Raw genomic sequence first — 72089 nt, forward strand, 5'->3', positions numbered from 1 at the left:
TGGAGTGCCGTATTATAAGCTAGAATAGTTCTATCCTGTAGCAAGAAATCGCGGTGGTGTGGTGAGCCTGTCTAGTGCACATATAGCTTTTATAAACTGAGTATTCTGTGTTCTAATATGAAGAGCCACTTCACTGCGCAGATACTGAAACGCACTCCCATCCATTCGTAAGTAATTTATATGACTTGACACCCTCCACCTGCAGTCCTTGTAAAAAGTTCTGCTGAAGGCTTCTGTTACCTCGACGTAAAACCCACAGCGTCAACTGAGTATATTTCCTTTTTTCCGGCGCTTCTCTTCCAAATGCACAAGCAATGCAATTGTCGTATAAGCAATTGCAGCGCATAGTAACGAGCTGTTGTTGTCCACCTTTTTGAACTCTGACGAAAATTATGATGACTGTGTATATATCTTTTTTGGGCCACGTCATAGATATTTGTCAAAGAAATATGACCAATATTTGAAGAACTCTGATGGAAAAACAGTTCTAAGCAATGAAGGGAAAGCAGAAAGGTGGAAGGAGTACATAGAGGGTCTATACAAGGGCGATGTACTTGAGGACAATATTATGGAAATGGAAGAGGATGTAGATGAAGATGAAATGGGAGATACGATACTGCGTGAAGAGTTTGACAGAGCACTGAAAGACCTGAGTCGAAACAAGGCCCCCGGAGTAGACAACATTCCATTAGAACTACTGACGGCCTTGGGAGAGCCAGTCCTGACAAAACTCTACCATCTGGTGAGCAAGATGTATGAAACGGGCGAAGTACCTTCAGACTTCAAGAAGAATATAATAATTCCAATCCCAAAGAAAGCAGGTGTTGACAGATATGAAAATTACCGAACTATCAGTTTAATAAGTCACAGCTGCAAAATACTAACGCGAATTCTTTACAGACGAATGGAAAAACTAGTAGAAGCCGACCTCGGGGAAGATCAATTTGGATTCCGTAGAAATGTTGGAACACGTGAGGCAATAATGACCCTACGACTTATCTTAGAAGCTAGATTAAGGAAGAGCAAACCCACGTTTCTACCATTTGTAGACTTAGAGAAAGCTTTTGACAATGTTGACTGGAATACTCTCTTTCAAATTCTGAAGGTGGCAGGGGTAAAATACAGGGAGCGAAAGGATATTTACAATTTCTACAGAAACCAGCTGGCAGTTATAAGGGTCGAGGGGTATGAAAAGGAAGCAGTGGTTGGGAAGGGAGTGAGACAGGGTTGTAGTCTCTCCCCGATGTTATTCAATCTGTATATTGAGCAAGCAGTGAAGGAAACAAAAGAAAAATTCGGAGTGGGTATTAAAACCCATGGAGAAGAAATAAAAACTTTGGGGTTCGCCGATGACATTGTAATTCTGTCAGAGACAGCAAAGGACTTGCAAGAGCAGTTTAACAGAATCGACAGTGTCTTGAAAGGAGGATATAAGATGAACATCAACAAAAGAAAAACGAGGATAATGGAATGTAGTCGAATTAAGTCGGGTGATGCTGAGGGAATTAGATTCGGAAATGAGACACTTAAAGTAGTAAAGGAGTTTTGCTATTTGGGGAGCAAAATAATTGATGATGGTCGAAGTAGGGAGGATATAAAATGTAGACTGGCAATGGCAAGGAAACCGTTCCTGAAGAAGAGAAATTTGTCAACAACGAGTATAGATTTAAATGTCGGGAAGTCGTTTCTGAAAGTATTTGTACGTAATGTAGCCATGTATGGAAGTGAAACATGGACGATAAATAGTTTGGACAACACGAGAATAGAAGCTTTTGAAATGTGGTGCTACAGAAGAATGCTGAAGATTAGATGGGTAGATCACATAACTAATGAGGAAGTATTGAATAGGATTGGGGAGAAGAGAAGTTTGTGGTACAACTTGACTAGAAGAAGGGATCGGTTGGTAGCACATGTTCTGAGGCATCAAGGGATCACCAATTTAGTATTGGGGGGCAGCGTGGAGGGTAAAAATCGTAGAGGGAGACTAAGAGATGAATACACTAAGCAGATTCAGAAGGATGTAGGTTGCGGTAGGTACAGGGAGATGAAGAAGCTTGCACGGGATAGAGTAGCATGGAGAGCTGCATCAAACCAGTCTCAGGACTGAAGACCACAACAACAACAACATTTGATCGTATCTCTTTCTTTGTCAAAGAAATATCGCAGTGTAATACTGGACGAAGTTCGCCAGCCGAGTTGTAAGTCTTTTTAGTTGATGCCCCATTGGGAGACTTGCGAGTCGATTATGATGAAATGATGATGAGGACAACACAACGCCGGCAGCTGTGGCCGAGCGGTTCTAGGCGCTTCAGTCTGGAACCGCGCGACCGCTACGGTCGCAGGTTCAAATCCTTCCTCGGGCTAGGATGCGTGTGATGTCTTTGGGTTAGTTAGGTTTAAGTTGTTCTAAGTTCTAGGGAACTGATGACCTCAGATATTAAGTCCCATAGTACTCAGAGCCATTTGAACCATTTCTTTGACAACACAACAGTCAGTCTCGAAAGGGAGACAATACCCCACTTGGCCAAGAATCGAACCCAGGCCCGCTACATGGCACTCAGACGCGCTGACCACTCAGCTAAGGGGGCTGCTAAGGTAAAAGTAAAGTAAAAGGTAAAGTCTGCGGCGCAAGCCCGTGCCCGAGCTATTGGCCTGACTGTAAGACTACAGCATTCCTTCGCTGTGGCACTAGGAGGGGGCGAGTGGCAAGCTCAGACAGTGTCCACCATTTACCGGGAAGATCTCCAGTACTCTTTTGATAGCAGGCTGACTGGACCTGAGATCGTGCTGGAGCGACTGGAACGAGGAAAAATCCCCGCTCTTATCTGTGATTGAACTCTGAGCTACCAGTGCTACGTTCGAGTGCCCTAGCAGCTAGACCACCACAGCCTGACTGATATACGAGGACAATTTTTTTCAACCTCAGACTGGGAAATCCTGCTGGGGAGTTCCGCTGTTTTCATGCAGCCCAATTAACGTAGCTATCATACATTTCCTTTTTCATGACCGTTCTCGGCCGCACACTACAGGTGCAACGTAAACGCTCCTGCAGCGATTTCGATGGGTACTGATTACTCACTCACCATACAGCCTGTAATTGGTTGCCCCTGATTTTCAACTCCTTGCTCACAGGAACCGCTGGCTCTGAGGACAGCATTTTGGCACATTGGCAGATATCAGAGGCGGCTGCCTTCTGTGACGAGATTATTGGGAAGTTGGCACTGTAACACCCCAAGAAACCCGAAAACCCAAATAAGAATGTCATGATAATTTAAAGTAGGGAACAGTGTTATCCTAACAGGTACGACAACTTTGACAATAACATAACACCTTAAAGTTTTGATGAACACCAATTTCCATAATTACTGAGCAATGATATAAAGGTAGAAAGAAAGAAAGGTTATTTTTAATTAGCTATCGAACATCTCAATAATAACTGCAAATAAGTACGAGGAAAGTTAAGTCCAAAGTAATATGTTGGTCAGAGATAACGTTTATTGCGAAAGAGAGTTGTAACCGCGGCGAAAAGGAAATTCAATGCGTCTACAATGCTCGATCATGGAAATGTCAGTCGCTTGCTAGCTTGCTTGCTATCACGTCGTGAGAGAGCACCGTTTGTTATAGTACTACAAACGGAACGCTACGAGATTGTTTCTATTCCAAAAATGTAATATTGCGTGATAGAGATGCGCGGACTTTGTTCTCAGTTATTTTGACTTGAGAACTTGAACTGAAGTGATATTTTGATAGTGTACGACGAGTTAATGAACTTTAATTATTGGAGATATTATTGATGGACTCAACATTCGTCAAAGTGAACAGTTAAAACGAAGAATGGACATAGTATCGAAGACTGCAATACCTGATTAGCTTTGTGTAGGAAACATTAATACGACCACACGAAGATAATACAAATACGTCGATTGTAAAATTTGTCGTAATTGTGACGATCACCGAACTGAAAAGAATCATAATTGATCTGATCCGTCGGTGTGGGTGTGGTGTGATGATTATAAACTATCTGCCAAGTAGGAACAATAAAAATTGTTCGTCAGTAAAGGAAATCTCACGTGTTGGCTCCATCATTAATTGAACTGTGTGATAGTTGATGATAAAAATTAATTAACAGTGAACATTTTAATTGAAAGAGTGACTTGATGAACATTGAGCATTGAAAGGACTGTTTTGCCGAAATAATATTACGACGGACGAAAGCAAGATAGCATTATAGATTATCTCAGGATTTGCGTCGCGCCGTAGTGAACAATTCTGCCTAGCAACGTAACAACAACTACTAATACTGAACCACAAATGAATTTTTCCTCGCTCCAGTGGTGTGAAAAGACGCTGGTGATGAATGATACACTTAATACTGCAATAACTAACTAACCGGGCATATCAAATCATCATAAAACCATAACAGACAATTAAAATCAGCAGTTCGCATCGCTGAGAAGACTGTGCGGACTCGCAAACGGACTTTCATACATTACGCGAGGAACAATTTTCTTTCGAGATTCTCAGGCGCTGTTCCACGTTATCCATCGGGGACAACCATCACTGCGCGTCGCGTCTCCATTCCACGGACCGAGCTGTAGCAGTAGCGGCTCAACATCAACAGCGACAACAAAAACGGGAGAGGGGAAGTCACAGTACCATGCTACGACAAATGTCTAAGTCGAAACGGTGACTACGTAGTGAAGTAACTGGAAGGTGTACCTAAATGTTGCACGGAAAACACTTTTAATTTTCGCTGTGGTTTCGATACCGCGACCGATAGGAGATTCAAAAAAATTGCCCTGTTATATTGAAAGAAATTAGTAATTAATGTTCCAGCATGAAGGCGTAATAGTGACGGAATTAATCAAGTGAAAGGAACTTAAATCAGCTAAGTCTATTGTCAGGAATTATACTGGCCACAGGCCTACGAAACTGGGAAGTTCACCTGCTTGTGATGTCTCCACAGCACTAATTTCGAAATGACGCTAAGCAGCACCTTATCTGCTCTGACATCCTTTGCTGCCAAACTTTCCGGAAGAAAGTTTGTTGTGGTGGGTGTCAGTGGTTTACAGTAACTTAGGGAAATAAAAATAGTTCAAGTATCTTTTATGAGTGACGTATTCCCAGCAGACATGGTAGATGCAAATCTGAACCATAGCTAGAGCTTTAGATCAGTTAATAAAATTCCCTTTCAGCAGGTCTTTGAAGCTACAGCGGTCGTTTCACAAGACGGTGGTCGCCCCTTCCTTTATATGGTACAGCAAGTGGGAGCCATTGTTACTTCCAAGGCTAGTGTCCATCTGATACATTTAACCTAGGCCTTGTAAACTGAATTAGTCCGTACCTGTAAGGAATCTCCAAAACTGCAAGCAGATGTGTCGCCTACGATGGCAGCGTCAAGTGGTTCCAGGTGCTGCGTCCTTCTCCGCCGGACCGCCTCAAAGAACACCTGCTGGCTGATACCGCCGTCATGGATATCGGTTAGACACAGTGGCGAGTCTGCCCAGTGTCTGGCACCTTCTGCCCGCTTCTAACTCACCCACCTTGGCAGTTATTCCAGCATTGTTGCCCCACACAGAATCACTCTTTTTTTTTTTTTCATTTATCGATTTTCGATTCGCCCCGAAGGGGGCGGGCTGGCAGCAGCTTACTACACCGCTCTTCAGCCTACATATTTTTAAAACAGAAGAAGAAGATAATAAACAATAAATGCAGGCGATAAAAACGGTGACTTAAATTGTAAAATGGCGGAAAATTGTGGAAGTTAAAACATAAAACAAAGGATTGACGATGCTAATAAAATACACAGGAAGCAGACAGGGAAAATGGTAGACAGACAATTGAAAGACCACGGCGACAGTTTGGTTTCTATCCACAAGAGATATAAAAATTGCACCCAGCGACAGTATGATTTCTGTTCACAACACTTCGGAAAAGACACACAACGCTTAACACTCACTTAAAACACTGCACTAAAAAGTTGGCACGAAGATGACAAATCACAGCCAAGGGCAAATTCGACCCACCTGGACATATGAGGGAAAAAGAAGGCGGGAAGGAGAGGAAAAATGGTGGGGGGGGGGGTGGATGGAACCGACGGAGGGAGAGGGCAGACGCGAGAGGGAGTGGGGAAAGGCAGAGGAAGGGAATGCAAAAGGACTCGGGGTAGAGAAGGGTGGCAAGGAGAGAGGGTAGGCGGGAAAATCTCACTGGTCGTCTTGAATCCTACTTATATACGTTAATACTTTAGATCCCTACGTGGTTCAGTGTGTTCTAATTTAATGAAGCCATAGTGGCATCGTCAAAAAATAGGCCTACACACAAATCAGCTTAGGATCGTCGTACGTATTTAGAGTATAGTGTAAACTAGGCCTCAGACATCCCGTTAACAGTGCTACTGTTCATAATAAACTGCGGTGCCGTACTCACAAAATATGTTTTTGTTGTAAACTTGTTAGATGTCGCTACAGTAAGCCAACACATACCCGTCAGTTATAAAATTGTACAGATTGCAATAAAATTGAGAATACGCTATGTAAAGTCTATAGCTGGCTTACCAAGTGTATAAGCTATTCCTGTGGTGAAATGTAATGAATTAAAAACACGAAAAAGTTAAAATTGTTGGAAGGAAATGGTTAAGTGACGATATACACTACTGGCCATTAAAATTGCTGCACCACGAAGATGACGTGCCACAGACGCGAAATTTAACCGACAGGAAGAAGATGCTGTGATATGCAAATGATTAGCTTTTCAGAGCATTCACACAAGGTTAGCGCCAGTGGCGACACCTACAACGTGCTGACATGAGGAAAATTTCCAACCGATTTCTCATACACAAACATGAAACGTTGTTGTGATGCCTCGTGTAAGGAGGACAAATGCGTACCATCACGTTTCCGACTTTGATGAAGGTCGGATTATAGCCTCGGATTGTAGCCTATCGCGATTGCGCTTAATCGTATCGCGACATTGCTGCTCGCGTTGTTCGACGCCCGATGACTGTTAGCAGAATATGGAATCGGTGGGTTCAGGAGGGTAATACGGAACGCCGTGCTGGATCCCAAACGCCTCGTATCACTACCAATCGAGATGGCAGGCATCTTATCCGTATGGCTGTAACGGATCGTGCAGCCACGTCTCGATTCCTGAGTCAACAGATGGGGACGTTTGCAAGACACGAACAGTTCGATGAAGTTTGCAGCAGCATGGACTATCAGCTCGGAGACCATGGCTGCGGTTAACCTTGAAGCTGCATCACAGACAGGAGCGCCTGCCATGGTGTACTCAACTACGAACGTGGGTGCACGAATGGCAAAACGTCATTTTTTCGGATGAATCCAGGTTCTGTTTACAGCATCATTATGGTCGCATCCGTGTTTGGCAACATCGCGGTCAACGCACATTGGAAGCGTGTATTCGCCATACTGGCGTATCACCCACGCGTGATGGTATGAGGTGCCATTGGTGACACGTCTCGGTCACCTCTCGTTCGCATTGACGGCACTTTCTACAGTGGACGTTACATTTCAGATGTGTTACGACCCGTGGCTCTACCCTTCGTTCGATCCCTGCGAAACGTTACATTTCAGCATGTTGCAGGTCCTATACCGGCCTTTCTGGATACAGAAAATGTTCGACTGCTGCCCTGGCAGCATATTCTCAAGATCCCTCACCAATTGAAAACGTCTGGTCAATGGTGGCCGAGGAACTGGCTAGTCACAATACGCCAGTCACCACTCTTAATGAACTGTGGTAACGCGTTGAAGCTGCATGGACAGCTGTACGTGTACACGCCATCCTAGCTCTGTTTGACTCAATGCCCAGGCGTATCAAGGCCGTTATTACCGCCAGAGGTGGTTGTTCTGGGTACTGATTTCTTAGGTTCTATGCACCCAAACTGCGTGAAAATGTCAGCTCTAGTATATTTGTCCAATGAATACCTGTTTATCATCTGCATTTCTTCTTGGTGTAGCAATTTTAATGGCCAGTAGTGTATTATTCTTAGGCGTTCTTCTGGTCATTTTCGACAAAGAAATAACATCCGCAAGAAAAAACTTATGGAATTAACAAATAATATGAAAGTGATAAAATACGTAGGGAAAGAAGCCAAATAGATGGAAAAACTAGTAGTATACGATTTTCTAACTTTTTGTTGCAGATGGTCACCGCGAACGAAACCGGCACACTAAGGACCAGTGTTCATAGAGGGAAATAGGATATTTATTTAGTGTAAAAGGATTGTGTTTGAATTTGCCTCTCGGGTTTTCCACCAATGACAGGCTTCCTGTCAGATCTTACAAGGGGACCGCACCTACCCGTCATCACAGATTCTAACCAAATTCGCTGTACATGCGGGGCTTAGCCAGAAATGAAAGTGAACAACGTGGGGGCTCCTGACGGCAAAGCATTTAGAAAAGAAAAGCTTTTTTGCTTGGTGTCGGGAGAGCTAAGAGTCATTCATGTTACTGTAAATTACAGACAGGTGTTAGCGCAGCAGAAAGAGTACAGAACGGTAATCCGAGGTTCGTGTGATCGAGTCCCTTTGCGAAATTTTCTTTTTTATTTTTTGTTTATTAGAATTTACGTAAGGCAAAATAATGTCAACATATTGTATTGAAAAGAAAAGTCCAAGAAAGATTGGGATTTAAATAAATTTCCAGAAACAAATTGTAAGGCCTATACCAGAACTTCGTATGCAAAATTATATACATCTATTATTTTACAGTTGATGATTAGCACGTACTGGGGTTATATTGTAAAAACAGAGGTGCAGTAAAATTATTGGCATGTTTCACACATTAAAAATGCCACATTTATGCAAATACATTTTTTTAAAGTTGCTGTAGAAAAACATCGTTAGTTTACAAACATAAAAGGTTCTCTCTCGTCGCACAGTTTGGTAGCAAACAACGCGTGAAGCATCATTTCGCCCAATGTACAGCACAGTATTCTCGAGATGTGATTTACTTTGCACTTGAGATAAGATGAGTTTTGAAGCTTTCTGATCTAATTCTTTATCTGGCGATAAAAATAGGTATCGTGGGGTTGCTTTAGCTGCCAAGAGCGGCTCTAAAGTCAAAAGGAAACTAACGGAATACGTAGTCCTGTACGCTTTAATAAAGTTATTTATAGATTCCTCATGGGTACAATTCCAAATTTTCCTTTGCCATTCCTTTTATTGCTTTTTATGAAAATATTAATAAACACAATACACTGACCAATCATTCGGTTTATTTTCACTGTAAATAAAGTAAAAATTGAAAAGAAAACAGTTCCCTCATAGATGCTCGACCGCACAACCCTCTAATTACCGCTCTCTACCTTTTCAACTGCTCCAACCGCTGCCTGGAAACTACGCTAACACAGATGACTCATGCGTCGTGCGACTCGCGCTAAAATTGCTATCTTTTCTAAACGCTTGGCCATTTGGCTCCTTCACTTGTGCTGACTTTGCTTTCTGGCAAACACATGCCTATAGGATAAATTTGAATGAAGTCGGTGATGACTAGTACGCGTGCTCTCCTTGTTAGTAATAACGTCCGCCCCACAATTTCTTTGCTGTTTAAAAGACACTACGACATACACCTTTCCATACTTCATCAATATGACGTCTTATTTGATAACTGCGAGGAAAGAGTATTATGCCCAAATACAGGTAACTGTAACACTGTAAACTGCATGCCCGAGGGAGGAATCGAACCTCCAGCGGGACGGGCCACGCAATTCGTCACATGGCGCCTCTAACGGCGCGGCCACTCCGCGCGGCCACAAGGATTAGTAGTGAAAGTAATGTTTAGTGCGATGTATGCTGATGGCTAACCTATTATTGTAATGTATCTGATGTTGAACTGAGTGTTTATCGCATTCATTACTATTCCAGTTGCTGGACTGGTGTAATCTGACTGTGAGAGAGATTCTAGCGTTTATATTACATTGTATAGTCACATTAATGTCGAAAGACTGAACAACTACCATTTGCTGTGCAGACTGCTGCGAGATGTGCAGGAAGAAAGTGAATGAGAGCCTGGAAGGTACCGACAGGGACGCGGAGCCATCCCGCTTCCAGTGCCCTGATCACGTGTTCCAGGTTCCTCGGCTGAGGATTGACTGCGCGAACGGCTCGATCTTAGTGGTCCCACAAATTCTTGATTGGGTTTAGCTTCGAGTTAATTTGGTGGCTAGGGGAAGTTACGGTAAACTCATCCTGGTGAGATTCGAACCACGTATGTAGATTGCAAGTTGTGTGCCATGTTACGTTGTCCTGCTGGGTTCAAATGGTTCAAATGGCACTGAGCACTATGGGACTTAACACCTGAAGTCATCAGTCTCCTAGAACTTAGAACTACTTAAACCTAACTAACCTAAGGACATCACACACATTCAGGCCCGAGGCAGGATTCGATCCTGCGACCGTAGCGGTCTCGCGGTTCCAGACTGAAGCGCCTAGAACCGCTCGGCCACACTGGCCGGCTGACCTGCTGGGAAATACCATCGTGCTGAGGATAATGTACTGGTTCACGTGGTCCCTAAGGATACATGTGTACTGTGTTGCTCCATTGTGCCTTCCGGAACGATGAGATCAGTCAGAAAATGCCACGAAAACATTCTTCAGCCCATAACGCTCTCTCCTTGTTTGCTTTCAAATGTTTCACGCCTTACACGACTAGGACCATCTGTACGATAGAAAATAAAACGTGATTCATCTGAAAAACCATCTGTTAACACTCATGCACATACAATTGCGGTATAGGCTTGCAAATTCCAGCTTCCTTCGCCTAGGAACAGCAGTCAGTCTATGAGCATGGAACAAGTACCTACCGTAGAGGGACTATACGCAGCTACATTCACTAGACGGTCATTGACGAGACACTGTTGCTAGTCTCTTGGTTCATATGGACGATCAGTTGCTCAACAGTCGCACGTCTATTCGACCATACAAATTTCCGTAGCCGTCGTTTACCCCTATCATTTATGGTAAATGGTGCACCACAATTGCCTCTGCGCCGGATTTGGATAGCACAATTTTGCTACGTGCGATATAAGTTAACGACGACTGCACGCGAACAGTTTACAAGCTGAGCCATTTAGGGAACGCTTCCACGGTTTGCCCGAAGGCCAATGGTCGTGCAATTTTGGACGTCAGATGAATCTCTCCGTTTATGCATGAAGACAACGACTACACTGTTCCCCGCGTCCGTCCACTGCTAGTACTGCTACCTGCCATCTGTGAGTGGCTGTTGCACATTGACATCGAACATAGGTGGTGCTCACATTAATGTAACTGGTCCATGTATGTTATTATGTGAACAGTGCAGTGAAGGGAAGTAGCATTTGAGAGTAACAATGAAATTCTACCAGAGCTGTGTTAAATTCAATACTAGAACAGCGCCAATTCCCTCCGTGTTGATCTATTGCCTTGTAATGGAACATAACAACATTTCTAATGTCTTTAGTACCACGAAGAAAGAAGCAGTGTTTGTGTTGTAGCCCATACTGTGTAAATATTGAGCGTGTGTGTTGCCGTAGAACATAGGTTGATGTGAATCCAACTAGTTTTGCGAGAATTTAACACAACTCAGGTGTGGAAAATTTTAAAATGATTTGTACAAATACACAACAAATGTGCCACACGTAAGTATTTATTTTGTAAGTTGTCAGCACATTTCGTTATTTATAAAGCTGAAGACCATTTCATTTAAAATGTGTTATCGCGAAGTACAGATAAATTTCTCTTGAAAGTTTACCGAATTCTGATCTAAACCTAAGACTTTGTTTTGACACCCAAAACCAATAACGACTAAAAAATGAGATTGCAGCAGGAAACCACAACTGCCTTTAAGATCCATCTGAAGACGGTTTTTTTAAGGAATCCGAAATCGGTAATGATTTGATTTAAATAACTTTTTTCAAACCATACTCGTGGATTTTTTTTCAAATCATTAACCTTAAACCTTATACTAGGGTTATTCGGAAAGTAAGGAACGATCGCATCTGTGGTCATCAGTCCCCTAGAACTTAGAACTACTTAAACCTAACTAACCTAAGCACATCACACACATCCATGCCCGAGGCAGGATTCGAACCTGCGACCGTAGCAGTCGCGCGGTTCCGGACTGAGCGCCTAGAACCGCTAGACCACCGCGGCCGGCTGCACAGGTGTGTTGGGTAGTGTCTCTAGTATGAACGTCGATCGCGTTTCATCGTTCGTTTTAGTTCTGAGCACACAGGGATCACATAAAGATACGTAGAAGAATAGTGTCTCCCGCAAATTACGAGGGCGTGGTGAGAAATTTCGCCTGAAGCTATGCAGTCAACATTACATAACTGTCGTGCGGTTTCTTCTGCAAGACAATTCTCAGCCACATTCTGCAGGGGCAATGAAGATGCTCCTGCATCGTTTTCAACTAGAAATGTTTAATTACCCACAATACAGCCCGTAATTGTCTCCCTCTGAGTTTCATCTCTGCTCACATGAACCGCTGGCTATGAAGACAACATTTTGGCACAGACAACGAGCTGTAGGTCAGCGTAGAGAACTGGCGGAAAGCACTGGCGGCTGCCTTCTATAACTAGGGTATTGGAAAGTTGGTACAACTCTACGACAAACGTGTAAATCGGATGGGTGACCATGGAGATAAGTAGCTGGAAGTTGTATCTAACTTTTGCAAATAAAACAGGTTTGATTTTCACTGCGGTTTCCATTTCGCGACCTATCGTTTCTTACTTTTCGAATAGCCATCATACCTTGAAAGAAGTAAGTTTCCTGCTCATTCATTTCCATTTTTTTTTTTTTTTGTGTACTACGATTATTCACCTTTGTAAGGATTTTCAAGCAACTCAATACATGTTAGAAAAGTCGTAATAAGAATACAAGGTACAATGCAACCATCGGTTATAGTCCCAGAAACCTACAGATGTTTCAGGTGAATCTGGCCCGATATACAATACAAAATTTCAAAAAATTAAGTACAGGTAAAAATAGTAATTAGGAAATATTTAGAAATATAATATATTATGATTTACCGGATTACCTGGATTCAGGCCTGTAGTCACGATGTTCGTTTCAGTACAAACAGTAGCACTCAGATAAGACATTTACTACTGCGAGGACACAGCGACACCTCGTGGTAAACAAGTAGAATATAATCCTGTGCGGACAGGTACGAGCAGAGAGCGTAGCCAACCATTAAATATTGTAAGCGATCCTTTTATCGTGTTTTTAGTCTGATTTTATTCTAATGGCTATAACTGATGGTTGACTCGTACATTGTTTCTAATAACGCTTTATGTGAAATGTGTGTGTCTACACAGACGAATAATCTTAGTTCACAAAATAAAGGTAAAATGGAACTGATAAAGAGCAGCAATCGGTATTGTAATTGTAAACTGTCGAAGCTGCATTGATAAAGTACCGGAACTTCAAGCGCTGATAGAAAGCACCGAAGCTGCAATCGTTATAGGTACAGAAAGCTGGCTGAAGCCAGGGATAAATTCTGCCGAAATTTTTACAAAGGCACAGACGGTGTTTAGAAAGGATAGATTGCATGCAACCGGTGGTGGCGCGTTTGTCGCTGTTAGTAGTAGTTTATCCAGTAGTGAGGTAGAAGTGGATAGTTCCTGTGAATTATTATGGGTGGAGGTTACACTCAACAACCGAGATAGGTTAATAGCTGGCTCCTTTTACCGACCTCCCGACTCAGCAGCATTAGTGGCAGAACAACTGAGAGAAAATTTGGAATACATTTCACATAAATTTTCTCAGCATGTCATAGTCTTAGGTGGAGATTTCAATTTACAAGATATAGACTTGGACACTCAGATGTTTAGGACGGGTGGTAGGGACAGAGCATCGAGTGACATTATGCTGAGTAAACTATCCGAAAATTACCTCGAGCAATTAAACAGAGAACCGACTCGTGGAGATAACATCTTGGACCTACTGATAACAAACAGACCCGAACTTTTCGACTCTGTATGTACAGAACAGGGAATCAGTGATCATAAGGCCGTTGCAGCATCCCTGAATATGGAAGTTAATAGGAATATAAAAAAGGGGAGGAAGGTTTATCTGTTTAGCAAGAGTAATAGAAGGCAGATTTCAGACTACCTAACAGATCAAAACGAAAATTTCTGTTCCGACACTGACAATGTTGAGTGATTGTGGAAAAAGTTCAAGGCAATCGTAAAATGCGTTTTAGAGAGGTACGTGTCGATTAAAACTGTGAGGGACGGCAAAAACCCACCGTGGTTCAACAACAAAGTTAGGAAACTACTGCGAAAGCAAAGAGAGCTTCACTCCAAGTTTAAACGCAACCAAAACCTCTCAGACAAACAGAAGCCAAACGATGTCAAAGTTAGCGTAAGAAGGGCTATGCGTGAAGCGTTCAGTGAATTCGAAAGTAAAATTCTATGTACCGACTTGACAGAAAATCCTAGGAAGTTCTGGTCTTACGTTAAATCAGTAAGTGGCTCGAAACAGCATATCCAGACACTCCGGGATGATGATGGCATTGATACAGAGGATGACACGCGTAAAGCTGAAATACTAAACACCTTTTTCCAAAGCTGTTTCACACAGGAAAATCGCACGGCAGTTCCTTCTCTAAATCCTCGCACAAACGAAAAAATGGCTGACATCGAAATAAGTGTCCAAGGAATAGAAAAGCAACTGGAATCACTCAACAGAGGAAAGTCCACTGGACCTGATGGGATACCAATTCGATTCTACACAGAGTACGCAAAAGAACTTGCCCCCCTTCTAAAAGCCGTGTACCGCAAGTCTCTAGAGGAACGGAAGGCTCCAAATGATTGGAAAAGAGCACAGGTAGTCCCAGTCTTCAAGAAGGGTCGTCGAGCAGATGCGCAAAACTATAGACCTATATCTCTGACGTCGATCTGTTGTAGAACTTTAGAACATGTTTTTTGCTCGAGTATCATGTCGTTTTTGGAAACCCAGAATCTACTCTGTAGGAATCAACATGGATTCCGGAAACAGCGATCGTGTGAGACCCAACTCGCTTTATTTGTTCATGAGACCCAGAAAATATTAGATACAGGCTCCCAGGTAGATACTATTTTCCTTGACTTCCGGAAGGCATTCGATACAGTTCCGCACTGTCGCCTGATAAACAAAATAAGAGCCTACGGAAAATCAGACCAGCTGTGTGGCTGGACTGAAGAGTTTTTAGCAAACAGAACACAGCATGTTGTTATGAATGGAGAGACGTCTACAGACGTTAAGGTAACCTCTGGCGTGCCACAGGGGAGTGTTATGGGACCATTGCTTTTCACAATATATATAAATGACCTAGTAGATAGTGTCTGAAGTTCCATGCGGCTTTTCGCACATGATGCTGTAGTATACAGAGAAGTTGCAGCATTAGAAAATTGTAGCGAAATGCAGGAAGATCTGCAGCGGATAGGCACTTGGTGCAGGGAGTGGCAAATGACCCTTAACATAGATAACTGTAATGTATTGCGAATACATAGAAAGAAGGATCCTTTATTGTATGATTATATGATAGCGAAACAAACACTGGTAGCAGTTACTTCTGTAAAATATCTGGGGGTATGCGTGCGTAACGATTTGAAGTGGAATGATCACATAAAATTAATTGTTGGTAAGGCGGGTACCAGGTTGAGATTCATTGGGAGAGTCCTTAGAAAATGTAGTCCATCAACAAAGGAGGTGGCTTACAAAACACTCGTTCGACCTATACTTGAGTATTGTTCATCAGTGTGGGATCCGTACCGGATCGGGTTGACGGAGGAGATAGAGAAGATCCAAAGAAGAGCGGCGCGTTTCGTCACAGGGTTATTTGGTAACCGTGATAGCGTTACGGAAATGTTTAGCAATGTCAAGTGACAGACTCTGCAAGAGAGGCTCTCTACATCGCGGTGTAGCTTGCTGTCCACGTTTCGAGAGGGTGCGTTTCTGGATGGGGTATCGAATATATTGCTTCCCCCTACTTATACCTCCCGAGGAGATCACGAATGTAAAATTAGAGAGATTCGAGCGCGCACGGAGGCTTTCAGACATCGTTCTTCCCGCGAACCATACGCGACTGGAACAGAAAAGGGAGGTAATGACTGTGGCACGTAAAGTGCCCTCCGCCACACACCGTTGGGTGGCTTGCGGAGTATAAATGTAGATGTAGATGTAGATGTACTGCAGGAAACTGAATTCTTTCAAGAACTCTATCATGGCTGTTAATCCTGTATCAGCTAAAGTATAAGCTTAATAATTAGACCACAGTCGCTGTTCTCATAACTCCATAACTGACATAACGATTTGTTACAGTATGTATAATTATTAGAATTTAAAAGTGTGATACACAGTACCAAGCCGTTCTAGGCGCTTCAGTCCGGAACCGCGAAACCGCTACGGTCGCAGGTTCGAATCCTGCCTCGGGCATGGATGTGTGTGCTGTCCTTATGTTAGTTAGGTTTAAGTAGTTCTAAGTTCTAGGGGACTGATGACCTCAGATGTTAAGTCCCATAGTGCTCAGAGCCATTGGAACCATTTTTCTGATACACAGTAAATAACACGACAAACATAATTAGCACAGTTAGTTATTATGCATGCGTAATAAAACAGTTCTTGTATGTAACATCAGCCGGTACAAGAGAACAAACCGCTCAGTCACCTGTTAAGCTACCTGGACGGTTTCGTGGTCCCACTTGCTCGTAACGGGTGCGGGCCCGGAGGCTGGGAAGGTGACGCCCGGCTGATCAATACGACTCGAGAGCGAGACCCGGCCTTTGGTCCACAGCACAGCACAGCAAAGCACAACCGTGATGCACGTGTCTGCCGCACACCTCCTCAGCACCGCGCGGCAGCCAGTCGATACCTACAGCTCGCCCACCCCCGGGCTCTGCCAGCGCCTTTGCGCGAGGAAGCAGCATCACCTACAGCATGCTGCCACTTCTTAATCCTTTCTTCAGCCACCGTACTACTGCAAATCTAAACCTTCGTAAAACAGTCCAGCCTGCGTAACATGTAATAGCTGCTTATTCCGTATCAATCGGTCTCACGTTATATGTACACTCCTGGAAATGGAAAAAAGAACACATTGACACCGGTGTGTCAGACCCTCCATACTTGCTCCGGACACTGCGAGAGGGCTGTACAAGCAATGATCACACGCACGGCACAGCGGACACACCAGGAACCGCGGTGTTGGCCGTCGAATGGCGCTAGCTGCGCAGCATTTGTGCACCGCCACCGTCAGTGTCAGCCAGTTTGCCGTGGAATACGGAGCTCCATCGCAGTCTTTAACACTGGTAGCATGCCGCGACAGCGTGGACGTGAACCGTAAGTGCAGTTGACGGACTTTGAGCGAGGGCGTATAGTGGGCATGCGGGAGGCCGGGTGGACGTACCACCGAATTGCTCAACACGTGGGGCGTGAGGTCTCCACAGTACATCGATGTTGTCGCCAGTGGTCGGCGGAAGGTGCACGTGCCCGTCGACCTGGGACCGGACCGCAGCGACGCACGGATGCACGCCAAGACCGTAGGATCCTACGCAGTGCCGTAGGGGACCGCACCGCCACTTCCCAGCAAATTAGGGACACTGTTGCTCCTGGGGTATCGTCGAGGACCATTCGCAACCGTCTCCATGAAGCTGGGCTACGGTCCCGCACACCGTTAGGCCGTCTTCCGCTCACGCCCCAACATCGTGCAGCCCGCCTCCAGTGGTGTCGCGACAGGCGTGAATGGAGGGACGAATGGAGACGTGTCGTCTTCAGCGATGGGAGTCGCTCCTGCCTTGGTGCCAATGATGGTCGTATGCGTGTTTGGCGCCGTGCAGGTGAGCGCCACAATCAGGACTGCATACGACCGAGGCACACAGGGCCAACACCCGGCATCATGGTGTGGGGAGCGATCTCCTACACTGGCCGTACACCACTGGTGATCGTCGAGGGGACACTGAATAGTGCACGGTACATCCAAACCGTCATCGAACCCATCGTTCTACCATTCCTAGACCGGCAAGGAAACTTACTGTTCCAACAGGACAACGCACGTCCGCATGTATCCCGTGCCACCCAACGTGCTCTAGAAGGTGTAAGTCAACTACCCTGGCCAGCAAGATCTCCGGATCTGTCCCCCATTGAGCATGTTTGGGACTGGATGAAGCGTCGTCTCACGCGGTCTGCACGTCCAGCACGAACGCTGGTCCAACTGAGGCGCCAGGTGGAAATGGCATGGCAAGCCGTTCCACAGGACTACATCCAGCATCTCTACGATCGTCTCCATGGGAGAATAGCAGCCTGCATTGCTGCGAAAGGTGGATATACGTTGTACTAGTGCCGACATTGTGCATGCTCTTTTGCCTGTGTCTATGTGCCTGTGGTTCTGTCAGTGGGATCATGTGATGTATCTGACCCCAGGAATGTGTCAATAAAGTTTCCCCTTTCTGGGACAATGAATTCACGGTGTTCTTATTTCAATTTCCAGGAGTGTAGCTGTTCTTTCGATACCTCGTCAAATGTAGAGAGCAATGTCCTCTATACGTTGCAAGTGGCAGCCGTGGTCAGAACAGTGTTCTGCTTAGTTATGAGTGGCTTATGTTAGAGCTAAGTGAATTCGAATTGTTGGTGCTCTTATCGTGTATGCTTCCGCAACCGACAGAGCGGAGGGATTCGGTGTTTCAAGAGGCGCCATATATAAATTTATACCGCACACAGGGAAAGCGGAAAAGCGTCAGTCGCTCACAACGCTGACGAAAGTGTGATAGACCATCATCGAAGAGGATTGTGACGAAAAATGAGAGGATGACAGTTGCGCAAAGCCGCTGAAGTACCGAATACAGCACTCGCAAATCCTGTCACCACCAAATGACACGAGAGAAGCTTCATAAGCAGAAAATTTCAGGGCGAACTGGGATTCCAAGACCACTAATAAGTGATGGTATTACCCCTAGCAGGAAATCGCGCTCCCGGAGCCTAAAACGTGGACTATGGAGGAATGGAAGAAAGTTGTTTGGTCTAATGAGTGTTCTTTCACACTGTTTGCAACTTCTGGTCGAGTTTACGTCTCAAACGTGAAACGTGGCTGTCGTTCAGTCATGTTTTAGGGAGCCATATCGCGGTATTCCATGGGCCCCATGGTTACTTTGAAGGGCCCCATCACTACTGAGGATTATCTATCACATAGTACAAAGTTTGTTCGGTAATAGAAATGCTGTGTTCCAGGAGGACAGGCTCCCTCTTCACACAGCTCGCAACGTCCAGGACTGGTTTTGTGAGCACGAGGATGAATTGTCGCATGTCCCATGGCCACTACAGTCACGATATCTCAATATTATTGAGCCTTTGTACTCTACTTCGTAGAGAAGGTTTCGTGATCGCCACCCATCTCCACTATCTATACCTGAACTTACTGCTATTTTGCACGAATAATAGTATAAGATTCCCTTGAAAACCATGCATCACCTGTATTTATCCATTCAGAGACGGCTGGAAGTTGTTTGAATGCAATCTGGTTTTCTGCACAGTATTAGGCATAGAAGTGAGTTGTGTTTTCGGTGTTTCCACGCTGTTGCCCAACTTCTGTATATACGAGGGTTGGCTGAAAAGTAATGCCTCCAGTTGGCAATATTCGTATGCGGCAGGTACTTGATTGTTACGTAACCTCTTCTCTACAGCTCCAATTGGCGGGAAGCCTTAGCATTGAACAGTTGTGTTGTTACAGTGTAAAGTATGGTACCCGCTCAGACAGTCGGTCAATGTGATTTAAGCAACGTTCAGACATTGAATTCTTGACAGCAGAAGGAGATTCATCACAGAATGAAAGCAGTTTGAGGTGACTCTGTTGATGTGGGTACTGTGCATCTTCATTCTCGTAACGCGAGAGGAGTTCCTGGCAAATTTCAAATATGTGCGCTTTCATTTCAGGAGTCAGCATCCGATGTACTCATGGTGCAAAAATCTTCCGATAGCCAAGCAAAGCAAATATGTGACTCACACGTTCTTGTGAAATGCTGATTGTGCTTACAATTTCTCTCTCAGTGATGCGACGATCGTCCTGAATCAGTCTGTCAAGATTTTGCTTGTGAAATTCGGTGATTGCCTTCACAGGACGTCCAACTCTTTGTCTGTCACGCTGGTCAGATGTTCCGTCCACATGTTTAAATTTACTCGCCCAACGACGCACAGTACGCACATAAACACAGCCACCAAAAACTGCTTTCATTCTCTGATGAATCTGCTTTGGGCTGACACCTTCTGCTGTCAAGAATTCAATAACTGCACGTAGCTTAAATCGCATTGACCGACCGTCTGCACAGGGTTCCATACTTTACACTGCAACAACACAACTGTTTCATGCTAAGGCTTCCCGCCAGCTGGAGCTGTAAAGAGGCTACGGAATAATCTAGTACCTTCCGCATACCAATGCTGCCAACTGTTGAAGAGTTACGGAGGTGGAGGCATTACTTTTCAGTCAATTCTCGTAACAATGTTACATTTCTTTAACGTTTTGAGATATAGAAACGAGGTTTTAATAAGAAGACTGAACGCATAGCAACTAACGACAGCGTCTTCAATAGTTGTTAAAGTTTGCTTTCGAAATATTTACAGCAAGATCGAGAATATGTAAATATAATGGCTTAGGCAAACACTGTTGTTCATTTTCACCTCCGTTGCCAAGTAAATATCGCATTACGATACGTGAACTGACGCCTTTTGATAACATCCCTTCTATTTGGTAAACGGTTCAGTGAATCGAAACGACTTTTTTCACAAAAAATTTCTTTTTCTACTTGCACGTTATATTGATTTGTGAGAAGAATGGTTCATGAATCCAGTTACACCCTGGAACAACGAATCGTCATGAGTAACCGGGTTCTTGAACGACCTCACACTGGGAAAACAGTGAGAGAAATTCGAAATGATTTCACCACTAGATTTAGTATAGCTGCACCATCGAAACTAACGACATTACGTTGGGAGGAGAAGCTGTTTGAAGGAGAAGCTGTTTGAAACTAGATCCGTAAAAGACAGACCACGCTCTAGGAGACCGATAAGAAGAACAGACACATGTGCGGAAGTTGCAGCATTCCCGACAAACGAGCTGCGCAAGCAACCACTAAAGATGAACATTACATTAAAGACTTTACGGTAACATATGCGAACAGATTTACACCTACAATCGTTCAGACTCTCGTTGGGGAATGAATCGAGCGACTAAGATTTGGAGTATCGACGTGACCCTGTACGCAGTTACAGGAGGTGTTCGACACAGTCCCAAAACTGGAAAAGTTGTGTTCTCAGACGAATGTGCCGCGTAACATAGTGCAAAACATAGTCATGTTTATCTCTGGAGTGCAAGGAGAACCCGCATTTCTTTGAAGAATTGGAAATGAAACTGCCCCATGTCATGATATGGGCTGCAATGTGTGCCACGCATATTTCTCTGAAAATCCGGAAACTTATGCTGCCATGCCAGTGAATCAGAGAACGTATCTCTCCATGCGACGTGATTGGTATGTATCGGAATTGGAACGTTTGGGACTTCTTGGTCGTATCTGGTTACAACAAGATGGACAAGATGGAGCAGCAGCGCATTTTGCAGTATGTGTAAGGAAATACCTCACGGATATGTTCAGAGACAGGTGGACTGGAAGAGGATCACCAGCGTTATCGGCAACTCTGGAATGCGCCCTCCCTCCTCCGTCCCCCTTTTCCTCCCCCCCCCCCCCCCCCCCCCTACACAAGGTCCCGATTTGTCATCGTGCGATAATGCGTCATGGGAACACATCAAAAAGAAAGTCACTCACAATCGTTATCATATAGACGTGTTTACCTCTGGAGTGTAAGAAGAACCCCCACTTCTCTGAGGAATTGGAAATGTACCCGCTCAATGTCATGATATGGGGTGAGAACCTCAAAGACGCTGTTCGGAATTCATTTTCTTCCGTCACGCAGGCAGTGCTGCGGCGAATATCACAACGCACCTGGAGGCGAATAATTCTGTGCCATGAAAATTATGAATTGCACACACATCACATGGGGTAAACGGTGGTAATCTCGTAGTAGATACTCCTCTCATCAGAACCATGCTGCTGAAAGAACATTTCGCACAGATGTGAGCAATGTAGAGGGTGTGCAATGTGACTTTTGGAACAGCTATACAATATGCTGCGGCAGCCACCTGCTTTTGCTCCAGGCGACGTTGTATACTATCGCAACTATCGAGGTTCACGGCGTTGGCTCGCAGGGCGCATTCTTCGCTGTCTCGGCCGCGCTATGTATCTGGTATTGGGGGCCTCTGGTGAGGTGCGCCGGCATCTCAATCAGCTGCGCCTCTGTCGTCGCCTGGGTTCTGCCGATCCCCGTCTGCTTTCAGCAACGGCGCCGTCAGGTCAGCGCCCTGGGGACCCATCTACTGGCTCGCCTCATCCCCAGGTGTTACCGACGCTGCCTTCCATTTTGCCCCATGGCGACGCGCCGCCGCCGCCGCCGCCGCCGCCGCCGCCGCCGCCGCCTGTTCTCCCGCCGGCGCCGCCCGCAGTGGACGCTTCGCCGCAACCGCCACGCGCCTCCCCGGGTCACGCGCCGCCGATCGCTTCCCATGACCAGCTGTCCTCCGACATGGAACTCTTGCCCGCTCCGGACCAGATGTCGTCTACGCCCGTCGGGTACCCCGACGCGATGGAGGTCGACCCTTCGGCCCCTCCTGTCTCTCTACTGCGCATACACCGCATGTTGGCGTGCACCCTGGACTAGGTTTTCAGGCGTTTCCTAGCTCCCCTCGGACCGAATGGCCGGGTGCTGGTGGCACAGCCTCGCCTGTTGTTAGGCTCCCCACCTCGTCGCATACGCCAACATGGGGTCCTCTCCACGACGGGCGGAAGCCTTATAACACAACCGTACGCCGATTTGCGGGGGAGGAATGTGGTGTCACCGCCAGACACCACACTTGCTAGGTGGTAGCCTTTAAATCGGCCGCAGTCCATTAGTATACGTCGGACCCGCGTGTCGCCACTGTCAGTGATTGCAGACCGAGCGCCGCCACACGGCAGGTCTAGAGAGACGTCCTAGCACTCGTCCCAGTTGTACAGCCGACTTTGCCAGGAAAGGTTCACTGACAAATACGCTCTCATTTGCCGAGGCGATAGTTAGCATAGCCTTCAGCTACGTCATTTGCTACGACCTAGCAAGGCGCCATTTTATATTGAGATTATAATTTATGTATCCTCAAGAGCTATGTTCTCCAATTGTGGATTAAAGTTAAGTATTCCAGCCGCCACGTTCTTTTCTTCATAGTATAACTCCTTTAACTGTTCCAGACCTCACGCCAGTCTGCGTGAGCTTAAACGCGTGCATTTCGGCCTCCTCTAGCAACACGGTGTTGGCTCTTCTGCCAACACTTCATAATAAGTTCTTAACGGCAAGTACAGTGATGGAAACGGCAAGTACAGTGATATAACGCTTGCTGATGTAGACGTTGAATTTCTTCGTAAAGGTGTCCGAAAAACATGCTGGAGTTGAAAGACAAGGCGGACAGACTCGACTATTGACATGTAAATGCTGCCAGTGGTAGTGGAGGGGGGGGGGGGGGTAGAGTCACAACCCAGACTCCATCGTCATATGCGATAAGAAAATATAACAGCGTCCCCGAGGATCTAGACTGCACACATGCTCTCGAAGACAAACACATTGTAACAATTGTTCCATATGGCCACCGTCGATGTGGAGACAGACTTCAGCACGCCTCTGAGACGTCATGGCATTGGTGAGCCGATGATACAGTTGTTGTCGAAACGCAATTTTCAGTACTTAGGTGTTCGGAATGATAATAAAATCAAACGATGGCAGTCTATCACTTTATAATTTACGCCTCACCTGCAGTGTTTCGAAGTTAACATCGCCAGAGACATTAACAGTGTTGTAGCATTGGCATGACTCACTTGTGCACGTGTGGTATCCGGACCTGTGTTTATCAGGGCTACTTGCTTTCTTCATTGTCCTCTACTCGCCACTTTCGTTTGTAAGTATAACTGTCAGATACCCTATACAAAACAAGTTTTCTCTTGACGCTACGAAACAATCCAAAGTCAACAGAAAATGGATATAAATGGCACCTAACTTTTATCGTATTTGATGAGATCTCAGGAAATTATCTCAAATGCGTGCACATACTCATGTTTCAATGAACAACTTGAGTGGAGACAAGTAAACAGTCACTTAATACGACACATACTGGAATGAGAGAATTATCTGGCGGTGTTTACACCGCAGTAACATTTTCCGGCCGCGTCAGTTTTAGAATCTTTCTGGGATACTTTTGCGAGGAGCTTGTACGCCAACATTGACTACAGTGGCCGTCATGAAATTAGACATGTCAGTGTCACACCCGCTGCATCCAGTCCACAGGCTCTAAGGACTGTGATTCGCCCACGTCATAGCTTTCTTGCTACCCAGTTAGCAGTGCAGTAGGTTAGCGCCACGTATCGTTTCAGGCTTTCGCGGAACGGTGCAGTTACGTGTGTTTGGTAGTGAGCGAAACGCAGGAGTAGGACCTACGTGTAATGCTATTCCAGTCGGTGTACGTAAAGGCCGAAAAGACATTCGGAAACAATCTAAAATTGTCGTATCGAATGTACTGAAGTTCTTTACTGATCTGGCTGACAGTGAAGACATCAGGAATAATATAAATATTGCACAATTTTATAAAATGACAACAAAATCTTGTAGTATTTCGGAATCGATTGTATTCCATATCAACAGTGCAGTAAACTAGACAGAATCTCTTGATGTGAACGTGTGCTTTGGTTCTCCAAAAAAGCGATATTAACGTAAACGGAAATTACGGAATTTGACGGTTTTCACAAAAAGCTGATTTGTTGAACTGTATTTAGATACTACGAAAGATGAGATTATCCGAAGGCTGGAAAAATACTGGATGATCTCCTTGAAGAAATTAATTATTCTGGATCAGGGACGTCTGTCTCTCATTCACCTGGTTTTTGATTCAGAAACTGTAATGGCGAGCGAACATTTTTGATGGAATGCAGAAACGCTGCACCAGAAAGAACGAAGTTTTGTGTACAATCCCCTTATTGCCTGTTGAGGTCAATTCTATTGATGTATACTTCGACAAAATTAGGGTTTCACAAAACCGACGTACAAATACAGTTAGCTCGATTTCAATGGAAGTAATGGCCTGAAACTACGTACAGTTTGATTTGTATGTTGTACATCGGCGATTTGGTGAGGGATGCAGTGATGAAGGAACAGTAAGAGCTACAAATAAAATTTTTTCTGGATGCAGGGAACATTTTCAGTCGCATTAAGCCGAGGCATCGGATCAAAATTCCTGGCCGCCACGCACGGAGTCTTTCGCCACTAAAATGCGTTCGTAGGTGACAGGATACAGTAACGATGTCTCAGATATTACGAAAATTAATTTCATAGCTTTCTTAACAATTTTCTCTCTGTAAGTTTCTGAAGGTCTAACAGAAAGCAAATTCATCAGCGATGACAAATTTCGTTACAGATACGGGACAGTTTCACACATCTTATGCTTTTTTATTTTGTATCTCGGAGTTCTTTTGTTTTCACGATAAAATATATATCACCTGCACCTATAAACTTTCAGAATGTTCATGTATTTTTTCACTCCAAGCACGTCAGTGGTTCTGCTTTATCAAGTTGAAGCAAAAAAAAATTTTTTCAAAGTTTCTTGTATCATAAATTTTTTTCTTAGCAGGTGGCAAGAATTTCCTTTTTGGAATGTACTCCATCATAGTCTAGACCAAAAATAAAGAGGATTAACATTTGAAATTATCACTAACTGCCAATGCTGTAAGACGGTGAGATGACGTTGAGTCGCCTATTTTCGTGCCAGCTTCTATAAGGATCACTGTACTCATCTTCTGTATAGCTTTCTAAAATTATGAAAAACGTATATCTTACTATATGAAAACAGAACACAAAAAAGCTTCAGTATTTTTGTTGATACGAGATTAAGAAGATGTAACACAAACATGCTCCGGTATCCCTCTGCACTGTGTCATTGCCGAACATCATCTTTCTTCGTTTTTTTTTTTTTTCGAACCGTTCATGAAATAAAAGGGAAATTACGTCTTACGCGGCTCAGTCTGCCTCCAGGGCGAGGCAGCTAACAAAGGGACCGCGGCAACTTGTCGCACCGTCTTCGTCCAAATTTATGGTATATGCAAGCCTTGGCTAGAAATAAAAGTGATACAAGTGGGAGCTCCATATGACCAAGGGTTCAGAAAATGTAGCATTATCGGTGTGGGTCGAGTGAACCATGAGCCGTTTATGTCAGTGTAGTTCCAAATAGTCGTTGGCGCTGCGGAAAGAGAGCACACAACGGTAATCCGTGAGTCGTGTGGTCGGGAACCTACGCGAAAACTTTTATTTTCAATTGTTACATTAATTACACACTACACAAACCTAAACAATGTCAACATATTGTATTTATGAGGTCTGACCAACAAAGCCTGAGATTGATTTCTTTCACTTATGTTTATTACTCCATTTCAATGTTTACACGATCTTTTTAAAAGTACCCCTCCTACTTGAACGTACATTTATGCCCCGAAGCTTTGTCTTTAGTGATGGAAATAAAAAAACGTCACAGGGTGTAAGATCGGGGCCATAAGTCGGATGAGGTACATGGTAATTTTGAACTGAGCCAGAAACTGCATGTCTTGATTTCCGACGTGGGGCCACGCATTGTTATGATGAAGTCGCAACCAATACAACGAAGTTCTGGTCGTTTCCTTGCAATATGCTACCCCAGTTTAGCCAGTATTGACGTGTAGAACGCTGCTGTAACAGTAGCGTGAGGGGAAGAGCCATTCCATGATAGTCACAAAATGTGATCACCATCACTTTCCATGCAGATGGAACAACTTTCGCAACTTCACACTATTCTGGCTCGTTTTCCTTCCTTCAGCCACATCACAAACCAAAACGCCAGGTCTACATTGCTTAACACAGACAAGTATGCCTTCTTTCAAGTCCTTGAACTGCAAAACACTATTGCACGAGAAAGTACATCTTTACCATACGCTTTCTGCACCTTTCGTAAGTTTCAGTGCCTGTATGGTTTGAATGAACACAGAAGTCATTGTTCCGCAGTGCCCCTCTCTTGTCAGGTCCATTGTTTGGTGTGCGAACTGCAAAGAGCACCTACAAAGTGGAGCAATACTACTAACCTACCGATACGAGAGTGCTGTCGCTTATGGACAGTATACATAAAATCCCGCTCTTTTTAAATATTCATTGTACATAAAAGAAGCTATCGCAAAAGCTACTGGAAAAAATCGATGTCAGTCTTTGTTGATCAGCAGTCGTATGAACATTTTCATAAAAGTGATGAAAAGGAAAGTCAATGTAAAATTCCGGATTGCAGATACATTTTCAGGAAGGAATCGTAAGGTGTACACGAGAAATTCTTATGTAAAATTAGACACTTTTATTGTTTTACAGTTGATTATTTACACGGGGCGATATTCATAGTAAAAGTATGTGAAGTAGTAATATTCTCGGCATTTTAGACACTTATAAGGGCCGTATTTTTACAATTACGAGGCTGTTTGAACCTTTATGTAGAAAAACGATTGTGCTTTACAGTCATGAAAGATTCTGTCTTATCGGACAGTTTGGCAGCAAACCAAGTGTAATGAAGTCGTGTACGAGTCAGTTACATTCCCTTATCGAAAATATACGTGCAGAGTCTTCTTGAACGTTATAAGTACAATCCCTTCCTCGAAATTTATTTGCAACCATATATTTTCCTTTCCATTTCCTTTCCATGCGTTTTTTGAAAATATTAATAAATATAATATATTGAGTATTATTTTGGTTTATATGAGATGTAAGTAACGTAAAAAATGAAAATAAAAATAAAAGAAGAAAGCGAAACTCTTCCAGATAGGAACTCGACGCTGCTCTGTATTTTCTGCTGCGTCAACGTCTGCCTAGAAACAGCGCTAACGTAAATGGCTCCTGTTTCGTCCGATCTACGCCAAAAATGCTATTTTTTTCGAAACGTTTGACCATCTGGCGCTCCACCTTCTATGAAGAAACAAGCAGTCTTGATTGCAGTGTAAATTTTTTTTATTATTTCCCAATGAAGCGTTTCGCCTTTGTTTAGGCATTTTCGGATGGCCTACGGAGGAATTACAAAATTTCATGATAGTGGCGTGACCCAGTTTAATGAGACTTGATTACCAAGAAAATATTAAACAACTTACTGATATTCGGTAGCGATGGACACATGGGATACCACGCATAAAAATCCCAGCAAGTTTATGCCCCTTCTCAAAGCTTAAAAAACACTGCGTGGTGTCCTATAAAACAGAAGATGACAGAAAGCTTTTTTTAAAGGAATATGTAACCTGTTTAGTCACTAAATTGATAACCTTCATTGGAAATAAGAAGGTAGCAGCAGATAACCTTATTACGGCATGTGGTGCAGTCTACTGCAAACCAAATGGCATCAGTCCTACAGAAAGGCTTTACATCGTAAACACGCTGGGTGTGTAGTACATATTCTGGTTGCACACGTCCCACAGCATATGAAAACATGCAAGGCCCCTCAAACTAGTGCGCGCAGATGGAACCTGCAGGCTGCGAGCTACAATAATGTTCATTTGCTAAATCTTGTCATAACAACAAATCATGACAGTTATTATAGATGTCTGGTGTTCCACAAAATTTCTGATAAAATGCTTAAACTAATAGGCAGAACAGTCAAGGTAAATAAAAATTAAAGTATATATTTATTTTTGTTAGGGTGAATAAACATTAAAGTGCATATGTGATTCTTCAGTTTCTCCCGGCGTATTTGTTGCTCGAACGGTCCATGGGTATACTGCCGGTTCATAGTGTTCAACGGGCACAATATTTCGACGATCAGACATGTCGCCATCGTCAGGTGCGCTGATGAACAGTTCGTCAGCGCACCTGACGATGGCGACATGTCTGATCGCCGAAATATTGTGCCCGTTGGACACTATGAACCGGCAGTATACCCGTGGACTGTTCGAGCATTAAAGTGTATATATTTCTTGTCAAATCGTGCCATGCAATAAATTTGTACGAAATCAGTTATGACGAGTAGCGGCAGTCCCCTGATAAAACAAGCCATTCCAAATATATTCAGAATGAGTAAATATATCGAGCTGCTGTTTTCGCCAAGTCGACAATACGGCGAATTCCCTGAAGTTCACAAGCCGAATTACATCGACTTTATTTTTGTTTGTTTGAACTACACACTGTTCTATGTGGCATTTGCAAGAAGCTTCTAAGAGAATTTTAACGACATAACATGTACACGACATGAAGAAAGAGTATCAAGATAAGAGCACCGCAGACCACTGTCCAGTCGTCCTACAAACGTCTGCCCTGTTACCCCGAATGTAAGCAAACTTGTGACTCAGGTCTGCTTCTTGTGTTTACCTGTGCGCTTGAAGACCATCAGTCTATGTTCTGCTGGAGTAATAATCAGACAACATGCTCGTAAAGCTATTGAGACATTCACAACGTATACGACAGTCGAAAAAGCGAATATCGTTTATGGCGAATGTCGCCAAACTGTTTGAGCAGCGGAGACGTTGTAGGCTCAGGAGTATCCTGAACGTGCCAGGCACTCATGATCTGGCTTTTCAAACATTCTAAAAAAGTTGTAGAAACCGAAAGTGTGGGGAATAAAGTAGGCCAAAGGAAAAGAAGAACAACTAATGAATGAAATAAAATTAACTTTTTAGCAGCAGTAACACACGATACAAATGTCACTTAGAGGCATCTCGGAAGTACGAGAGGTATCATCAGAACGGGTGTTCGCATTTCATCATCTGCATCTACAGTTTCATGGTAGTGGCGTCCAAAATTCGTTACAGTTCTCTAAACGTCATCTAGAAAAGTACGAAGTGATGTGGCATATCCACAGAAAATTTTGTTAAAGGAAGAAACAACGTTTAGAAACCATGAGCAAGTCAGTCTTCGCAAAAGGTGCTAATCGTCAGCGGAAAATACACGCTGCCTCAAATAACTGGATAAAGATAACGATCTTGGTCTATCAGCGTTTGGTATGTGTTTTCCAAGACCTGCACTATTGGTCGATGTTTTATTAATGGGAATCAAAGCAAAGTTAAGTATCTCAAGTTCCTAAAAAATGCTGCTATCGCAGTTATTGAAAGACATCCCTCTGGAGATAAGGCAATCAGTATGGTACGAACATAACGGATGTCCCTCCCATTCCACGCATGTAGCGACGGATCCTCTCAAGAGAACATTTGGAGAGCACTGAAACATTCTTTAAGAAACGCAAAATATCTGCACTCTCATCAAACTTAACACTTATATACTTTTATCTGTACTGAAAATTAAAACAATGGGTATGTTAGGAAACACCGACGGCTCCAGACGCCATGAAATGCCTTATAACTCGAGCCTGTGTTGCCGTTAACTTCGCCACGCGGGATTAGCTGAGCGGTCTCAGGCGCTGCAGTCATGGACTGTGCGGCTGGTCCCGGCGGAGGTTCGAGTCCTCCCTCGGGCATGGGTGTGTGTGTTTGTCCTTAGGATAATTTAGGTTAAATAGTGTGTAAGCTTAGGGACTGATGACCTTAGCAGTTAAGTCCCATAGGATATCACACATATTTAAACATTTTTTTATTGTTTTTTTGCCGTTAACTCCAGATGAGATTCAACGTGTAGTATAGTTTCTCCAGAATCACTTGATAGCGCGTAGCAATGCTCAAGGCCAACATTTAGAGCACTTGATATGACAGCCAGTAAACACACGAACCTCAAATGGTTCAAATGGCTCTGAGCACTATGGGACTTAACTTCTGAGGTCATCAGTCCCCTAGAACTTAGAACTACTTAAACCCAACTAATCTAAGGACATCACAAACATCCATGCCCGAGGCAGGATTCGAACCTGCGACCGTAGCGGTCGCGCGGTTCCAGACTGAAGCGCCTAGGGCCGCTCGGCCACCCCGGCCGGCACACGAACCTCAAGTCAGTTATATGTTCGATAACACTTGGTAAAATAGAGGTTTGTGGAAGATCTACTCCCGTTTGCGGGACAGTGGGTTGTGGCACTATTATCTTGATCCTATGTGCCACTATTATCTTGATTCTATGTGGCACTATTATCTTGATCCTATTTGATCCTGTATACACAGTTCAGACAAAAGTCATGGGATACGTCGTAATATCGTGTCAGACCTCCTTCTGCCAGGCATAGAGGAGTAACTCGGCGTGAGATGGACTCAACAAGGCGTTCTAAGTCCCCTGCAGAAATATTGTATAGTGTTCCCTTTGTAGCCGTCCGTAATTGCGAAAGAATTGCCGGTGCAGGATTTTAAGCATGAACTGACCTCTCGATTATGTCGCACAAATGGTCAATGGGTGGCCAAATCATTCGCTCAAACTGTCCAGAATGTTCTTCAAACTAATCGCGAACGACTGTGGCAAAGTGACATGGCGCATTGTCATCCATAAAAATTCCATCGTTACTTGAGAACATGAAGTCCATGAATGACTGTAAGAGGTCTCCAAGTAGCCGAAAGTAACCGAGAATCCAGACCATTCCAGAGCCCACACCATTATGGAGCCGTCATCAGTTTGGACAGTGCCTTGTTGAATATCTGGGTCCATGGCTTCGTGCGGTCTGCGACTCATTTGATCAGTCCACGGTTTTCCAGTCGTCATGGGTCCAACCAATATGGCCGCGAGCCCAGGAGAGGCGCTGCAGGTGATGTAGTGCTGTAGCAAAGGCACTCGCGTCGGTCGTCTGCGGCCACAGTCCTTTAACGCCAGATTTCACCGCACTGTCCTAGCGCATGTGTTCCTCGTACTCCCATATTGATTTCCGTGGTTATTTCACGTCGTATTGCTTGTCTGTTAACACTGACAACTCTACGCAAACGCCGCCGTTCTCGGTTGTTAAGTGAGGGACATCGACCACTGCGTTGTCCGTGGTCAGAGGTAATGCTTGTAATTTTACACTACTGGCCATTAAAATTGCTATTCCAAGAAGAAATGTAGATGATAAACGGATATTTATTGGACAAATATATTATACTAGAACTGACATGTGATTACATTTTCACGCAATTTGGGTGCATAGATCCTGAGAAGTCAGTGCCTAGAACAAACACCTCTGGCCGTAATAATGGCCTTAATAAGGCTGGGCATTGAGTCAAACAGAGCTTGGATGGCGTGTACAGGTACAACTGCCCACGCAACTTCAACACGAAACCACAGTTCATCAAGAGTAGTGACTGGCGCATTGTGAGGAGCCAGTTGCTCGGCCACCATTGACCAAATATTTTCAGTTGGTGAGAGACCTGGAGAATGTGCTGGCCAAGGCAGCAGTCGAACATTTTCTGTATCCAGAAAGGCCCGTACATGACCTGCAACATGCGGTCATGCATTATCCTGCAGAAATGTAGGGTTTTCGCAGGGATCGAATAAAGGGTAGAGCCACGGATCGTAACACATCTGAAATGTAACGTCCACTGTTCAAACTGCCGTCAATGCGAACAAGAGGTGACCGAGACGTGTAACCAATGGCACCCCATACCATCATCCCGGGTGATACTCCAATATGGCGATGAAAACTACACGCTTCCAGTGTGCGTTCACTTCGATGTCGCAAACACGGATGCGACCATCATGATGCTGTAAACAGAACCTGGATTCATCCGAAAAAATGACGTTTTGCAATTTGTGGACACAGGTTCGTCGTTGAGAACACCATAGTAGGCGCTCCTGTCTGTGATGCAGCGTCAAAGGTAACCGCAGCCATGGTCACCGAGCTGATAGTCCATGCTGGTGCAAACGTCGTCGAACTGTTCGTGCAGATGGTTGTTGTCTTGCAAACGTTCCCGTCTGTTGACTCAGGGATCGAGACGTGGCTGCACGGTCCTTTACAGCCATGCAGATAAGATGCCTGTCATCTCGACTGCTAGTGATACGAGACCGTTGAGAGACAGCACGGCGTTCCGTATTACCCTCCTGAAATGGTTCAAATGGCTCGGAGCACTATGGGACTTAACATCGATGGTCATCAGTCCCCTAGAACTTAGAACTACTTAAACCTAACTAACCTAAGGACAGCACACAACACCCAGCCATCACGAGGCAGGGAAAATCCCTGACCCCGCCGGGAATCGAACCCGGGAACCCGTACCCTCCTGAAGCCACCGATTCCAGATTCTGCTAACAGTCATTGGATCTCGACCAACGCGACCAGCAGTGTCGCGATACGATAAACCGCAATCGCGATAGGCTACAATCCGACCTTTATCAAAGTCAGAAACGTGATGGTACGCAATTCTTCTCCTTACAAGAGGCATCACAACAGCGTTTCACCAGGCAACGCCGGTCAACTGCTGTTTGTGTATGAGAAATCGGTATAATGGAAATGTCGTGTGGCTAGGGCCTCCCGTCGGGTAGACCGTTCGCCTGGTGCAGGTCTTTCGATTTAACGCCACTTCGGCGACCTGCGCGTCGATGGGGATGAAATGAGGATGATTAGGACAACACAACACCCAGTCCCTGAGCGGAGAAAATCTCCGACCCAGCCGGGAATCGAACCCGGGCCCTTAGGATTGACAGTCTGTCACGCTGACCACTCAGCTACCGGGGCGGACATGAGAAATCGGTAGGAAACTTTCCTCATGTCAGTACGTTGTAGGTGTCGCCACCGACGCCAACCTTGTGTGAATGTTCTGGAAAGCTAATCATTTCACATCACAGCATTTTCTCCCTGTCGGTTAAATTTCGCGGCTGTAGCACGTCATCTTCGTGGTGTAGCAGTTTTATTGGCCAGTATTGTATATTCTTGGCGCACTCTTGACACTGTGTATCTCGGAACACTGAATTGCCTAACGATTTCAAGATGGAATGTCTCGTGCGTTAGCTCCAACTACTCTTCCGCATTGGGAGTCTGCTAACTGGCGATCTTTTACAGAAGCTCGAAATTTAGCACGGATTTCATTGCGAGATGCTTATAATAGCTTCAGCAACAAACCTTGTCTCGAAACCTGGCAGAAAATCCAAAGAGATTCTGGTCATATGTGAAGTATGTTAATGGCAAGAAACAATCAATGCCTTCTCTTCGTGATATCAGTGGAGATACTATCGAAGACAGTGCTGCCAAAGCAGAGTTACTAAACACAGCGTTTCGAAATGCCTTTACAAAAGAACACGAAATAAATATTCCAGAATTCGAATCGAGAGCAGCTGCCAACATGAGTTACGTAGGAGTAAACATCTCGGAGTAGTGAAGCAACTTAAATCACTTAATAAATGCAAGTCTTCTGGTCCAGAGTGTATACCACTTAGGTTCCTTTCGGACTATGCTGATGCATTAGCTCCATACTTAACAATCGTATACAACCGTTCGCTCGACAAAGAGATCCGTACCCAAAGACTGGAAAGTCACACCAATATTCCAAAAAGGTAGTAGGAGTAATCCACTCAATTACAGGCCGATGTAGTTGACGTCCATATGCAGCAGGATTTTAGAATATACATTGTGTTCGAACATTATGAATTACCTCGAAGAAAACTGTCTATTGACACACAGTCAACATGGGTTTAGAAAACATTGTTCTTGTGAAACACAACTAGTTCATTATTCACATGAAGTGTTGAGCGCTATTGACAAGGGATTTCAAATCGATTCCGTATCTCTGGATTTCCGGAAGGCTTTTTATGCTGTACGACACAAGCTGCTTGTAGTGAAATTACGTGCTTATGGAATATATCTCAGTTGTGTGACTGGATTTGTGATATCCTGTCAGAGAGGTCACAGTCACGGAAAGTCATCGAGCAAAACAGAAGTGTTTCCTGGCGTTCCCCAAGGTTGTATTATTGGCCCTTTGCTGTTCCTTATCTATATAAACGATTTGGAAGACAATCTGACCAGCCGTCTTAAGTTGTTTGCAGATGAAGCTGTCGTTTATCGACTAATAAAGTCATCATAAGATCAAAACAAATGGCAAAACGATTTAGAAAATATATCTGAATGGTGCGAAAATTGGCAGTTGACCATAAATAACGAGAAGTGTGAAGTCATCCACATATACGCTAAAAGGAGTCCGTCAAACGTCGGCTACACGATCAATCAGTCTAATCTAAAGACCGTAAATTCAACTAAATACCTAGGTATTACAATTATTAACAACTTAAAGGGTAGAAACACATAGGAAATGTTGTGGGGAAGGCTAACCAAAGGCTGGGTTTCATTGGCAGGACACTTAGAAAATGTAACAGATCTACTAAGGAGACTGCCTACACTACCCTTGTCCGCCCTCTTTTAGAATACTGCTGCTCGGTGTGAGATCCTTACCAGATAGGACTGACGGGATACATCGAAAAAGTTCAAAGAACGGCAGCACGTTTTATATTATCGTGAAATATGGGAGAGAGTGTCATAGAAATAACACAGGATTCGTGCTGGACATCATTAAAAGAAAGGCGTCCTTCGTTGCGACGGAATCTTCTCACGAAATACCGAATCACCAACTTTCTCTTCCGAATGCGAAAATATTTTGTTGACACCGACCTACATAGGGAGAAACAATCACCATGAGGGAAATCAGAGCTCGTACGGAAAGATATAGGTGTTCGCTCGTTCCGCGCGCTATACGATACTGGAATAATAGAGAATTGTGAAGGTGGCTTGATGAACCCTCTGCCAGGCACTTAAATGTGATTTGCAGAGTATCCATGTGGATGTAGATGAATTCCCGTCGTGCGGCCGTAATCACATCGGAGACCTTTCAACATGAATCACCTGAGGATATAGCAGCTCTGCCAATGCACTGTCCTTTTATACCTTGTGTACGTGTTACTACCGCTATCTTCATATGTGCGTAATGCTATCCCATGATTCTTGTCAATTCGGTGTACATTGTGACGTAGAGGTGTTGTAATTCGGCGACTGACAAAAGTTACTTGCGGAAGTTAGAAATTTGCCTTATTGTCCGCTACAACTTGGTGAAAACCGCACCACAATATATTTATTCATTCTGGATATACCCTGGCCTTATCTGTCTCACTTTGCGTAAATATTAAGTACACATCACTTATCATACCAGAGTGACGTGCTACAGACATCAAATATAGGACGTCACCCTAATAATATGACAACAGTGTTCATTCCCGAACTATTGGAAAGACATAAGAAAAACGATAGAATTAGAGATTTTATTGGGGCTATTTTTCACCTACGCCAGCACCAGTGCATAGACGTCAGACTTGTTTCGTATGCCACACAGCTGTCGATGAAATAAGCAGGCTCTGTCGTTACGTGAGATGCGAACAGCTAATCGACACGACCTCTGGCCACACGCCGGCGTTTCCTGTGGAGCTTGCGTCACTTTACGTGAGGGAGGAGGCAGCTCGCTTTCCAAACCGTGCTCGGCCGTTACTCCATTGATAAATGTCCAGCTGGAGGCAGTATTCTCCTATAATTATTCGGAGAGTGGTAGTTTTCCTCCCGCAGGATCGCTATAACTGGTAGAGTTCGCTTTCGGAATGAGTGAAAATTATGCTTGCGTGGTAAATGTTCGAGGTTCACAAGAATCTGAAGCGATCACAACATTAGTGCGATCATAAAATGAGCAAAGACCGACAAAAATCATTATCGTATGCCAGTGCCTCATCTCCTACCTGCTAAATTTCAAGGGAGTACTCCTGCATCTCTTACGGGGTCAGCACGCCTGGAAGAAAAACAGTGCGGAGACATGTTTTCAGAATGAAGTTTCACTCTCCAGAGGGGTGTTCGCTGATTTCACACTGTCTGGCAGATTAAAACACAAGGTTAGCAGGAGAACTTGGTGGGTAGAGCATGAGATACTGGAGCAAGTAAAGCTGCGAGAGTAGGTCGTGAGTGCTGCCTGGATAGCTTAGTCGGCGGAGCACTTGCCGGGCGAGACAAAGGCCCCAGGATCGACTCCCGATTCGGTACAGAGCTTAATCGGCCAGGAAGTTTCAAATCCACTGCAGAGTGAAAATTCATCTTGGAAATTGTTATGGGTGTCTCGATCACTTTCCTGTCTCTTCTGCTTGCACGAATCAAAACGAACGGCAAAAATAGCATACTGCGGAATGTATGTAAATAAAGATGTAAATGTTCGGACGTTCATAATGTTGTATCTCTGAAATTTCTTGACCGATTGCTTTGAAATATATACTTTGAAATTATATGTGAACATATATATACGGTTTCATATATATATATATATATATATATATATATATATATATATATATATATATATACACATATATATACACTCCTGGAAATTGAAATAAGAACACCGTGAATTCATTGTCCCAGGAAGGGGAAACTTTATTGACACATTCCTGGGGTCAGATACATCACATGATCACACTGACAGAACCACAGGCACATAGACACAGGCAACAGAGCATGCACAATGTCGGCACTAGTACAGTGTATATCCACCTTTCGGAGCAATGCAGGCTGCTATTCTCCCATGGAGACGATCGTAGAGATGCTGGATGTAGTCCTGTGGAACGGCTTGCCATGCCATTTCCACCTGGCGCCTCAGTTGGACCAGCGTTCGTGCTGGACGTGCAGACCGCGTGAGACGACGCTTCATCCAGTCCCAAACATGCTCAATGGGGGACAGATCCGGAGATCTTGCTGGCCAGGGTAGTTCACTTACACCTTCTAGAGCACGTTGGGTGGCACGGGATACATGCGGACGTGCATTGTCCTGTTGGAACAGCAAGTTCCCTTGCCGGTCTAGGAATGGTAGAACGATGGGTTCGATGACGGTTTGGATGTACCGTGCACTATTCAGTGTCCCCTCGACGATCACCAGTGGTGTACGGCCAGTGTAGGAGATCGCTCCCTACACCATGATGCCGGGTGTTAGCCCTGTGTGCCTCGGTCGTATGCAGTCCTGATTGTGGCGCTCACCTGCACGGCGCCAAACACGCATACGACCATCATTGGCACCAAGGCAGAAGCGACTCTCATCGCTGAAGACGACACGTCTCCATTCGTCCCTCCATTCACGCCTGTCGCGACACCACTGGAGGCGGGCTGCACGATGTTGGGGCGTGAGCGGAAGACGGCCTAACGGTGTGCGGGACCGTAGCCCAGCTTCATGGAGACGGTTGCGAATGGTCCTCGCCGATACCCCAGGAACAACAGTGTCCCTAATTTGCTGGGAAGTGGCGGTGCGGTCCCCTGCGGCACTGCGTAGGATCCTACGGTCTTGGCGTGCATCCGTGCGTCGCTGCGGTCCGGTCCCAGGTCGACGGGCACGTGCACCTTCCGCCGACCACTGGCGACTACATCGATGTACTGTGGAGACCTCACGCCCCACGTGTTGAGCAATTCGGCGGTACGTCCACCCGGCCTCCCGCATGCCCACTATACGCCCTCGCTCAAAGTCCGTCAACTGCACATACGGTTCACGTCCACGCTGTCGCGGCATGCTACCAGTGTTAAAGACTGCGATGGAGCTCCGTATGCCACGGCAAACTGGCTGACACTGACGGCGGCGGTGCACAAATGCTGCGCAGCTAGCGCCATTCGACGGCCAACACCGCGGTTCCTGGTGTGTCCGCTGTGCCGTGCGTGTGATCATTGCTTGTACAGCCCTCTCGCAGTGTCCGGAGCAAGTATGGTGGGTCTGACACACCGGTGTCAATGTGTTCTTTTTTCCATTTCCAGGAGTGTATATATATATATATATATATATATATATATATATATATATATATGTGTGTGTGTGTGTGTGTGTGTGTGTGTCTGTGTCTGTGTGTGTGTGTGTGTGTGTGTGTGTGTGTCTGTGTCTGTGTGTGTGTGTGTGTGTCTGTGTGTGTGTGTAGTATAGGTCCATTGATCGTGACCGGGCCAAATATATCACGAATAAAGCGTCAAACGAAAAAACTACAAAGATCGAAACTCGTCTAGCTTTAAGGGGGAAACCAGATGGCGCTACGGTTACCCGGCTAGACGGCGCTGCCATAGGCCAAACGGATATCAACTGCGTTTTTTTTTTTGTTTTTTTTTTATGTAGGAACCCCCATTTTTGTTACATATCCGTTCAGTACGTAAAGAAGTATGAATGTTTTAGTTGGACCACTTTTTTCGCTTTGTGATAGATGGCGCTGTAATAGTCACAAACATATGGCTCACAATTACAGATGAACAGTTGGTAACAGGTAGATTTTTTAAATTAAAATACAGAACGTATGTACGTTTGAACATTTTATTTCGGTTGTTCCAATGTGATACATGTGCCTTTCTGAACTTATCATTTCTGAGAACGCATGTTGTACAGCGTGATAACCTGTAAATAATAGATTAATGCAATAAATGCTCAAAATTATGTCCGTCAACCTCAATGCATTTGGCAATACGTGTAAGGACATTCCTCTCAACAGCGAATAGTTCGCCTTCCGTAATGTTCGCACATGCATTGACAATGCGCTGACGCATGTTGTCAGACGTTGTCGATGGATCACGATAGCAAATATCCTTCAACTTTCCCCACAGAAAGAAATCCGGGGACGTCAATCCAAAGAACGTGCGGGCCATGGTATGGTGCTTCGACGGCCAATCCACCTGTTATGAAATACGCTATTCAATACCGCTTCAACCGCGCGCGAGTATGTGCCAGACACCCATCATGTTGGAAGTACATTGCCATTCTGTCATTCACTGAAACATATTGTAGTAACATGGGTAGAACATTACGTAGGAAATCAGCATACATTGCACCATTTAGATTGCCATCGATAAAATGGGTGCCAATTATCCTTCCTCCCATAATGCCGCACCATACATTAACCCACCAAGGTCGCTGATGTTCCACTTGTCGCGGCCATCGTGGATTTTCCGTTGCCCAATAGTGCATGTTATGCCAGTTTACGTTACCGCTGTTGGTGAATGGCACTTTGTCGCAACGAGTGCAAAAAATATGTCATCGTCCCGTAATTTCTCTTGCGCCCAGTGGCAGAACTGTACACGACGTTCAAAGTCGTCGCCATGCAATTCCTGGTGCATAGAAATATGGTACGGGAGCAATCGATGTTGATGTAGCATTCTCAACACCGACGTTTTTGAGATTCCCGATTCTCGCGCAATTTGTCTGCTACTGATGTGCGAATTAGCTACGACAGCCTGGGCATCATCATCATTTGTTGCAGGTCGTGGTTGACGTTTCACATGTGGCTGAACACTTCCTGTTTCTTTAAATAACGTAACTATCCGGCGAATGGTCCGGACACTTGGATGATGTCGTCCAGGATACCGTGCAGCATACATAGCACACACCCGTTGGGCATTTTGATTACAATAGCCATACATCAACACGATATCGACCTTTTCCGCAGTTGGTAAACGGTCCATTTTAACACGGGTAATGTATCACGAAGCAAATACCGTCCGCACTGGCGGAATGTTACGTGATACCACGTACTTATACGTTTGTTACTATTACAGTGCCATGTATTACAAAGCAAAAAAGCTGGTCTGACTAAAACATTAATATTTCTTTACGTACTACACGAAGATGCAATAAAAAATGGAGGTTCCAATTTGAAAAAACGCAGTTGATATCCGTTTGACCTATAGCAGCGCCATCTAGCGGGCCAACCATAGCACCATCTGGCTTCCCCCTTCAAGCTAGACGAGTTTCGATCTTTGTAGTTTTTTCGTTTGATGCTTATTTCGTGAGATATTGGGCTCGGTCACTATCAATGGACCACCCTATATATATATATCATTTCAAAGTGTCATTGATGTATGGTTTTTATGGTTTTCACAGAATAGATTGGTACCCAGGAGCTCTTATTGTTATCGACAATCAACAGATTGTAATATTACTTACAAAGTTTATTTTTTGAGCAAACTTACACTTTTTTAAATGAAATGATGGCTGTTGGCACTAACATACTAAAAGGAGTGTAACTTAGAATGTCGTTGTTTGTTGCATGATTCTAGTACGAGTCGTTTACGAGATATCGTACTTTGAAAAGTTCCCACACCGACACTGGCACAATACCTGTGGTAGCACGCACTAAAGAACAATCAACTGCATACACTAGTTTTGTGGATTCCACCCATTCGGAAGACAATTGACCATTACAGGCAATACACGCTTCCAATCTGGTATGGAAGAACTGCTGCACACGTGTTAGCATTTCAGCGGAAATGTCCCAGCAGGCTGCAATAATACGTCGTTGCGTAGCATCGGATGTTACTTGTGCGTCCTTGAAGACAGCGTCTTTCCGGTATCCCCACGGAAAAAAGTCTACAGGCGTCAATTCCGCGGAACGGGCCGGCCAAGGTACACGTCCTTTGCTTCCAATCCAACGACTGGAAATAGTTTCTAAACACATACTGTGGTGTTTCGTGTTCTTTGTGTTGGAGAGCCGTCATGTTGGTAGGACAGGTTCCTCTTCGTAGGCAGAGGAACGTCTTCTAATATCCGTGGAAGGCGGTCTATTAGAAGATTGCGATACTTGTTCGTGCTCAGTATCCCATCTTTCAAAAATACGCCTGTGAACTGATAGTCCACTATTCCACACCACTCGTTTACAATCCATGGACGTTGGCGTTCCACTTGACGAAGCCGACGGGGATTTTCAGAAGACCAATAGTGCGTGTTCAAATGGTTCAAATGGCTCTAAGCATTGTTGGACTTAACAGCTGAAGTCATCAGTCCCCCTAGACGTAGAACTACTTAAACTAAGGACATCACACACATCCATGCCCTAGGCAGGATTCGAACCTGCGACCGTACCAGTCTAGCGGTTCCGGACTAAGGCGCCTAGAACCGCTCGGTTCAAATGGTTCAAATGGCTCTGAGCACTATGGGACTTAACATCTATGGTCATCAGTCCCCTAGAACTTAGAACTGCTTAAACCTAACTAACCTAAGGACATCACACAACACCCAGTCATCACGAGGCAGAGAAAACCCCTGACCCCGCCGGGAATCGAACCCGGGAACCCGGGCCCGGGAAGCGAGAACGCTACCGCACGACCACGAGCTGAATCGCTCGGCCACAACGGCTGGCAATAGTGCATGTTCTGGCGGTTTACCAGGCCATGATTGGTAAATGTGGCTTCATCACTAAACAAGATACACGATACATCTGGAATATCGCGTCTTGGTGCCAATGTACGGAAGTTAACACAATTCTCATACTCGTTTCCATGCAGCTCTTGATGGAGAGAGATGTGATAGATATGGGGCCTATACCGATGGGGAACTTCTTGGACACTTGCCTTACTCACGCCACTGCCTCGTGCGATTGCGTGGGAGCTGACGTTCGGATCAACTGCAACAGCAGCAAGAACATTAGTTTCTCCCTCTTCTGTCGTCACTTATTTCCTTCTGTTACGTAGTCTAGGTGTTACACCAGCACATTCTCGCAACTGGTTGAAGAGGTTGCTAAATAAAGCCAAGTTCGTTGACATCTACTGGGATATCTTACCACATACACCGTACAAGAGCGAACTGCATTCTTCCTACATTCTCCATACGCCAAGAGCATGTCAGCCTTTTCTGCATTGGTAAATCCCATCGAATACTCACGACCAGCTTCTAGGACTGTCGCACACTAACTGACAAACAAGTCGCAATACGCTCAAGGAACACACAAGAATACTGTTAAGCAAACATAACAACAGCGTACCTAACAACTAAGCAGATTCACTCGCACAAACAATTGTCGGTGTGGAAACTGTTCAAAAAAAAAAAAAAAATGGTTCAAATGGCTCTGAGCACTATGGCACTTAACATCTGAGGTTATCAGTCCCCTGGAACTTAGAACTACTTAAACCTAACTAACCTAAGGACATCACACACATCCATGCCCGAGGCAGGATTCGAACCTGCGACCGTAGCGGTCGCGCGGTTCCAGACTGAAGCGCCTATAACCGCTCGGCTACTTTGGCCGGCAACTGTTCAAAATACGATATCTTGTAAAAGACTCTCATCAGACTCCTGCAACAAAGAAGAAGCTGGGAGAAGACAGCCTGCATGGGAAAACCCAATTGCATTGTATTGTTTGTCCCTTTCTCTCCTCTGGTACATTTTCTGCATTCTTGTAGGACCTAAGGGAAACGAAACTGCACAGATGACAAAAAGGAAGAGATCGGGGATCGTGTCCGGCAACGTGACGCAGTTTTCTACATTCACAACTACTCAGCAAATCATACGTAAGTACCTGCAGAGGGATCATCGAACCACCTTCGCAGTAGTTCTCTGTTATTCCACTCTCGAACACCGAGGGGAAAAAACGAACACCTATATCTTTCTGTGCAAGCTCTAATTTCCCTTATTTTATTGTGATGATTGTTTCTCCCTATGTAGATCAGCGTTAACAAATTATTGTCGCTATTTTTGTTGACCGAAATTTCGTGAGAAGATCCTGCCGCAACAAGAAACGCCTTTGGTTTAGTGATGGCCACCCCAAATCCTGCATCATGTCAGTAACACTCCTTCCCATATTTCTAAATAATACAAAACGTGCTGCCCTTCCTTGAACTTCTTCGATGTACTCCGTTATCCCTATCTGGTAAGGATCCCACACCGCATAGCAGTCCTCCAAAAGAAGTGTAAACAGTCTCTTTAGTAGATCTGTTGCATCTTAAAAGTGTTCTTCCAATAAAACGCAATATTTGGTTCGTCTTCCCCATAATATTTTCTGTGTGTTCTTTCCAATTTAAGTTATTTGTAACTGTAATTCCTAGCTATTTAGTACAATTTCCGGCCTTTAGATTTGATTGATTTATTGTGTATCCGAAATTTAACGAATTCCTTTCAACACTCATGTGCGTAACTTCACATTTTTCATTATTTAGGGTCGGCTGCCAATTTCCGCACCATAAAGGTATTTTTCGGAATCGTTTTGCAGTTTGTTTTGTTCCTCTGATGACTTTACTAGGTGCTAAACGACAGAGTCATCTGCCCACAACCTGCGACTGCTGCTCAGATTATCTCCTAAATCGTTAGTATAGATACGGAACAGCAGAAGGCCTATAGCACTACGTTGGAGAACGCTAGAAATCACTTTCCGTCAGTTATTACGTACTGTGATCTCTCTGACAGGAAACCATGAATCCAGTCGCATAACTCAGACGTTATTTCATAACCAAGCAATCTGATTACAAGCCGCTTGTGAGGCACGGTGTCAAAAGCATTTTGCAAATCTAGAAATATCAATTTGTTCAACTTGCTTTGTAAATCCAAGTGTTGACCTTGTGTCAATGGGCCGTTCTCTTCGAGGTCATTCATAATGTTCGAACAGAATATGTGCTCCAAAATCCTGCTGCATATCGACGTTAATGATATGGTCCTGTAATTTACTGGATTACTCCCCTTGCCTTTCTTGAACGTTGGTGTGACCTGTGCAACATTCCAAACTTTGAGTACGGATTCTTTGTGGAGCGAGCGGTTTTATGTGATTATTAAGTATGGAGCTATTGCATCAGCATACTCTGAAAGGAAGCTAAATGGTACACAGTCTGGCCCGGAAGACTTGCTTTTGTTAAGTGATTTAAGTTGCCTCACTGCTCCGAGGATATCTACACTACTGGCCATTAAAATTGGTACACCACGAAGAAATGCAGATGATAAACGGGTAATCATTGGACTAATATATTATACTAGAACTGACATGGTACTACATTTTCACGCAGTTTGGGTGCATAGAAATCAGTACCCAGAACAACCACCTCTGTGTACCTTGAATCAAACAGAGCTTGGATGGCGTGTACAGGTACAGCTGCCCATGCAGCTTCAACACGATACCACAGTTCATCAGGAGTAGTGACTGGCGTATTGTGACGAGGCAGTTGCTCGGCCACCATTGACCAGACGTTTTCAATTGGTGAGAGATCTGGAGAATGTGCTGGCCAGGGCAGCAGCCGAACATTTTCTGTATCCAGAAAGGCCCGTACAGGACCTGCAACATGCGGTCGTGCATTATCCTACTGAAATGCAGGGTTTCGCAGGGATCTCATGAAGAGTAGAGCCACGGGTCGTAACACATCTAAAATGTAACGTCCACTGTTCAAAGTGCCGTCAATGCGAACAAGAGGTGACCGAGACGTATAACCAATGGCACCCCGTACCATCACGCCGGGTGATACGCCAGTATGGCGATGACGAATACACGCTTCCAATGTGCGTTCACCGCGATGCCGCCAAACACGGATGCGACCATCATGATGTTGTAAACAGAACCTGGATTCATTCGAGAAAATGTTTTGCCGTTCGTGCACCCAGGTTCGTCATTGAGTACACCATCGCAGGCGCTCCAGTCTGTGATGCAGTGTCAAGGGTAACCGCAGCCATGGTCTCCGAGCTGATAGTCCATGCTGCTGCAAACGTCGTCGAACTGTCCGTGCCGATGGTTGTTGTCTTGCAAACGTCCCCATTTGTTGACTCAGGGATCGAGATGTGACTGCACGATCCGTTACACCCATGCGGATAAGATGCCTGTCATCTCGACTGCTAGTGATACGAGGCCATTGGGATCCATCACGGCGTTCCGTATTACCGTCCTGAACCCACCGACTCCATATTCTGCTAACAGTCATTGGATCTCGAACAACGTGAGCAGCAATGTCGCGATACGATAAACCGCAATCGCGATAGGCTACAATCCGACCTTTATCAATGTCGGAAACGTGATGGTACGCATTTCTCCTCCTTACACGAGTTACCACAACAACGTTTCACCAGGCAACGCCGGTCACCTGCTGTTTCTGTATGAGAAATCGGTTGGAAACGTTCCTCATGTCAGCACGTTGTAGGTGTCGCCACAGGCGCCAACCTTGTGTGAATGCTCTGAAAAGCTTATCATTTGAATATCACAGCATCTTCTTCCTGTCGGTTAAATTTCGCGTCTGTAGCACGTCATCTTCGTGGTGTAGCAATTTTAATGGCGAGTAGTGTACTTCTAAGTTATTCATGTTGGCAGCTGTTCTTGATTCGGATTCTGGAATATTTACTTCGTCTTCTTTGGTGAAGGAATTTCGAAAAGTTATGTTTAGTAACTCTGCTTTAGCAGCACTGTCATTTATAGTATTTGCATTCCTATAGGACAGAGAAGGCATTGATTGTATTTTGCCGCTAGCATACTTCACATACGACCAGCATCTCTTTAGATTTTCTGCCAGGTTTCGAGACAAGGTTTCGCTGTGGAAACTATAACGAGCATCTCGCACTGAAGTCCGCGCTAAATTTCGAGCTTTTGTAATAGATCGTCAAGCTTGGGAATTTTGTGTCCGTTTAAATTTTTCATGCTTTTTAATCTTTAAGGAGTGTCATTTGAAGTGAATTCTAGGGATCACTTGTTGCAAAGGATGCTAGAGGTGCACTCGATCCTCTGGGTGAGGTTGCTGATACAGCACACGAGATGACGTGCGGCGTTGTGCGGCGCCTGGCCGCTGCCACAGCCACGGATCGCCCCCTCTTCCACCACCCTGCGCCCGTGAATGCCACGGCCACGCCCGGGTCTCCGTCCCAGATATACTGTGAGGCGCGAGTCGATAGCGCAACGACGGCTGCCGCTTGAGTAAGCGATTAGCGACTCCCACGCCCCGGCAGCAGACGCGCTTCAGTTTTGCATCGATACCAACACCCACAACTCTTTCAATGCCTCGATAATAACGGAACAAAACTATCGAAATCGGCAGCATCGAAAGATACTGATGGTCTTATTATGTATTTTTAAACTTTCCTTTAATACAAATGGACTTAGAATACAAGGCAAGGTATGTGGTGTGAACTAGAGGGCGTGCAAAATCACTGTTACTATTATTGTTGCCTTCAGTCCCAAGACTGGTTTGGTGCAGCTCTCCATGCTACTCTATCTTGTGCAAGCCTCTTCATCTCCGAGTAATTACTGCACCTACATCCTGCTGACTCTTCTTAGTGTATTCATCTCTTGGTCTCCCCCTACGATTTTTATCCCCCACGCTTCCCTCCAGCAAGGTGATCCCTAGATGTCTCAGAATGTGTTCTACTAACCGATCCCTTCTTCTAGTAAGGTTGTGCCATAAATTTCTTTTCTTCCCGGTTTTATTCAGTACTTTCTCATTAGTTACGTGATCTACCAGTCTAATCTTCAACACTCTTCTGTAGTAGCAAATTTCAAAAGCTAACCTGTTTATTTGATTCAGTACTTTCTCATTAGTTACGTGACCTACCAGTCTGATCTTCAACATTCTTCTGTAGTAGCAAATTTCAAAAGCTAACCTGTTTATTGTCCATGTTTCACTTCCATACATGCCTACGCTCCATATAAATACTTCCAGACAAGACTTCCTGGCACTTGAATCTATATTCGATGTTAATCAAACACTAGTAAAGTAAAATTGTACGGCATGGATGGCGGGGAGACACTCAAGGACAGGTTCAGCCTTTTCATTGGAAGGGCTTTCCCTAGACTTCACGCTCGCAGGCATCTTTCTTTCGTCAAGTGTGAGAGCTGGTGCGTAGGTGTATGGAACTGTAATTGTCATGTGTGTAGTGTAGCGTCGTGTTCGCGCTAGAAATGATGAGAGAAGGGAGATGGTTAAGCGCGGTGCCGCAACATAGCCTACTTCTTGGGTTTTGCTGTTGGCAATACACAAACTGGCAGATGACGTTCATCGGGCATTCGCCACACCCACACCCTGCCATCGGATCGCCACGTTGTGTACCGTGATTCGTCTCTCCACATAACGTATTTCTACTGTTCAATCGCCCAATGTTTACGCTCCCTACACCAAGCGAGGCGTCGTTTGTCATTTACCGGCGTGATATGTGGCTTATAAACAGCCGCTCGACCATAAAATCCAAGTTTTCTCGCCTCCCGCCTAACTGTCATAGTACTTGCAGTGGAGCCTGATGCAGTTTGGAATTCCTGTGTGATGGTCTGGATAGATGTCTGCCGATTACACATTACGACCCTCTTTAACTGTCGGCGGTCTCTTGTCAGTCAACAGACGAGGTCGACCTGTACGCTTTTGTGCTGTACGTGTCCCTTCACGTTTCCACTTCACTATCACATCGGAAACAGTGGACTTAGGGTTGTTTAGGAGTGTGGAAATGTCGCATACAGACGTATGACACAAGTGACACCCAATCACCTGACCACATTCGATGACCGTGAGTTCCGTGGAACGCCCCATTCTGCTCTCTCACGATGTCTAATGACTACTGAGGTCGCTGATATGGCGTACCTCGCAATAGGTGGCAGCACAATGCACCTAACATGAAAAACGTATGTGGGTGTCCGGATACTTTTGATCACATAGTGTATCTGTGTTAGGGACATTCATTTGTCACGTGAAGACGGCCTGAGAAGCCGAAAGCCGGTTCGTAACCAAATAAACATAATTTTGCAGAACATTAGGAACCTTTTTCCTTTTTAATAGTACTGATAATGGTGTCAATCTCGTCCGCCAACAGACAGCGCAGCGGCGAAACTACCAGAGCGTTATCTGTGTCTACCCTTTAATAGGGAATGCTGTCCGCCCCCGGTAGCTGAGTGGTCAGCGCGACGGACTGTCAATCCTAAGGGTCCGGGTTCGATTTCCGTCTGGGTCGGAGATTTTCTCCGCTCAGTGACTGGGTGTTGTGTTGTCATCATCATTTCATCCCCATCGACGCGCAAGTCGCCGAAGTGGCGTCACATCGAAAGACTTGCACCAGGCGTAGGGTCTACCCGGCGGGAGGCCCTCGTCACACGACTTTTTTTTAAATAGGGAATGCTCACTGCCAGAAGGCTCATTGCGATACAAACGTGTGAAGCAAGCAGGCAGTTATGCCACTGAGTTGCACTGGTGCTTCCTGCAGCCAATTGCGCGAGTTTGAAAGGCGTCAAATTCTGGCCTTCCGAGTGGCGGTATGGTCCTTTCGAAGAACTGCCACACAAGTTGGACGCGCTGCGCCAGTTGTGCCATGATGTTGGTATCACTGATCACGTGAACATTCTCAGACCCGTAGAAGATATTCCGGACGTCCATGCAGCAGACGTCCGTCAGAATCATTGTATTGTAAGGGCAGAACAGATAAGAGTGCTTGTGAATCCAGACGTATCAGACCAAACTGTTGCGAACTCGCTATTAGCAGAGCGGCTATGGGCACGCACTCCTCTATCTCGTCTGCCACGCAAGCCATAGAAACGGTGTGCACAGCTAGACTGGTGCAGTCAGAGGATCACAAGAAAGATTGAATGGCGCGCCGTGGTCTTCAGCGATGAAAGCAGATTCTGCCTTTGCGTAAGTATGGTCGTTTTCGTGTACGACATGGACCTGGTGACCGCCGTCTCGTAGAGTGCATTCCTCCAAGACGCTATAGCTCCATATTGGACCTGGGGTAGGGTAAGCTACAGCTCTGGTTCACTTTTGGTGTTTCTGGAGGGGACGCAAACGAGCGCTCGGTACCTGTAGAATGTTGTTAGACCCGTTCTTTTGACATTCTCGCAACAGGAAAGTAATGCGTTGTACCAACAGCATAATCCTCGCTCACACACTGCCCGCGAAACTCAACGTGCTCTGCAAGACGTGCGGCAACTTCGCTGGCCAACACGATCTCCAGTCTTATGTCCAATCGAGCAAGTGTGGGATGGGACAAGACGTGACTCACGCGAATCTTGAACCAGCAACTGTTATAGAACTAAGTGAACAGGTCGAGCAGTCGTGGTATAACGTATCCCAGGACAGAATTCGCTATATGACTGGCTGGATGTCCCAATCAAGAGCCTGCACTGCCGATCGTGGAAGCTATACCACGTACCAATATGAATGTTTCAGCGTTGCTCGATAACGGGTACCTCAGAACCGCTTGTGGTCCTGGTCTGTAAATGTAATCACTCCACGCATCCATATACACTTTTGCAAAAATAAATATTGAGTGTATTGGAAATCTCTTAAAGACTATACTAAATTTTTCCGGCCCTGTATATAGCCTATGTCTGTCTAAACGTTTATTAGGGTATCGTGCAAAAATTTGAAGTAAATCAGTCAGGAACTTTTCGAGATTTTTGATAACAACTTTAAACACCAACTTGTCATTATATAATAGTATAGATGTACAAGAACCAAAAGGGAACGATATGGAAACAAGACCAAGGGAGAAGCACTTGGACTAAAAAGGGTGTGAGACATGAAGTAGTCTTTCGCCCTTACTGTTCGAAGAAGCAATGATGGAAATTGAAGAAAGGTTCTAGAGTGGGTCTGAAATTCAAGGCGAAAAAGTATCAATAATCAGATTTGCTGATGATATTCATATCCTCACTGAAAGTGAAGTTGAATTACATGACCCGTTGAATGGAGTGAATATTTCAGAATATGGACTGAGAATACAGCAAAGAAAGACGAAAACTATGAGGAATAACAGAAATAAGTATACTGTTAAACTTAATATCAAAACTGGGGACTACAAAGTAGAAGAAGTGACAGGATTTTGTTATCTAGTATGACGTAATGAAGAGTGATACTCGTTTCGAACCCTTCGATATCACTTGGTATCGATAATTTCACTTATAAGTAGAAAAGTTTATATGAAACTGTGTTAAGTAAAATTCATTATCTCGTGAATAACTATTTATATTATATGTAATTACGATAATATTTCCAGTTTTAACATGAAAATCTGTAAATTTACTTTTACTTACTTTTGAAAAATTGTCTCGAACAATGAAGCAGATCGTTTAACTCTTTTTTCCTCGAATATTATCTTTATACTTGTTTCCTGTTCACATTTTGGAGGAAAAGTGGTTGTGTGATAGAGTGCTGGAAACACGTTTGTAAAAGGTAGTAATGTTTGGTTGTGAAAAGGAAACTCTTGCAGAAATTTTGGGAGATATACCTTATAAACGAGTTGTCTACGAATTCATGAAAGCAAAAGATTCAATGGAGAAACCTTTTTTTTTTGACATTTAACAGATCATAAACCCAACAAACCTAGATGAAGCATATTGTATTGTACAGCGGAATCTGGAGACTTAAGTCGTATCCCGAAAAGAAGAAAACTTCAGCTAAGTTAAACGCTGTATTTTACAATTATTTTATCTTAAAACTCTTCCACTGGTCCGTGTTTGCATACAAAAACAACAATACGTGATTGTGGGTCCACCTTGACAAAAAACACTTTTCTTATTTATTCCCAAACTTGTTTCGGCGACAAATATCGCCATCATCAGTGGGCTCTTTGATTCTCCACGAACAGCAAAATGGCGTAATGTCTTGGATTACGAACATGGTGTGAAAGTTATGTTTTTCTGTGTCTAAAAGTAGTTGCAAGCCGTCAAACGAAAGTGAGTAAATGACAAATTACGTAACAGCCTAGTACACGCAAAAACTGTATTAGCAACACTATCGGGATCCCAATTATATAACACTGACATACATAAGTTCACGTTTTTGTATTTGTTTACTAACAGCCATTCATACAGTTGCAAATGACATGATGTCGAGAAAAACGGCAGCAAAGAAAGGCAGAAATTTTTCTGGAAACAGCAGCAACAATTGTAAAACCATGCTATGACGTATAGTAAATAAAGTATTATGAAATTATTCACACAAAACAGTGTCTGGAACAATAGTACACATGCAGTAATGTTCTACAATTTCTTAAGTATGCTATTTCTGCATGTTTTAGAATCAAAGAACCCACTGATAATTCCTATATTTGTCGCTGAAACTAGTGTGGGAATAAATAAACAAAGCCGCGAGGAGTGGCCGCGCGGTTTAAGGCGAAATGTCACGGATTGCGAGGCCTCTCACGCCGGAGGTTCGAGTCCTCCCTCGGGCATGGGTGTGTGTGTTTGTTCATTGTATAAGTTTGTTTAAGTAATGTGTAACTTTAGGGACTGATGATCTCAGCAGTTTGGTCCCTTAAGAATTGACGCACATTTGATTTGAAATAAATAAACAACAAAAGTGTTTTGCACCAAGGCGGACCCACAATCCCATGTTGTTGTTAGTTATATTTTAATAAAGTGAACATACCCTTCAATGACACCTCCATCAGAGTAATGACGAAAGTCCGTTCAGTGGACACGTCATTGTACGAAGTTATTGAAGTGATGTGGCAGACAATCAGTAACGGCCATAGCCTTGTTTACGACGGACACCGGACATTCCAATATTCAGTTTCAGTGATTTCAGGATGCCGCCGTGAACCTGTATCTGGGTGGCCAATGTTTGGGAGAGGGCTCGCTACAGCGTTCTATTATCAAAAACTATGTGGGGAAAATTAATATCAAAATCTTTGCGTCCGAACTCTGATTTCTCTTATTTTATCACGATGGTCATTTCTCCCTCCTTAGGTGGGAGTCGGCAAAATATATTTATATTCGGAAGAGAAATTTGTATTATCGTGAAGATCTCGGCTTTGTTTTAATTATTGTCACCACAACATGCGTATCACGTCCGTCAACGATCTCCCCTTTGTCGCGATAATACGAACCGCCATTCATTCAACTTCATCGATGCCTTCCGTCAATCCTACCTGGTAATGATCCCACTCAGAGCGGCAGTGCTCTAGCAGAGAAGGGAGAAGCGCCATGTAGGCCATGTCTTAGCAGATCTGCTGCACCTCCTTAGTGTTCTACCAGTAGAAAGCAATCTATGGTTCGCTTTAAGCACGAAATTTTCTGTGTGATAATTCCAATTTAAATTGGTCTCAATGTAATCCTTAGACATTTCGTTGAATGGACATTGCTTAAGTCTGTGTGATTTATCGTGTAGCATAAATTTGAAGGCATTGTTTTCGTAGCTTGTTGCTCAGGATCAATTTCCACTCTTCGCACAACTGAAGTATCTCGTCTGAATACTTCGTAATTTCTTTATATTTTATGATGACATTGCTAGACGGTAAACGACAGCATCCTATGCAAAGAATCTAAGAGAGCTGCCCAGACAGTCTCCTAAATCGTTTGTATAAACTAGGAACAGCAGAGGGCCTACAAAGCTTCCTTGTGAAACGAAAGATATAACTTCGCTTTCACTATATGGCTTCCCATCGATTACTACGAACTGTGTGACCCTTCTGGCAGGAAATCACGAACCTAGCCGCACTGCTGAGGCTATGAAACATACGCACTTGAATTAGTAACTGCAAGCAGAGGTGGGGAGGTGTCACAACAGCTGGGTGGCGAGTCCAGCGGGGACCTCTTGTGCAAGCCGTGGACCGAGGGCGGAGTGACTGCAAGCGGGCGCGCCCTGACGAAACCACGTGTCTGCAACGCCGTGACTGCGCCTCAAGGCTAGCACCACGATATCTCACCTGCGAGGAACCGTTGTCGCATGTGCCTCTGAGTTCAAGGACGACCACAAGTTATCAGTCTCTCGCAGTCGACGAAAATATTTGCACAAGGAAAGTAATAATACCTCCGAACGCTTATTCGCGAAGCAAAATACTTCTGGATAAGTAAATGATATTTGACTGTTCATATTGGTCAATAAATTTGCCTTGGGCACCCTCACCTATAATAGAAAGTGTCATAATGATGATATTAGCCCCAAATTCAGAGATGTTCAGCATACTGATCATAAGGCTGAAATATTTATAAGATTAAACAGCTAAAACGGTCATCCCGTCCCTGTTGTAAGTTGGCCAAAAAAATTTGACTTTCGGTATTACATTTACATTTTATGATTAATTTCCGAATTTAAAAAATTTAAGTTCCTGTTACAATCTGCACATTATGAACTAAAACCTGACGTTAAATGTTTAACACAATAAGTAAAGTATGAAAGCTATGAACTGTGTATATACCAGGTGGTTATGCACTGAAGCACGAAAGAAATTGGTATAGGCATGCATATTCAAATACAGAGATATGTAAACAGGAAGAATACGGCGTTGCTGTCGGCAAAGCCTATATAAGATGACAAGTGTCTGGTGGAGTTGTTAGATCGCTTACTGCTGCTACAATGGCAGGTTACCAGCCTTTAAATGAGTTTAACGTGCTGTTATCGTCGGTGCACGAGCGATGGGACACAGTATTTTCGAGATAGCGATGAAGTGGGGATTTTCCCGTACGACCATTTCACGAGTGTACCGTGAATATCAGGATTCCGGTAAAACATCAAATCTAGGACATCACTGCGGCCGGAAAAAGATCCTGCAAGAACAGGACCAACGGCGACTGAAAAGGAGCGTTTAGTGTAACAGAAGTGCAACCCTTCCGAAAATTGCTGCAGATTTCAATGCTGGGCCATCAACTAGTGTCAGCGTGAGAAAAATTCAACGAAACATCATCGATATGGATTTTCGGAGCCGCTGGACCACTCCTGTGCCTTTCATGACTGTGCGACACAAAGGTTTACGCGTTGTCTGGATCAGTTAACGCCGACATTGGACTGTTTATGGCTGGAAACATGTTTCCTGGCCGGACGAATCTCGTTTCAATTTGTATCGAGCGAATGGACTTGTACAGGTACGGAGACAACCTCATGAACCCATGGACCATGCATGTTACCGGGGGACTGTTTAAGTTGGTGGAGGCTCTTTAATGGTGTGGGGCGTGTGCAGTTGGACTGATATGGAACCCCTCATACGTCTAGATACAACTCTGACAAGTGACACGCACATGAGCGTCCTGTCTGATCACCTACATCATTTCATATGCGTTGTGAATTCCGACAGACTTGGGCAATTCCAGCAGGACAATGCGGCACACCACAGGTGCAAAATTGCTACAAAGTTGCTCCAGAAACACTCATCTGATTTTAAACACTTCCGCTGGTCACCAAACTCCCCAGGCATTAACATTATTGAGCATATCTGGAATGCCTTGCAACGTGCTGTGCAGAAGAGATCTCCACCCACTCATACTCTTATGAATTTATGTACAGCCCTGCAGGATTCATGGCGTCATTTCCCTCTAGCACTGCTTCGGAATTAGTCGAGTCCATGCCACGTAATGTTGCGGCACATCTGCGTGCTCGCGGGGGCATGTGTACCAGTTCCTTTGACTCTTTATTGCAATTAAACTGACGGCGTTCCGAGTGATGCAGTGTAGGTCGTGGACATCGCACGACGAAACATCGTAGGCATTTCATTAACCGGTGCCCTCGCGGAGTACCCTTAAAAATACACTCCTGGAAATGGAAAAAAGAACACATTGACACCGGTGTGTCAAACCCACCATACTTGCTCCGGACACTGCGAGAGGGCTGTACGAGCAATGATCACACGCACAGCACAGCGGACACACCAGGAACCGCGGTGTTGGCCGTCGAATGGCGCTAGCTGCGCAGCATTTGTGCACCGCCGCCGTCAGTGTCAGCCAGTTTGCCGTGGCATACGGAGCTCCATCGCAGTCTTTAACACTGGTAGCATGCCGCGACAGCGTGGACGTGAACCGTATGTGCAGTTGACGGACTTTGAGCGAGGGCGTATAGTGGGCATGCGGGAGGCCGGGTGGACGTACCGCCGAATTGCTCAACACGTGGGGCGTGAGGTCTCCACAGTACATCGATGTTGTCGCCAGTGGTCGGCGGAAGGTGCACGTGCCCGTCGACCTGGGACGGGACCGCAGCGACGCACGGATGCACGCCAAGACCGTAGGATCCTACGCAGTGCCGTAGGGGATCGCACCGCCACTTCCCAGCAAATTAGGGACACTGTTGCTCCTGGGGTATCGGCGAGGACCATTCGCAACCGTCTCCATGAAGCTGGGCTACGGTCCCGCACACCGTTAGGCCGTCTTCCGCTCACGCCCCAACATCGTGCAGCCCGCCTCCAGTGGTGTCGCGACAGGCGTGAATGGAGGGACGAATGGAGACGTGTCGTCTTCAGCGATGAGAGTCGCTTCTGCCTTGGTGCCAATGATGGTCGTATGCGTGTTTGGCGCCGTGCAGGTGAGCGCCACAATCAGGACTGCATACGACCGAGGCACACAGGGCCAACACCCGGCATCATGGTGTGGGGAGCGATCTCCTTCACTGGCTGTACACCACTGGTGATCGTCGAGGGGACACTGAATAGTGCACAGTACATCCAAACCGTTATCGAACCCATCGTTCTACCATTCCTAGACCGGCAAGGAAACTTGCGGTTCCAACAGGACAATGCATGTCCGCATGTATCCCGTGCCACCCAACGTGCTCTAGAAGGTGTAGGTCAACTACCCTGGCCAGCAAGATCTCCGGATCTGTCCCCCATTGAGCATGTTTGGGACTGGATGAAGCGTCGTCTCACGCGGTCTGCACGTCCAGCACGAACGCTGGTCCAACTGAGGCGCCAGGTGGAAATGGCATGGCAAGCCGTTCCACAGGACTACATCCAGCATCTCTACGATCGTCTCCATGGGAGAATAGCAGCCTGCATTGCTGCGAAAGGTTGATATACACTGTACTAGTGCCGACATTGTGCATGCTCTGTTGCCTGTGTCTTTGTGCCTGTGGTTCTGTCAGTGTGATCATGTGATGTATCTGACCCCAGGAATGTGTCAATAATGTTTCCCCTTCCTGGGGCAATGAATTCACGGTGTTCTTATTTCAATGTCCAGGAGTGTATAATAGCTCCACTTTCTACCACCCGATGAAAATATGGCGCTGCAAGCAATCAGAGAATGGTGAGGGACCATGAAGAGGGGAGGAACAATCAAACGCTTGAAAATGGTGGTTCTGGCACGTTTATTAGGATACGGTCACAAGTTACAACATGCTTTCAGTATGATCTTACGACTCAGCAATATGGTGAGTCGATAACATGATTCAGTCGATAGCTGCTCGCTGTAGATCCTGTGTAATGAGAGCGATACGTCGTCGTATGCTATCTTTCGTATAAAAAGAGTCCGGATACACTCCTGATAGACACGACCTTTCAGATATCTCCACAACCAGAAGTTACATGGATTTTGGTCGGGGGATCTGGAAGGCCATGTATCTTGATATTACCTAGAGATGCTATTGTCGTTACTGAAGGTTTCTCGAAGCAAATCTTTGACGCGGCATTCTACGCGTGGTGTAGAAAATAGTGGACACAGCAGTTGCGTTCTATGAAAGCTGGAATCACTTGTTGCACAAGGAGATTCTTATGACGTTCAAAATGCACTGCACATCTAACAGTCCCGCGAGTATCATCTCGAAGAAAAACGGAGGAGAATGAAGGGGCTATTGAAACCACACCACACATTCATATAAATTGAACGCAGTGGATGTTTCTGCACAATGTGTGCCGGTCAGGAACCCCCTCCTAATATGCGACAATTTTGTGGGCGCCATCAGAGTAAAATATGCCTCGTCCGTCCTAAAACTGTTCCCCAGTCACATGTTATTCGTTTCCATGTATCCCAAAAAATGAAAGGCAAAGTCATAGCGTTGTAGCCTTTCTTGAGGCTTCAAGTGGTGCACATTCTGAATGTTGAAGGGATACCAGTGTAAAACGCTCGGCAAAATCTTTTGAACTATTGACCATGCGCTGCACGGTCGGCTATAGCCACAACAACTTTATCAACGACTCCCATGGGGGAGTGGGCCGCCTCCCTCTTCCTGCTGCATCACATAATCCACGCGTTCCTCTACATTTCTTAAGCATCTTCTTTAGCCCATTTATTGACATGAGGTCTCTTCGTAGCTGTTTATTGCACTGGTATTGGTGCCATTTTGATAAAACCATTTTCCCAGCAGCGTACGGTCTTCCTTCTCAATGGCCATTTCGTTTCTGTGGGGATTTTAACCTTCTTAACCCTTTCTAGCAACAATCACGTCACAGATGAAATCAACACGGAGCGCCAAGCATCAAAGAGTATACAGACAACAATTTCACATTCTGACTGCTTACAGCATTCTATTTCACCTGGTGGCATAAAGTGGAGTTATAACATCTCAGCTATAATAGCTCATCTTTTTCTGCATACTCCGCGAGTGCACCGATTATTGTAGCACTTGGAACACTTCCAGTTTAATTGCAACCATCCGGTATCTTGAGGCAGCACAACTCAATGCGTGCAAATTACCCAGGCTATATTCATCCAATATTTGAAACTGAGAGCACTTAGCGATTTCCACCAAACTTTAGACATGAATTAAGACCTTATCTAAATGTCGTCTCGCTGACACCCCTCCCCTCCCCCATCCCCACAACATACCGAAAGTAAGAAAGTTCGCGGACTAAATCCACAGCATCACACATGATGTTTTAATTTATCACTTTTTTATTCCTTATTTTAATAGCAACAATTTTTCAGATATTATCCACATTTCCCACTGAATTTATCTGCAAATTATATCACTGTATGCCACATTGTTAGGAAACATGATGCCTGAAACATTGAGATGCGTCAAAAACTAGTTCTTATAACACAGCGCAAATTACTCAGAACATACTCATCTAGTGTTTGATAATGAAAGTATTTTATACGTGAAACTTCGATTCTTTAAATACTTGGGGGTGGGTAGGAGCTATTATTGGTACGTGGTCCAAAACGAATGTTACGCTTATGTTAAGAACGTTAACACTTCACAATGCGTGTTGCGTAAGGTACTTAGACGTCGATAGAAGAAAACTGTTCGAAATCGTACTTTATTTTCTCGTGCTTTCGGCGACTGCGCACACATTAGAATCTTTTTACAGTTTCCTGAAATCACCATATGTCCCCAATATAGGAAATTAATGGCGCACCACGTGGCCGAGCCAAAATTTAATCCGCAAAAAGTTAAGAATTTAAACCAGAAAACATGACTTGATAGCAGAACTGGAAGCAGCTAACAGTACGGCTTACTGGAAAGACTACAGACGCCGTAATAGAATATGTGCTCTCACCTCAGCCCAACGCCTAAAGCATCCAGAGTGAGTCGTGGAAGAAGCGAGTCCACATTACCAGCGAAGAGGCAAACTTTACAGACAGGGCGTTACAAATTGTAAACGAAGAGAGCTCCTAACTCAAAGACATTCGAGGACATGTGACAGTCCCTTCGAAAACCCATATGACTAGCGTCACAGCAATCATTTCACACGGGAACAACGAGACTGTTTCAGAAAGTAAGTTACACATTTTGGCAGGTCAAGTAACTTTAATTGAACGCTACTTTACATGCCAAAGGGACAGAGATACGTGACCGTGACACTATTTTTCAACACAGTCACCATGTCTTGTAAACAACGGTGGGACATTCTGCCAGTTGTTCAATTCCTTAACAATAGCAATCCGTTCCTTGGCCAGGGAGCCATTCGAGAACAGCTGTCAAAACGTCTTTATTGTTGGAAAATCTCTTCGCCATGGAGACATTCTTTCAGCTAGTAGAAAATTTGGAAGTAGCATGCTGCAAGATATATCAGTATCATTCACATCTGTGCAACCTTGGTCATTTTCGTTGGCACTATTTCACTAAGGTTGGAAAGGACATTGCATCTGGTGCACGTGCCGCCTGTCGCAGCGGCCCCTTTTTGTTAGAGGGCCCGCACAACCGACACGCAAGATGGGTTGCCGAACCTCTTTCAGGAGCGTGCAGCAGACAGAAACAATAACAGACTTTCCAAATCAACACGGAACTACTTCGCTAGACAACGTGTGACAGTGTTCCACCAATCGGAACTCATGTGACTTATGTAGCACTCCACCGACCTGGCTTTATGTACACGCCTAGACCGTCAGACCAGCAGTGTTTACCAACTGCTAGGAATAGCTCCGGCCAGTACTTACGCCGGCCGTAGCTTTGTATTCACTCACTGTAGCATTGTAGCAGCACGTTGAATTTTGTAGAGTAGATTTTGGTCAGTATTTTCCTCCATTGTCTTGTTTACTTATCTGGTTTGCCAACACAAGAGTTGTGGTTTTCTTGTTGTTCTTGCGGTTAAAACTTAGTATATGCCAAGGAGGCGTTTTTTCTTTAATTATAATAAAGTATGTTCACATTGACTGTTAGTTCTTTTTCTTGCTGAACGCAGGACACTACACCGCCAGAATTCCCTGACGAATCTGCACGCAATTTAGAAATTTTGCCCACAATAAACTAAATGTTCCGTGCGCTTCAGCTCTGATGTAGGTTTCCAGCTGCTGTACCATTTCACTTGCACAACTGATATCCATACCGCAGCAAAACTGTGCCTGCTGGAAATCCGAAACATGCAATCTCTTCTGACAACACACCACTATAGTTGCACAGTGGTCTTAGCATGGGACGACACGTGTAACTTCCTTTCTGTAGTCCCCATGTAGACAGTCTCCACACAGTGGCAATTAAAATGAGTTACAGTATTTTTGATAAATTAAGTTTCTTTCAGCAAAAGGCTACATTTTTGTTGAATACCATCAATCTATTTTAGTCGTACATGAAAGTTCTCCAAGTGTACAGCGCAACAATACATACCACGCCCTTTGTGCCTCACTACTGGGAAATCCCGAGATGTGACGAGCGGGATGGAACTAGTAGCCGTCTTTCCGTCTTCCTCCCCCATAGTGGTTGCTGGCTGCGTGTCCATTGAAACAACAGACATGCGACGAGCTAACACTTGTGTCATCTTCAGGTCTAATGGCCAGAGAGTGTCTACTAGATGCGGAGTGTCTTGCTGTCATGCTATATCTTGTGGCGTGTTTTCTGAAGGCTGAACAGGAGGCAACAGCCGTGTCTAAAGGGATGGTAGACGAATTCTTCAGCAACGCACTTATTATGAAATCAGAGGTCACATTACGGCAATGACGGTTCGGCAATAATGGCTACACATTGTCCCTATGACAGTAAAAATACAATAAAGTTTATGAAAATTGCAACATTAGTGAAATGTTTGTAACACAGATTTAGAAAGATTTTTAGACAATGATGACTGGAATACGACCATTGAAATTCTACAGCCGTCAGACTGATGCAGTAGTTGAAAAGGAAGTGAGACATATTTTAGCCTATACCTCGTGTTATTCAAGCTGTACATAGGGCAAGAAGTAAAAGCAACCAAAACAAAATTTGGAAGACAAATTAAAGTTCAGGAAGAAAAAAATAAAAAAGGTTATGTTTTGCCGATTATATTCCAAAACTGTTAGAAATGACGAAGGATTTGCAAGATGAGTTGAAAAAAAAGTTATTATGTAAACATTAACAAATATGAAATAAGGGTAATGGGACGTAATCGAATTATATCAAGTGATACTGAGGGGGCAAAATGAGTAAGTAAGATGCTAAAGGTAGTGTAGCTAATTGGGAAGCAAAGTAACTGACGAAGTAAGAAGTAAGGAGGATATAAAATGTGGTATAGAAATAACAGTAGAAAGTTTTATTCAGAAACAGAAGAATGTTAAGAACTATGACAAATTTAAGTGTTAGGAAATTAAATGTACAGAAGTGAAACATGTACGATAAACACTTCACACAATAAGACAATACAAGCTTTTAAAATGTGGGTCTATACAGGGTGTCCGAGAAATGACGCTACAAAGTTCGAGAGATTATCCACGGTGTCTTGAGGAATACAAACAGGAAACCGATCTTACCACAGGCTAGCACAACTGCTTCGGTTCAGATATCTCTCCAGACAGTTCAAGATTCGACTGTGCAAAACCGTGATCCAGCCTGTTGTTCTATATGGCTGTGAGACATGGAGTATCCGGAAACAGCACTCCCATAAGCTCCTCTTTCTCGAGAGAAAAGTGCTTCGTAAGATTTTTGGTCCGGTTCTGGATGCAGATACAGGGGAATAGATGATCAGATACAACCAAGAATTTGAGGAACTATACCGGCAGCCCAACACAGCAAGAAATGTCAAAGCCAAACGAATGCAGTGGGCTGGCCATGTGGCCCGGATGGAGGATCACAGATGGCCTCGGAAGCTCCTGGATTTCACACCTACAGGAAAGAGACCACAAGGGGGACCCAAGAAGCGTTGGAGGGATGGCCTCCATGAAGATTTAAACCAAGTTTCAATAGATGTGGACGAATGGCAGATAGCAGCAATGGACAGAATACAGTGGAGGAGGAAACTTGTAGAAGCGTGCGGTCCATGGTGCCTGATCACGTAGTAGTAGTAGTAGTAGTAGTCGTGAGGAACAAGTCGAGGATAGGAAATCGCGCCCAGAAACGACATGCAAAGGTGCTACAGGACGTCGAAGCTGCACGCGCCGATACCTGCCTCTAGGCCTACCCTTCGGCAGCAAACGTGACTTCGTATGCTGACGGACCATAGACGAACGTCTCGCAGTGTTGTTTGCTGCTCAGTGACAGCGACTGGGTGCCACGATCGCCAGTGGAGAAGATGGAGTTAGCTGCTGTGTGGATAGCCCTTGACTCCTGTGAATGCGATGGCCTTGGTTCCGTACACAGTGTTTCCGTCTACAGTTTATCTTTCTCCTGTAAACAATGGAGATTTTAGAGTATTCTAGGAGAAAAATAAACTGCGGATGGACACCTGTGTCCGAAACCATTATTCGCCGAGGCAAGACAACATCGCAGTCATAGAGGACAAGGGCTTTCCATGCAACAGCTAGCTCCCTCTTCTCCAATGGCGATCTCGGCAATCAGTCACGATCACTGAATAACGAACAACACTGCAAGACGCTCCGGTTACGATCCGTCAACGTACAAAATCACGTTTGCTGCCATAGAGGTGGCCTAGTGGCGGACGCCGGCACCTATAACTTCGACGCTTTGTAGCGTCGTTAGATGAAATTTCCTACGTGAGTTCCTATCCTGGGTTTGTTTCTCAAGACACACTTATAATAGAGCTGAATATTAGATAGGAAGGTGGGAGAGCTAAGCCGGGACGCTGAATCCAATCGTAAAATAAATGACACTACGTGACCAACGGAAGGGATAAGACGATAGGAAACGTTCTTCTACATCAAGGACCTCTTAATTTACACTGAAGCACCGAAGAAACTAGTATTGGCATGCGTATTCAAATACAGAGATGTGTATACAAACAACGCCTTTTTGAGACAACAAGTGTCTGGCGCAGTTGTCAGATCGCTCACTGCTCCTACAACGCAGGTTTTAATTTTTTTTTTTTTTGTGGTATTCAAAAAATTTAAAAACCTCTCTCACACCGGCCTGATTTAGCTTCACCGATCAGGATAGTAAAAACATGCGTATGTTAAGGGAATTTTCATTCACAAAGCAATCTTATCACATTCACGCAGTTCAATACTGTTCTATCCTGATTAAATTGAGCTTAACTTAAATTCCATAAGGCAGTGAAGCAATTTCGAAGTCTCGGTGCGACGAAAATTGTCAGTCGATCTCCTGAAAACACTTGTAATAATTATTAACTTTCGGTGATCACATGGGGAAGACCGGAGATCTGCTGGTAAGACCGTGTTAGCCTATTTATTTGAAGTAACTGGATATCTTGAGCATACAAAACGGCAGGTTCGTCCAGTGTAAATCAGACGTTCCCCACTGATCCCGTGCAACACAGCGTAGTAAGCAGACACTGCCAATAATAATCAGTTAAATAATACGCGAACACACTTACTTTAGTTTAGTTCATGTATTAAATTCCTTCTCATACAGAATCTCATCAAGATGACGACTAGCTCAACAATACATACATATACATCCTCCTTCTTTCACGGCTAATCGGAAAGATCCTTCATTCTTTTCATAAGAGAAAACAGATAGCAGAGAAGCTATTCCATGGAGTAAATGGACGCTCCAAGGAGTAACAGGGCTTGAAACTAATTAACACTGATAATCATCGTATATTAAAGTTTAGGAATCGGTAAGATAAGAAGAGATATTTCGAGATATGTACTGAGTTATATAATTTATAAAATTTCTGAAATTATCGCGGAGAGACCGCTGCAAGAGACATTACAAGGTTATCAAGATTTAAGTGAGTTTGAACGTGGTGTTATAGTCGGCACACGACCCATGTGACACAGCATCTACGAGGTAGCGATAAAGTGGGGACTTTTCCGCACAACAGTCTCACGAGTGTACCGTAAATAGCAGGAATCCGGTAAAACATCAAATCTCCGACATCGCTGCGGCCGGAAAAAGATCCTGCAAGAATGGGACCAACGACGACTGAGGAGATAGAAGAGCAACCCTTCCGCAAAATTGCTGCAGATTGCAAAGCTCGCCATCAACAAGTGTAAGCGTGCGAACCTTTCAACGAAACATCAACGATATGGGCTTTCGGAGCCGAAGGCCCATTTGTGTACCATTGATGACTGCACGACACAAAACTTTACGTTTACTGGGCCGGCCGGAGTGGCCGTGCGGTTCTAGGCGTTACAGTATGGAACCGAGCGACCGCTACGGTCGCAGGTTCGAATCCTGCCTTGGGCATGGATGTGTGTGATGTCCTTAGTTAGGTTTAATTAGTTCTAAGTTCTAGGCGACTGATGTCCTCAGAAGTTAAGTCGCATAGTGCTCAGAGCCATTTGAACCATTTTGAGCCTCGCCTGGACTCGTCAACACCGACCTTCGACTGTTGATGATTGGAAACATGTTGCCTGGTCAGACGAGTCTCGTTTCAAATTCTATCGAGCGGATGGTCGTGTTCGGCTGTGGAGACAATCTCATGAATCCATGGACCCTGCTTGGCAGTGGGGGAATGTTCAAGATGGTGGAGGCTGTGTAATGGTGTGGGGCGTGGGCAGTTGGAGTGACATGGGACGTTTGATATGTCGTGTTACGAGTCTGACAGGTACACGTACGTAAGCATCCCGTCTGATAACCTGCATCCATCCAATCATGCCCATTGTGCATTCAGGCAGACTTGGGCAATTCCAGCAGGACTATGTGACACTCCACACGTCAAGAATTACTACAGAGTGGCTCCAGAAACACTCTTCTGAGTTTAAACATTTCCGCTGGCCACCAAACTCCCCAAACATGAATATTATTATATCAGGAATGCCTTGCAACGTGTTTTTCATAAGAGATCAATCCCTCGTACTCTTACGGATTTATGGGAAACCCTGCAGGATCCATGGTTTCAGTTCCCTCCAGTATTACTTCAGACATTATTCGAGCCCATGCCACGTCGTGTTGCGGCATTTCTGTGTAATCGCTGGGGCCATCCACAATATTAGACAGGTGTACCAGTTTCTTTGGCTCTTCAGTGTAGTTCATTTGGTAATGGAGGAGAGTGTGGGGGGATCAAAGCTGTGAAAGGGGACCGAGGCTTGAATGGTGTAAGCACGATGCAGGCTGCTGCAGGTATGCAGATAAGAGGTGACTTGAACAAGGTTGGCTGGATGTGTGAGTTGCATCAAACTACTCTTGACGGCGACGACTACAACAATAGAACGACACTGATTGCATACGCTATCCAGTGAAAAGTATCTGAATGTACGTAGAGTGGAATTGACCACTACCTGTCTGGAGAGGCGGACCCGGAAGTACAAAAGATGTCAGCGACTGTTGTGTTGACAGTAGAAAAGCAGTAACAACAGAATGGGTCGGTCAGGATAGCTCGAACTTGGAGTAGTGACTGCATAGCCTTACATTTATGAGGCGCTTGAGGTGGTGTATAGAGCAACATCACTGGGCAACCGATTACTGGAAACACGTAATTTGGAGTGAGGACTTATGCTGTACCCTGTGGCAAACCGGTGAAGGATTTGGGTTTGGCAGATATCTGCAAAACGTTATCTGTCATCACGTGTTGTGCCAACAGTGGAGTACGAAGGAGATGGTGTTACGATATGGGGATGTTTTCCATTGTTACGATGTGGTCTCATTATTGCGTTTAAGAAAACTGCAAATGCGGAAGGGCAAGAACACATTTTAGAGCATAGTGTACTGTCTACAGGCAATGGTCTGTGAACATCAACATTTCTGAAATTGGCGCGCTCGAAGCCCCGACGCGAACCCAATGCACCAGCTAGAACGTATGCTTCGCTCCAGATCCCAGAATCCAACATCGTTGTCTTTTCTGGTTTAGGATCTTGAGGAAGAATGGGCTGGCATTTCTCCACAGCCATTCAGTCACCTCGCTGAAAGTGTCCCCACCAGAGTTGAAGCGATCATAAAGGTGTAGAGTGGACGCATCCTATACTAATATCAACTAATAGGTGTCTGGATACTTTGATTAGATAGTGCGTGTTACAGGACGCAAATGATTAAGATGACAGAGCCTTCTACGAACGCTGCGTTTCAGAATTAGTTGTAATGTGAAACTCACATTCGCTGACCCTGCGAGGTGGCACAGTACTAAGACACTGGGCTCGTATTCGAGAGAGAAACCAGATTTCGGTTTTCGCTGATTTCCTTCAATCGTTTAAGACCAATGCCGGAATTGACAGTTTTAAAGGCACATGGCCAATTACCTACCTCATCCTTCGCCTTTTTCAAGTCGTTGTCGAGGCGTTAAACCGTAATGTTCAGGGGGTACGGATTTCACGGTCTCTAAATGTCGTCGCGTGGCTCCTCGTCTGGGCAGAAAGGTGGAGTACCGAGAGGGGAAGAAGGAAACGAAATGAAACTTCACTGATTGAGACGGTATGTGATGTTATTTCAGTGTCAAGTTTACAAGGAACGGCAGTTTTATCCCACTTACCATTATGATGTTGCGCCCTCTCTGGCCTGAACGCACACATTGTTTCAGTTGAGAAGGGCAACATAAAGCCGTTGTATCCTCTAATGACTCAAACTGGCCAGCAGCCGTTGTAACTGGTCCTAGGTACGGTCTATTGGGGACAGACAATAGCAGTAAGAGAGGGCAACAGGAAGAGAGTCACAATGAGAGGAGAGTGTAGTAATAAGACAGAACGAAGGAGACATAGTGACAATGGGCAAGTGGGAGTGGGTGGGTGTGAGTCATGGATTAGTGGCTGTGACTGACTTGCAGTTAGGGGAAGTAACAGGTGATTTGCATGTTAAAAAGAGAGCCAATATGTTGGTATGCCAAAATTTTTGGAAAATTCCTAAAGGTGCTAAGGAAGGTAGAATGAGGCAGCTGGTACCCCACTTTTCAATCTGTATTTTATTAACCAGGAGTATATTCGCCTATTTTCTGTGCTCCGATAGGAGCAATTTTGCGCTGTCACTGGTATATCACAACTTTCTGTCATCCTTCCTGCACAGTAACACATCAAGGAAGGAAACGAATATGTGTATTGAGATCTAAAAAGTCTCACTGCTGTGAGGCTAGATGACAAAAGTATCGTCTAAATGCCTAAAAAAAAAAAAGATATACACCAGCTAATAGGCCCGCTGACTCCATACTGCAGCGCACGTTCCTCGAATACCTTCGGGTCATTCGCTGGAGGATTAACAAATGGCATATCATCAGCTCTTTTTATGCGACAAAGAATTAAATTTGTAGTGTACAGTTAAGCGAGGTGGAGATAGACCGGGGGCGCTGCTCAGAGCGAACACGACTTGTAAATTAGCTCTCAATGCGCCGCGTCATGCAGTCCATTGCGCCACGGCTGCTTTCTAGTCGTGACCGCCGTCGGTGATCGACGGCAGCGCGGCAGGCGTGGGACAGCGGGCGGCTCTTGTGTCATAAGCCGCTTTGTCCGGAGCGGCCGCAAAGAGCAGGCAACGGCACACACCAGTTGCGCATGTAGTTAAATGGTAGCGGCTTGGAAACTACACCTGAGAGCAGATGTACTTCCGGTGCTAGAGTACACAAAGACAGAGCTGGGCAAGTAATACCACATTCTCACATTTAACTGTGCAAAAAATATTGGCTAAAATACACTCCTGGAAATTGAAATAAGAACACCGTGAATTCATTGTCCCAGGAAGGGGAAACTTTATTGACACATTCCTGGGGTCAGATACATCATATGATCACACTGACAGAACCACAGGCACATAGACACAGGCAACAGAGCATGCACAATGTCGGCACTAGTACAGTGTATATCCACCTTTCGCAGCAATGCAGGCTGCTATTCTCCCATGGAGACGATCGTAGAGATGCTGGATGTAGTCCTGTGGAACGGCTTGCCATGCCATTTCCACTTGGCGCCTCAGTTGGACCAGCGTTCGTGCTGGACGTGCAGACCGCGTGAGACGACGCTTCATCCAGTCCCAAACATGCTCAATGGGGGACAGATCCGGAGATCTTGCTGGCCAGGGTAGTTGACTTACACCTTCTAGAGCACGTTGGGTGGCACGGGATACATGCGGACGTGCGTTGTCCTGTTGGAACAGTAAGTTTCCTTGCCGGTCTAGGAATGATAGAACGATGGGTTCGATGACGGTTTGGATGTACCGTGCACTATTCAGTGTCCCCTCGACGATCACCAGTGGTGTACGGCCAGTGTAGGAGATCGCTCCCCACACCATGATGCTGGGTGTTGGCCCTGTGTGCCTCGGTCGTATGCAGTCCTGATTGTGGCGCTCACCTGCACGGCGCCAAACACGCATACGACCATCATTGGCACCAAGGCAGAAGCGACTCTCATCGCTGAAGACGACATGTCTCCATTCGTCCCTCCATTCACGCCTGTTGCGACACCACTGGAGGCGGGCTGCACGATGTTGGGGCGTGAGCGGAAGACGGCCTAACGGTGTGCGGGACCGTAGCCCAGCTTCATGGAGACGGTTGCGAATGGTCCTCGCCGATACCCCAGGAGCAACAGTGTCCCTAATTTGCTGGGAAGTGGCGGTGCGGTCCCCTACGGCACTGCGTAGGATCCTACGGTCTTGGCGTGCATCCGTGCGTCGCTGCGGTCCGGTCCCAGGTCGACGGGCACGTGCACCTTCCGCCGACCACTGGCGACAACATCGATGTACTGTGCAGACCTCACGCCCCACGTGTTGAGCAATTCGGCGGTACGTCCACCCGGCCTCCCGCATGCCCACTATACGCCCTCGCTCAAAGTCCGTCAACTGCACATACGGTTCACGTACACGCTGTCGCGGCATGCTACCCGTGTTAAAGACTGCGATGGAGCTCCGTATGCCACGGCAAACTGGCTGACACTGACGGCGGCGGTGCACAAATGCTGCGCAGCTAGCGCCATTCGACGGCCAACACCGCGGTTCCTGGTGTGTCCGCTGTGCCGTGCGTGTGATCATTGCTTGTACAGCCCTCTCGCAGTGTCCGGAGCAAGTATGGTGGGTCTGACACACCGGTGTCAATGTGTTCTCTTTACCATTTCCAGGAGTGTATGTCTTCCGTCCATCTCGATGTTGTGAAGGATATGCCTGTTCTTGTCGCTCGCAATACACCTGCTGATAACGGCAACCACGTCGGAGAGGTCTTACTCTGTTTTTGTTGTTGTTGTGCCGGCCGGAGTGGCCGAGCGGTTCTAGGCGCTACAGTCTGGAACCGCGCGACCGCTACCGTTGCAGGTTAGAATCCTGCCTCGGGCATGGATGTGTGTGATGTCCTTAGGTTAGTTAGGTTTAAGTAGTTCTAAGTTCTGGAGGACCTTAAGTCCCATAGTGCTCAGAGCCATTTCTTGTTGTTGTGTTGTGGTCTTTAGCCAGAAGAATGGTTTGATGCACTTCTCCACACTAGTCTCTCTTGTGCAAGCCTCTTCATCTCTGCATAACTACCGCATCCAGTACCCATCTGAACCTGCTTATCGTATTCAAGCCTTGGTCTCCGTCTACAACTTTTACTCCCCACACTTCCTTTCTTTGCCAAATTGACATTTTAACCCGTCAGAATGTGTCCTATCAACCGACTACTTCTGTTAGTCAAGTTGGGCAACAAATTTCTTGTTTCACCAGCTCGATGGTGGAACCTCTCATCAGTTACCCAAGCTGAATATCCAATTTACAACATTCTTCTGTAGCACCACATTTGGACATTTGGTTCAAATGGCTCTGAGCACTATGGGACTCAACTGCTGTGGTCATAAGTTCCCTAGAACTTAGAACTACTTAACCAACCTAAGGACATCACACACATCCATGTCCAAGGCAGGATTCGAACCTGCGACCGTAGCGGTCGCGCGGTTCCAGACTGTAACGCCTAGAACTGCTCGGCCACTCCGGCCGACCAGCACCACATTTCGAAACCTACTTTTCTCTTCTTGTATGATCTGTTTACCATCGACGTTTCATTGCCGAAAAACGCTACATTCCACTCTGATACCTCCAGAAAAGACTTCCTGACACTCCAAGTTATAACCACCTACCTCTACAAGCGTGCTCGCTACCGCTCGCCCGTGCGTTGGCCCTCGATTCGGAGGTAAGCTGTTGTGAACTCTGGTGGTGCATCCAGTTCTCCCTGCCAGTATCTGGCAGGCCAGGGGAGCAGAGGTAGTGGCCTAAGGTTTCTGCTTACTAGTCTTTGCACCAATATTCTGGATTAAATTCCAAACCTCTTCGCAGTGTCTTATGACGTGATACAATTTGATCCGTCTTTCCGATGGGGACGTAGTTAGGAGGCACGCTTGAAGCTATTCGAGAGGAATAGGCTTCCCCTTCTCCCATCATATCCGCAGCTCGTGGTCTTGCGGTAGCGTTCGCTTCGCTTCGCTTCCGGGTTCGATTCCCGGCCGGGTCAGGAATTATTCCTACCTCGTGATGATTGGATGTTGTTGTGTCGTCTTCATCATCATCGGCATTCATCCCCATTACGGCTGGAGGAAGGCGATGGCAAACCACCTCTCCTAGGACCTTGCCTAGTCCAGCAGTGTGGATCTCCCGCATCGTCCCCTACGCTCCTCTGAGTATGGGACCTCATCATCATCATCTCCCGCCATCTCCAACATGAGCACGACGCTACACAAGACAAACACCTTTACAAGTATCTACACTTAAAAGTAAGGAGCAGTTCGCACTGAGGCGATACGAAATGCGATGCGGCAGCAACACGAGGCAGGTACGCATGACGCAGCACGCGGTCAATACAGACGAGTGTGGCGCGTCATAGCCAGTCGCGACCAAACGCCTAAATGTATCGCGTAATTACTCGAGACTGGAAATAGGTAAGGCTTCCTATCCAGCGTTAAAAACATTTTAGATATGTCAGTAATATATACTGTAAAATACACCGAACATAAAACTGGCCAGCGACTACATTTTTCACTAAAAACTTCAAAACATGCACGACGCTATACTCTTCTTTGTAGTTTCACAATAACGAAAAGAAAAGCAGTTCATTGATGTACGGCTATAAGATGCAGAAAAATAATTTTTTGTTACTAAATAGTTTCCTCAAAACAGAATGAGAAAGACTGCGAAGCGAAGAACACGTGCAAAAGGTGAATGCTATACTGAGAAATAATTTTAGAGACAGAGGTAGCTTTGCTTCATCATTACAAAAATTTTTTTGGGTAAAGCAGATGACCTGAAATTTCACTTCCCACGCATCATACGATACGAGTTGCATGAAGCGACCAGCACTCCATGTTGTGCCGGGCGATCGCTGTCGTCGCAGTGTGAACCAGCTAAGCCGCTGTCATTATGTTTCTATGTGCTCTGCCTATGTGGGTTGCTTCTGGGCAGTAAATAGTTCAAATGGCTCTGAGCAGTATGGGACTTAACATCTGAGGTCATCAGTCCCTTAGACTTAGAACTAGTTAAACCTAACTAACCTAAGGACACCACACACATCCATACCCGAGGCAGGATTCGAACCTGCGGCCGTAGCGGTCTCGCGGTTCCAGACTGCCTTCTGGGCAGTAACTCGTATTCTATCATGCGTCGTATCCCGTCAGTGTGAACCGCGCCTAATATTTACAGATACAACTCTCACACTCTGCGAAGAAAAGGTGCCTGCGCTCCTGGAGGATGTTGTTGTTGTTGTGGTCTTCAGTCCTGAGACTGGTTTGATGCAACTCTCCATGCTACTCTATCCTGTGCAAGCTTCTTTATCTCCCAGTACTTACAGCAACTTACATCCTTCTGAATCCGCTTAGTGTATTCATCTCTTGGTCTCCCTCTACGATTTTTACCCTCCACGCTGCCCTCCAATACTAAATTTGTGATCCCTTGATGCCTCAGAATATGCCCTACTAACCGATTCCTTCTTCTAATCACGTGGTGCCACAAATTTCCATTCAATACCTCCTAGTTAGTTATGTGATGTACCCATCTAGTCTTCAGCATTCTTCTGTAGCACCACATTTTGAAAGCTTCTATTCTCTTCTTGTCTAAACTATTTATCGTCCACGTTTCACTTCCATACATGGCTACACTCCATACAAATATTTCAGAAACGATTTCCTGACACTTAAATCGTTACTCGATGTTAACAAATTTCTCTTCTTCAGA

The sequence above is a fragment of the Schistocerca serialis genome, chromosome 9, assembly GCF_023864345.2.
Source record: "Schistocerca serialis cubense isolate TAMUIC-IGC-003099 chromosome 9, iqSchSeri2.2, whole genome shotgun sequence".
NCBI lineage: Eukaryota > Metazoa > Arthropoda > Insecta > Orthoptera > Acrididae > Schistocerca > Schistocerca serialis.